Raw genomic sequence first — 50,676 nt, 5'->3', positions numbered from 1 at the left:
AAGTTCAGGGACGAACGTACGCGTGGTGCAAATCAATTCACACGAGACCGGGTCATGTGCCGGATCAAAGCTTTAGTTGGTCAATCGGGTGGACCCGTTTTGTTTGGGCTCGGGATTTTTTTTGAAGCGACTCTCACTCGTTTCCGACTCGGTCCAACTCTTGTAGGAAAAGTTTACATGACCAAGGTGACATATCTGTACGTACGTAGTATCGACCTAATTACGTATGTATATGATCCTTCAACTTGTGAGGGACGTTACAATTTATTTTTCCATTTTTTCACTGATTAACTATTATATATATTTCGATAATCCGGCCTTTAGTGTACTTTCACAAATATTATTATATATACTAGTAAAAAATACTCCAAAAAATGTGGGAAAAATATACTAACTTTCACACTTTGTTTTGTTTTCTAATTTTTCTTGATCTAAACTTGGTCTTAGCTTCTTTATATTTTCTCAGTATATTTTTCTTTTCAAATGGCATATATTCCCTGATCGATCCCCGAGAAAGAGGCTGTTGCAAAATAATACTTGGTTACTACCATCGCTCTTAAATTATTAGCACAGTTTTTTTTCGCAAGAAAAAGATAACAAATTATCTGCATTGTTCATTTTTCTCGTATACGAATTCAGTTAGAAATATAAAAAAACTAGTAAATTTTTAACTTAAAATTTTAAATACTAATTATTAATTTTTTAGCCAATTGTGCTGGGTACGATTGATCATAACTTTAATTGAAATAAAGCATGAAGTAAATAGGCTTAAAATCATCTTAATCGCAGCCTCATTGGTCATTACACCCTTCTAGTTTTAGCTTTTTTAGTCTCACTTTATTCTATTTGAGCACTTTAACTATAAGAATATTAGAACTTAATGTGCTTTTGAAAGATTGCTTTTCCACCGTATCTTTTCATTCCAAAAGGCACCTACGAGTTATTACATTATATGTTTATCTAAAGTGAAATAAGTAAATCAAAAGAATCAAAAGAATATTTTAAAAATAGCCACCTAATTTTCTATGTACATATTAGTCCAACTTCCTACCAAATATGTATTAATGTTTATTTTATGAGTGGTTTTTAGGGCTTTAAGCTTCTTGGAATAGCACAATGTACGTAAGTAGTTTTTTTTTTCTTTTTTCTTTTTTTTGAGAAATGATGAGTAAAGGGGTAAATTCAAACACATAAATATTAAAAACATGATTTTTTTTTTTGATTGATTTAAATTTTAGAAGAACAATGTTTATCTTTATTTCAATATGTTGTCAACCCATTATAGATCTACTCGTTTTGGAAATTGTGGTTTCGATCATCACCTTTAACATTTAACTGGTTAAATTCTTGCATTATATTTAATAGGTTAAATCGTTATATCTTATCTCATCTATTAATTTCGTGTGGCTTTTATATATTCATGAATCTATTTCTAGTACAAGATCCTGTCTCACGCTTCATCTAGTACAATCTCTATTTTTTATGTCGTTTATTATTAATTTTACATGTCTTTTATGTATTTAATTAGAGGTACGGCTTTGAGTTCGAATCCTGTAACTTTTAGCTCGTTTTAATTTTTTTCTATTTAATTTGAATTATATTTTATACATGTAAAAAAAAAATATTGAATATAAATGTTAAAAATACGTGCGTACAGCTGTTAACAAGTTGGAGTGCGAAGGACAACTACATAAAATAAACGCCATAATACATTATCAAATGAGACAAAATTGGAAAATGAATGGAAAAAGAAATAGTGACATATGAGGTCAAGGTCCCATAACCCACCATGTTGAATGGAGAAAAACTCTCTCCACTCTCTTTCTTGCAGAAACTATTGTCTCCATAAATTGGGCTCTTCAAAATTCAAATATAAAAATCTTAAAATTTAGAGATAAAACTTATTTATGATCTAATATTTCTAGATAGTTTACTAAAAAAAACCATAACTTTTACAGATCTATTGCACATCCAAATACCAAACAATAAAAAGATAATGGTATTTGAAAATTCTTTTAGGAATGCTTCAATACGTACACCGGCTCATTTAAATCTAACCATTTATTTTTCAAAGATATGATTGACTTTTTCAACATTAGTTACCTACTCAACTGGTTACCAATAAAATCAATTATAAGGACAATGTTGGAAAATACATGGTTACTAAATACCAAATTAATAGTTTTCAATTCTTCGTCTCCTTATTTAATTTTGTTACTTACCAAATTAGAAAATAGCTAATTTTGTAAGTAACTAACACCCGAAATTAAAACTTAACTTGAGTTTTTAAACTTTATATTTATTATAGTATAAATTAAATTTTAAATGAATAACAAATTTCAAATTTAAATTGTTAATTCAATATTAAGGTAAAATAAAAGTTCAAAAATTTTAATCTATTTTAAATTTGAGTTTAATTTACACTGTACTTATAAACCCAACTTTTATTTTTGATTCAAATAAAAATTTCTATTTTTGAAAATAAAATTTGAATTATTAATTCAATATTGAAACAGCATAAAAGTTCAAAAATATTAATCAAATTTAAATTTTAAATTTGGATCTAATTTGAATCTTGATGGCTCTATTAGCTCTAATATTAGTTTGATTTTTTAGAACTGAATTATTCTTGTTATATTAGTTAAAATTTTATTAAATTTAATAACTCCATTGATTGTCAATTATTCTAATTCACTTTTCATAAAATTATTAAATTTGATAAAAAAAATTATTAATTTTATTAAATTAGATCTCATAAATGGCAAAAGTCGAAAATTGCCTTCACAAATACAGCATGAAGTGGATTTTTTAATGAATCATAGCCGTTCACTCTGGTAAATTAATGGAGAGGATTAAAGTGGTGTATAGGAGAATCGCTAAAATTTTTTTATCAGTTAGATGAGAGAAAGATTATAGCAAACTATAGTTTTAGTATATAGAACTTTCAAGTATTGTAGACTATGGGTCCTCCGTTTGGCTTAAATTCTGAAAAAGTGATTTCTGAATAACTGATTTTAATTAAAAACTGTAGAGCTTTTAGCTGAATTTAGATGGAAAGCGATTTTTAATTCTGAAGTGATTTTGTAAATCTATTTGGCAAAATTTTTTGATGTTGCATATATATAATAACTTCTTTACTGAATTTTATTTTAAGATAATTTAAATTTTTAAATTTTAACTTTAAATTTTAAATTTTAAATTTTAAATTTTAAGATTTGAGCAAAAAAAATAAAATTTGATATTTTAATTTAAAATATGAAATTTAAAAATTTAAATTTGAAATTTTGAATTTTTAAATATAAATATAAATTTTTAGTTTTAAATTTAAAATCTAAATTTGAAATTTGAAATTTAATTTAAAAGTTAAAATTTGAAATTTAGAAATTCAAATGTAAATTAAAAATTAAAAAATAAAAATTAAAACTTGAATTTACATTTAGAATTTGAATCTAAAATTAAAGTAAAAAATTTAAAATTTGAGTCCAAAATCAAAATCAGATTTAAAAAAGTAGGTGTGAACTGCTTCTGATTTTAGGCCTTCAAAATCATAAAATTAATTTTAAAAATCAGAATCAAATTTTAAAAATAAGGTTGTCGAATGCTCTACTGAGCCGAAAATTACTTTTTAGCCCAAAATCACTTTTCAAAAGTTAAGCCAAACACCTGCTATATTTCTCAATGGGAATTGACAGTGTAGAACCTTGCCTCTTGTGTTTAGGGTTTCTTTTTTTTTTCTTTTTTTTTTTCTCTCCTAAAAAGGCATGCATGATAGAAAAATGAAATGTAAAGTGCAAAAATTTGGAGGACTTGGTCTATAGAACATGGTCCATGCAAACAAAAGTTCTCTTCTCTCCCCATTACAGGGACAAGTAGAGACAAGGTCAAATAAAATAAAGAGAAATATTTCGATAAGACCCAAGTGAAGAATTAGTAGGAAAAAAACTATTTACACATAGAAGAAATTGTAATCCTTTTCTCAGTTGTTGGGTTATTATCTTTTGAAAGGCTTATTTGACTAGAAAAATTCAGAAAAGTCAAATCCCATTCATACAAAATCCTATATATATATACCCTCCTCCTCTCACTATATATATATATAAATATATATAAACAACCTACGAAAACCATATATAGCTTGTATTAGGTTCTCTTGATCCCATCTCATTAAACCTCTCTCTCTCTCTCTCTCTCTCTCTCTCTCTCTAATTGGCTTGTAGCTAGTATTAATGGATAAATTGAATGAGGAGGAGATCTCTGAGTTCCAAGATGCTTTCTCTCTCTTTGACAAAGATGGAGATGGTAATATAGCTCTTCAAAACCACACTTTTTTAAAATTCCTTTTTCCTTTTTTTTAGTGTATTTTGCAGCTTTTAATATCGAATGTTACACACCACCACAATATATCATAGTAACTATAATATAATATATATATATATATATATATATATATATATATATAATATTATATATATATATATATATTATATATATATATATATATATATAAGAGAAATGGTTTCTCAATTTGCTGTTATTGGTTTTTTTTTTTTTTTTTTTTTTTGTCACGTTTGTTCATATATATAAAAACAAATGCTTTCCTGACTCCTCTTTTGGTAGTTGTGCATGTTGTTCACTTGTTACTACTTTTTTATTAATTAATTATATCTTTCTTGTTTTTCTCTTTATTGTTTCTTTTATACATATGTTGTTCCAAAATCAATAACATGAACTCTCCAATTAAACTCCAAAATTAATAGAAATCCAACAAATCCCCATATATTACAACTATTATTACTTGGTAATTAAACTCCTTTTTAACCAATCACTATGTAAAGCAAGCTTAGTTACTACATGTAATATAATATAATTTGTTTTAACCATTAATTATTGTCTCTTTTGTTTTGGAAACTGCAGGGTGCATCACTTCAGAAGAACTTGAAACAGTGATCAAATCTCTGGGCCAGAACCCAAGCAAAGAAGAGTTGCATGAGATGATTCGCGACATCGACTGCGACGGCAACGGCACGATCGAGTTCGGCGAGTTCTTGAACCTAATGGCTAGAAAAATGAAGGTATAAATTGAGAAAAATATGTTCTAATCAATGTTATATAATTAATGGACTTGGTATATATAACTTTTCTAATTAGTATTAGTGTTTTAATTTAATACGCTATGGTTTTTAATTTCTCATTGTAGGAGAATGATTCAGAGGAGGAACTGAGAGAAGCTTTTAAGGTCTTTGACAAAGATCAGAATGGTTATATCTCAGCTAGTGAGGTAAATAAACTTAACTTAAAATTTATTTAATCCAACTTTTTCTTTAATTTTCTTTCATTTTTTCTAAAAATACGTACATACAAAACTTATAACATAAAGTTTGGATTATTCTAAAAACAATTATTTGATTTGTGTCCTAATATGATTACATGAATATAGTGCATTAATATATTTATGTACCACGGTACCCGTACAACGCACTTTTATCGCTTTTCAAATGCAAAAGCGATGTACAAATTAATGTATGTTCCGTTTAATTACTAGCTAAGATTAATTAAACAGATTGAAAGCTTAGATAGTGAAATCAAAATTTTAAAAAATTGTACAGTAGTTTTCATATAATTAACTCAAAGTTTAACATGTTATTATTGTCTTTGATTTTTCAATAATTTTTCTAAGTTCTATATTTTTGTGTTTTTGGAACATATTTTAGCTACGACATGTGATGATAAATCTCGGGGAGAAATTGACGGATGAGGAGGTGGAGCAAATGATCAAAGAAGCCGATTTGGACGGTGATGGGCAAGTGAACTTCGAGGAATTCGTGCGCATGATGATGCTCTCTAATCAATAATTAATTAGTTTTTAATTTTATTTCGAGTGTACCAAAGCTACTTGATGGAGATATATATTTCTTGTATCCAAAACAAATAATTATAATCATATATATATATATATATATATATATATATATATTTCTGTTATACAAAAAAATAATATTCCTCTTGTCCTTTTTCCCCTTTAATTATTATAAGTTAAAATATTAGTGATCAAATAACCAAGGAAAATTTGTCTTATTTGACCACTTAATTGATACGTATATATATGATGTATACGTGAACATGACTAAGAAATATGCACGGATTTGGTAATTTTAATGATTGATATATATGATTAATATGAAATGTTTATTTATTTAATTATCATACAAACTATTGCAAATAAACTACTTGCTAATATTTTCATCTTCGCCTTGAATCCGCCCCACTTGAGAGAAACAGATAAAAAAAATACATCAATATATTTAAATTGTTTAATAATTTTATTATGATATATTAGTTTAGCCTTTCTTTTTTTTTTGTAAATTGCACTTTTGGTCCTCAAATTTTGTTGCTCATGATATTTAATTCCTAAATTTTAATTAATTATACTTTTTTGCTCAAACTTTTTAGATTATCTTTATTAAGTACTAACTAGATAGTATTTAATATAATGTATTAGCGATTATAATACTAAAACATTAATATTAAATTAGCAAGTAACGACGCATTATTATTTAATCAACTAAATTAAATTATAAAACTTATAATACTTAATCAACTAAATTAAAATTTGTGAACGAAAAAAAAAAAATGTGTGGGTCTCAAAGTTTTACTCTTTAGCACGTGAATGTGAAGGGGACAGTTCATCCGACGCTCACAAATTCGTGGAATTCGAGTGAAGGGTCAAAATTCAAACATGTTCGTCGTACAACATTTATTAATTATTAGCCGTCGATGAATGATCAACGGTCAGAATTATTCCTGCACATGTACGTGTACTTTTCCTTCTTAATAAAACAAAAAAGGAACGGTACGGATTTGATTTGTACATGTACTTGTCATGATAATTCCATTCAAGGTTGAATTGGCCTTTTATTTCTATGTCCAATTTCGTAGCACACCATGTGTTTGATAATATGTCTCTTAGGCGTTTGGTTCGGATATAAATAAGAATTGCTAGTTCTAGAAATAGATACAAGTTTAGTTATAAGCAGGAACTAGACCAATTTTGCGTTTGGATGAAAATTGGATTGTTCCTAAGAATAAGGTAAATAGTGTTTGGATGGTTAGATTGGAACAAAAGAAATAAAAGTTATAATTTGAAATTAAATTATATTATATAATTAATTAACATCAAAATATTAATTAAAAATAAAATAATAAATTAATTATTAATAAATAATTATAAATAATAATAAGTATTAATAATTATTAATAAATAATTATAAATAATAAATTAATAATATTGAATATCTAATTATTAATAATAATAATAATTGATAATTATTAATAAAAAAATAATAATTATTAATTATTATTATTATTAACAAATTAATAATAATATCAATTATCTAATTTTTATTAATAATAATATCGATTATCTAATTAATAATAATAATTATTATTAATATTTATTAATAAATAATAATAATTATTAATAAGTGATTATAAATAATAAATAATAATAATATCGCTTATCTAATTATTAAGGATAATAATTATTAATAATTATTAATAAATAATAATAAATATTATTAATTATTAATAATTAATTATAAATAATAAATTATTTAATTATTTAATTATTAAAGCAATAAATAAATAATTTAAATATATTAATTAGATTAATTAATAATTTACTGTCATTAAAATTAAATTTAGATTTTAATTGACCTTATTCTCATCAAGGAACAAGCTTGTTCCAGAAAAAAGATGGAACAGCTGTTCCAGTCTTATACCAGCTTATTCTTGAAATCCTGGAACTACTGTTGCTGGGTATCAAACATCACGTTTGGGAACAAAGCGGAGAACAAGGGCTTATTCCCCCCGTTTGTTCCCGAACCAAACGCTATCTTAGAAAATTCTTCTATTTTGGACCAACCATTTACTGCCAGGCCAAGTAGGTCTACTACATTGGCTCAAAATCCCAACATTTTGGATATCTTTGAATCCTGCGATTTGGGGAACCACATTTTAATTGCATGATTGTTACAATTTATGAGGAGAGTAATTTAGTCCATGGGTATAGTGATATCTTGTGGTATGTCCACATTGGATAAAGAAAAAGTTTTTACTTTAAAGACAAGGGAAACCGGTAGCTAAATTTGAGTTATCTCGATTCGCACGCATTATTATTATCTGGATTTGGATAATCTCTGTAACCTTTTTTTTCCCGCAAATTTTTACTCTCATATTTTGAATTAAACAAGCAACGTCAGTCCGATATGTGGATTTGTTCGACATCTATTTTTGCGAGTTTTTATTTAAAGTCTTTCTTGCAGGTTAGAATAGTGATTATAGTGACCAGGAAGAAAAGAGAGACAGACTAAGAAAGAGAAAGGAGTCAAGAGGGCGGTTGGACCACTTATTGCTTTGAATTGGCCTTAAAAAGAGTAATTGCAAAACATTCCACATTTGATCAATTCAACTTGGTCATGTTTAATTCTATGTACTGTACTGAGATTACTGCAGTGAGAACACAGGAGCTTTGGTTGGGGTCAAGGGGTCTTGGAAGTATACATCACACGGTCGAGTGCGAAAGTAACAATAATGAATGGTCGCAAAATGTGACTTGACCCGGTTGATCGACTAATTCGACCAGGAAAATAACATCAGCTGGAGAGAAATCTTGTTTGAAGATGATCAAAATCGTGGTCTGGGCTGCAGATTTCAATTAATAGTTTATCACAAATACATATATCACTAATCAGTAAGATTACAATATTGTCATGTTGAATTTCTTATTTTTCTAGAAACTATGTTGAAAGTTGAAACAGTGCAATCCTTACACTCTGATGAAAACAATGTTCAAACTGTAAATTTGCTTTAGAAGAATGAAACAAGATACAAAATTCGCAAGCAAATATATAACTGCTACATGATCTCTCCGTGTTTCTGATATCACTCACTTATACAGTCCAAACAAGCCACATCTCAAATAATTCTCCCCAATATCAACTCAGATAAACTCAAGAACTATATAATCAAATGTAAAAAAGAATGAAAACAAAGAAGCTAGGGAACACACGTACGCAACGCTTAGTTAGCGGTTGTGGTGCAACACATGCAACTGCCGAAAAGAGAAGAGCGCGGTTTCTGCTTACCTCTCCGTTTAGGAGATGTAGATGCTATTTCCTTCGGAGTGGAGAGGCACATTTCTGCATCATTGTTCTTCGGAATAAGGCCTGCTTTTTCATCTGATGATTCTGCGGTGAAAACATCCTCCTTCATTAGGCTGAGCAGTGGTATCTTCAGTTTTCTCGAGTCGTTTCTTTCTAGTGAAGGAAGTTCACGCTCTTTCGAATTCTTCCGACTTAGCAGTGGGCTCTTATCGGATTCTTCCTTGCTGGATTCGAGTATCGAGGTAGTGTTGACGTCGTATATTGTGCTCTCTTTAGTGTCAGGAATGCTTGTTAGGAAACCAAAAGTATCATCTTGAGCAGTTTTCTCATGATTTGGCAGAGTCTTGTCAGGTTCTTCGCACTTGACTTCAAAGATATTGGCAGTGCTTGCAGGGATTTCTTGGTTTTCAGAGACATCAATGAGACAATTTGCGCTTTCAAGTGGATCGAGCAGCAGAATTTTCTCGCAATCTTTTTGCGGTGAATTTGATTCTGAATTTACGATTTCTACACTTGATTTTTCAAGACAGAAGAGACTCTCTATAGTCTCTGACGTAGAACTTTCGGCCTTCACTATGCAGACTGCAGCCTCGCTGATCGAATTATACTCCCGTGGCTGCTTCGCAAAATCCAGATTTGCGTCAATATTTTCAAACCCTGAAACTTCATTTTCTTGAGCCAAAACTTGGTCTGCTTCGCTATTGCTTTTGTCGATGATAGCTCTGAGCTCTGAGGAGATGTTTAGGCAGTTATTTATATCTCCGCCGGCACAGATGCTCTTGTCACTTGTCTCTATGGTGGATTCAGCTTCAGTATGCTGTTCTTCGAGTTCTTTTGAGTGATTTGGAGATTTCTGCTGCAACATAATTGAGCTTTTACCATTATCATCTGATTCTGATTGATAGGAAGCTGAATTTACGGTTCCTACTAAATTCAAATCATGTACATGCTCCTCTTTCGACATGCTTGTATCAAGAACTTTGATTTGACCACCAAAAACTTCGTCGGGGTCTTCGCTTCTTTCCTCTGCAGCACTTCCACCTGCATTTGGGTCTTTTGTTTCCTTGGTCATGCTCTCATCCAAACTTCGTTCAGGTTCTAATAATGTTGATATCAAGTCTCTAGTAGATTCGTTTTGTTCCTCTAGTAAATCAGCTGCATCATTTGAGATAGCGGTTGTATTAATCACGTCTTCTGCATCTAAATCTTCTTTTCCCTTCATACCGTCTTCACTTGAAACTACAAGAGCATCTGAAATAGATGAGGATAGTTTATCCTCTACATGTTTGTCTTCGTCATTTAATTCCTCAATTTTGTTCTCCAGTTTCTGTTCATCGACCATGCTTCGGTTGTATGCCTCTCCTTCTACTTGCTGATCTTCTTCTTTTACATGCTGACTCTCAATCACAGTCGCACTGTCGCAGCTGTCGATCCCATTAATATCTTTTTCTTGCATTAGCTGCCCGCGGATTGAGTATTCAGACCTACCATTTGCCTTATCAAGCTTCTCTTCTTGGCCAGGACTTATTGTACTAAATTGGGTATTGTTATTATCAACCATACCGCCATCGATCTTTGTTTGTGCTGATTCTACTTTAGGAAAAAGATTCTTTCCATTAACATCCAGGTCTATTTTTGGAGGTGATTGGTCAATCTCTTTGATTTCTTCTTCTATAAGCAGGGCTTTAAGATCATAATCGACCGCATCGAGAAAAACTGTGTTGATTGATTCAGCCGACGAAGTACTTCCTGGGTGAAACACTATGTGTTTACTTTCTACTTTGTCTTCTTCTTGGAGTTCTACTTCTTCAATTCTTATTTCATTTCTATCAATCACATTGCTATCCACCAAAATTTCCTCTCTGCAGGATCCGTTCTCTCCATCTAGTGAATCGATTATATTATTTCCTTTTAATGATGTGGAATTAGCAGTACTGCTTTCATCAATTTCCTCGCTCATCACATCTCCAATTTGATCAATCTTTTTGGTCGATTCTGGACTATTTTCATCGCTAAACGTCTTTTCTTTGAGATCTGCATTATAGGATTCTGCAGAAGTGATTCTGGGATTTTCCGCTCTTTCGTTGTTCTCTAGATCTACGAATAGGATCGGTTGCGTTTCTTCTTTTCTAGATAGAGCGTCCAGTGCCGAATTGCTCTTCATCTCTTCCTCTGTTAAGATCGAACATCTTATATTGAAGCACGCATAGATGTATGTAGATGTCGAGTATTACACATCAATCTAATGTCTAGCATTAGGCTGTATTTATACTTTAAGAGTTACCATTGTGATAGTATTTTGGTACAGCAAACTAGTGCTTTAAAATTGCAGTTTTTAAAGCAAGAACATCCTATTTATTCCGTCATTTACGTTTTGAAGGTTCTGAATTTTGAAACTTGGTCCTTGGGAATACCTACTCAAATAGCATCTGCTCAATACGATACATAATAAGCAGTTGAAAGTAAACTTGTAGGCTACAGCATGCTTGTACCTTTTGCCCATCTAGCAGAAAAAAATATTTGCTTAACCAGTTCATTATGCTTAAAAGGTCAAAGATGTTAGAATCAGAGAAGGTAACTAACCTTTTTCTTCAGATGAATTTTGCTGATTCGGTTCATCTTCTGCCACGAACGAATGAGCTTGATCGGATTCTTTTTGTAGATTTGCTTCATTCACTACGTTGGCCGCATCGGTGTCATCTGAAATGATTGAATCTAGCAAAGATTCATTTGTGGCTAAATCCTCAGCATCTTGCTCAGGAGCTACATAACAGATAAAGAAAGATAAATGCCCAAAAGGCTGATTACTTCCAAACTAAACATAAATGCTGTAATCTGATTAATCATTGAAACACAATAAGTGACCGACCTGAATCTTCAGATGATTCTTGCTGATTCTGCTCTTCTGTTTGCTTTGGATCATCTTCAATGGACTCCATATGCTTTTCTTCTACATTTTCTTGATTCACCATGTTGGTTGCCTCCGCTACGTTCGACACAATCGCATCTTTCAACGGTTCATTTGTGGCTACATCCTCGGCATCATATTTCTCAGTAGCTGAAGGAGGGATTAAGAATGACAAAATGATCAGAAAGCTAAATACTTCCAAATTAAACCAAAACACCTCACTCATACCTTTTAAAGAATCCAAAGACATGATTGCTTTGGCAGCCTCAACATTGTCTAGTTCTGATGCTGAACAATGAGACAAATAAAACTAAGCACCTAAACATGCAAACTTTGATGCTGAGAAACATAGAATCCTATGTAAGCAAACCTTCAACACCAGTAACATTGCTGTTCCCCATCTCATTGCCCATGGCACCTATCAACTCAATCTCTGAAATGTTAAGAAAGATGTTCGGTCAGCGACGACGATCTAATTCAGCGTCGACATAGGTTTACGAAGCTCGGCATTAAAATGACATGGAAAGGGACAATGAACACACTATACCATGATGATCATACACACTGTAAAGATAGCTAGATAGACTGATCAGCAGACATCAGAAGACTCTGGCAAAGCCAAGACTTGGTACTTATATCAGATTTAGATCATTTCAATGTGCTAAGTTTCAGCAATTAGATAGTGTTTTCCTGAAAATAAGTAGCTGTTAATGCCGACATTAGCATTTGTCGGTCATTTGCTCGAAAAAAGTGGTATTCGCGGGGCCCTATCACGGTGTAATTGGACCAGTTTGATCAACTGGTGGGAACAGCTCGTAAGCAGGGATTAGCTTTCGGCGCGCGCAGTGATCCCGAGGGGGGGGAGCATGCATGGTTATGCATTAGTTATGCATTAGTTTAAATCTTAGGAGGTTTCTTGGTGTTAAAGACATAGCTAGGTGTATGATAGGGCCAGATCCTTATTAGTTTCTTAATTCTAGTCTAATAATGACTGTTGCTTCTCTTTGTGTGAGTTGTATGGTACAATTCTTGTGGGAAATAAAGTGAGTTAAGAAGGGTCCCCTTGTGTGGTTCCTTTGCCTTTCACAGGGTGGCAGTGGGTTTCCACCACTAACTTTGTGTACTGAAAAAAAAAAGATGATGTTATCATTACCATCACTTTTGCATCTGTTGATGATCAAAACTTAATTTGAACTCTTTGTGCCACATTTGTTCCCACCAATAGCATATGTATCTGGATGTACTATACATCTTGTTCCGTTATGCCTTGGACTGGGATAAACATATGTATAGTATCTGAAATGTTAAGCTTATATATATGTCCATTTGTGCTCATGCTCTGTATAATTTACAAATGGGTTATTTGCATACAGCTCCTTGTAAACATATCGAATATCAAATTTATCCCTACAAATTTAATTTTTTATTTTTATTACTACAAAAGTCATAATATTTTCAAATATACCCCCATTGTTAAGATTTGTTAGAAAAATATAGTTAACAATAAGTAAAATACTTAATTCTGGTTAGTGAATGAGTTAAATTGATGTTTTTACCCATCTTATATTATTGAGTAAAATAATTTTTTAGAAGGAAATTTTTCCATAATTTTAACGGTTGGGATTTTTGGAGGGATATATTTATAAGCGCAAAAATATTATTTCAATTATCTGCTGTTAAAAAATCGTCCCTAGAGCAAGTGGCAAAGGGCTTGGTAGTTGATACCCGAGGTTCCAAGTTCGAATCCTAATTGATTCACATTTCCAGCTAAGTTTATTTCTTAATAAAATAAACGAAGGGAATAGCATGCTATCTATCTCTCAAAAAAAAAAATCTACTGTTAAAAAATAAAGAGTGCTCTAATGGTAACAAACTAAAGAGGCAAATATGAATATTACTGGACTTTTGTAGGAATAAAAATGAAAAGTTGAACTTTATAGAAATATATTTGCTATTTGATATGTTTACATGGAGCTGTATGCAATTAACCCTTTGCAAATAGTACAGAACCATTTAAATGGGCTTGTAATAAGACAAATGGTTTCAACACTTACATGGGCTTTGTTGAAGGCCCTTATATAATTAGTAATGGGCTTAACTAACCACAAACACGTGCTACACTTGATAGACCGGGCCCATCAAAGCAAGTTGAGATTGATTTAAAGAGTTTCTTTTTTCTTTTTTCCCTTCCCTTAATGCACAGCCATTTTTAACTACCAAAAAAAGGTAGGAAAAGTAGTTTTTTTTCTCCTCCTTTTTAAGAAAAGGAGAACTTTGTACTGTAAATTGGTGAAAAATTGCTTTCCACTGCAGCTACATGATGCATCTATATCACACTGCTCAGAAAAATTTGTTCTGATCTGATCTGCAGCTACATGCATCTACATCACACTGCTCTTGAACAGCTGGATAAATAGGCCATGCTCTATAGACTAGTCTGAGTACTACATGCATACTCTATAGAGCAAGAGTGGTCCATCTTCTAATCTTCCAACTGTCATGATAGTTTTACTTCTCTATCAACTCATCTGGGTTCATCAATTTCTAGATCTCTGACTACTGTTTTCTTGATCCTAGCAATTCATTATTATTGTATACTACAATTACTATTAATTGTAACACTTCTCTCAAAAAAAAAAAAAAAGGGAAAAGGAAAAAAGAGAAGTTGTAGTACTTGTAGTCTTTGGTATGATGCAATTGTAGCTCTTGCTTTTGTTATATTCCTAAGCTGTTTTCTGGACATCCACATGATGGTCAGATACATGTTGCTTAATTACTAGGCTATGAAAATCTTATTTTCATCGATTTCGCTAGACAATCTTCATACTTTTCCCTTTTTATTAGGTATTTAGTAAAAAGAATTGAAGCGGTTGCACATATAAATTCTACTTAATTTAATATTTTGATCGGTGCATACACATGACATTGAGCATGAACCGATCAGCCACGCCAGAATAAGACCATTATATATATATATATATATATATATATATATTCTACTGGTCCATCGATCTTTCCGATGTAGTCCATGTGTCGATGGTCCCGATTTCTCCAGCGCGGCGTGCCTTGTTTTTTTCCCCCTAAATATTTTGTGCATGGAAAGTTAAACAAGCTAGCATGACAATTTTAGTATATCATACATCTTCTGGTTATGATACATGGGATATTTAATGGCCTTATTCTGGTTCACAGCCTGTGAGATCTTTAATTATTGTTGGTGGGTAGTATTATGGGGGAGGACCACTTCTAAGGAACAATGCAATGTTACATTGAAAGGAGGGAGCTTCATCCATGGACCACTCACTTATTAGGGTTTCATGATTCTGGAGTTTTTCTCTAGGTTTTGTTAGGATTCCACACAGTGGGATGCTTCACTATCTACAACCCTTGCATGATACTTAAATTGTCAACCTGGCACACCATGCATTGTGGTCTGCAACTGAATTGAACAGGACATTGATGGAATTGTAGGTCTTAATGGCTACAAGTAGATATTTTCAGTTTGTTCATGTTACCCCTAAGTACTACTACCAACTGAATGCACATGTACACTATGGACCACCCGATGATGGCGATTGCCTATCGTTTCTTTCGGATCATGACCTTGCTTCGAATACCAATTCGAAGGCTCTTTTAAGCTCATTTGTGATGCCCAGTGTGTAAATCAAAATTTTGAATGTAAATTTAATTTTTAAGTTTTATCTGATTGAATTTGACTCGATTTAATCTCTGACATGATGTTTTTTTGGTAAAAAACCATGTCTAGAATTGGCTTTATACATAAGATATCTTACCAAGTTTTTTAATTTTAAACCAACCATATTGTAGCCATTTTTGTACATGGTACCTTGATCACTTCAATGCAAAACTATCTTCATAATGTATTTTGCTAGTACAAGCAAAACAATGCTATATTTGTACCAGCATTTTCTTAGTGAGCAATCTCTCTCTCTCTCTCTCTCTCTCTCTCTCTCTCTCTCTCTCTCTCTCTCTCTCAACCACTCAACAGCTCATCTGGGTTGGACTCATTGTTGTGAGTCAAGGTGATACATCTTTTCGTGCATGCAATATGCATGCATTCACACCTCAATTGGACCACAGAGAGCTATTTTAAGCTATGTTCTTCTCTATGTAGGAAAGCCACATCTTATAGGTAAAGAACTGTTTTGAGGCCTTAGTGCTCTATTCATGATAAAGAGAGATCTAGTATCTTTTATGCTTGGGGTGTGAATTGTTTTCTTAAATTGTGCATTGTGTCCACCTGACTGAAGGTGGGGCTTCTGCAGAAGTTAAAAGCATGCAGGTGTTGCTTTAAATTCTACTATTTTAGAAAGGGAATCTTTATGATGTAGTTGCCATATATGCTTGCCATTGGTGAATACATGGTGGCAAAAAAATGACCACTATTTACCCTTGTAACCATCATGTTAATTATGTGAAGCTTTAGCCAAAAAAATTTCATTTTAGTATGTGAACAATTTAATAAACTTTTAAGGAGTTATTAACCTAGCCTGGTAGTACCATGCAATTTTGGAGTTTAAATGCGAAAGAACAAGTTTAATTGATTCGAGAGAAAGTAGCAATACTTTCTATTTGTTCATTTTTTTTTTATAAGAATATGAATTCTACTTTAAAGAATGTGAGCCAACTATAAGCTAAAAAACTCCAATTAGTCACTTAACCAACATGTTAAGGTAGGCGTCAGTACATTAAAAGGTAAATTGATTGAAAGAGAAATTTTTCAGAGATATATTCAAGGTGTTGAATTGATTTTAACTTGCTCTGAAAAGTTTAGGAAACTGCCTTTAATTCCATTAAAATCAACCGACAAGTGCAAAAGCTGTCTTCGACTTTTGTGCCTATCAATTGAGTGTAGTAACTGTAAAGTTAGCTTATGACATGATCTATTTTTCTTCTTTTCAATTGCTTTGTTATCTACTATAGTTTTATATGATCTGGCTACTATACTTTATGAGTTAGAGCTTTTTGTACTATAAGTGTTGCGTAGAGGGCTCGGTAATCTTTTTACCCGTAGAGTTATATTTCAACAATACCACTAACCTGAGGAGCCCATATCAAGGCCTAACCGTAAAACAATCTCTACTACGTAATATTTTTTAATGCCGAACGATCGAAACTTATGAGGACAAGTACTCTATACTATATAAGTTACAGTTAGCCTAGCCATAGTACTTAAATATTATATTATATTATATATATATATATATATATGTCGGCGTCTTTCTATCGGTAGAACCGGCGCTCTTGCCTAGCAGTTGTTTCGATGATGCAGTTCCAATCGACGATCGGCTCGTGAGGATTGATTAACTAGTTTAAAGTATTTGGAAACTAAATTTCAGATTTTTTCAACATCATTTGACTAGTGCTTCAAACGATTCAAATTGACAATTTTATGGCCGATATGTGTGTTTGAGAGTTTTAACGGTATTTAAAACTGCCAATCGATGAAAATTTTATAAAAATTTCTTTTCATATTTAGAGTAAGATAGTATATTGATTTGAATTAATCTTTTCACATTATTTTTAGAAATTTTTATTTTTCAGCGTTCAATTTTAGACTACTTGTTTGATAGGTAAAGATATTCGAAATTATTAAAATTTGTTTCAATATTTTAATAGTGTGATCAAGTCTACGGGCGTGTCGATTGAAGCGCCTCTTAAAAACACTTATGGGTAGCAGAGAGCCGCTCCGTGGCTTCGTAATTTATAGTAGCTTAGTTATATATTATTATATACTATATTTTTATAATATATTATATATAATTGGCTATATGCTTTTAAAGTATCAGTCATTGGGATGCTTGTAGTTTTATTCCTTAGATTAAGGGGATGTGCGGTTAGGATGATGTGGGCCTGTGTTGAGTGGGTAGTGGTTGAATGGATAATTTATACGGTAGTGACAATGATCAAAGGGCGTAGATCTAAGGTAAAAATTTAACACCCACAATACTTGGTTTTCAAGCACCACAGCGGACCTATATGATAGCTTGGTGCTTGTAAAGACAAGCAGTTAGTACTTCTAAGTTTTTACGTTAGATCTATTCATTTGATCATTCTTATCGTGTAGATCACTATTAACAACTACCATCACCCTATAGAGGGTACTATCATCCTAACCGTATATCTTTCATCAAGGGCTAAAAATTTACAAATCAATGACTGAGGTACTTTTAATAAGTATAAAGAGCTCAATTATTATGACTCTTTTATCCAAGGCTAAATTTATAAAACAACGACTGGTTCTTTTACAAGTATCGAAGATTCAATTCTATATATATATATATATCTATATATATTATATTATATATGGTCATGATTGCTATTAGGATCACGGAGGCTCGTACTCCTAGCCGTTTTCGATGATGGAGCTCGAATGCACGATGGTCCGTTAGACTTGATCTAGCGTAAATTAATAATTTCCATCAAAATTTTAATGCTATATCACACTGTTTTATGAAATTTTTTATTTTCAGCCCGTTGATTTGATTCTTTTATGGCTAGGTAATTGAGTATCGAAAAATCCAACAAATTTTATTTTCTAAATAGTTCAATATGCTAGAATCAGTCTAACGAGCCGATTCGGTCGTCGATTCGAAAGTTATCATTGAAATGGACTTAGGAGGCGGAGCCTTCGTGCTTCTAATAGCACCAGACCTAACTTATAAATATAGTATTTTATAGTTATAATAATAATATATATTAGTATATTATATTCTATACTATATATATATAAATTGAGTTCCTATGCTTTAAACGTCATGTTATTGGTGTGTAAGTTTTTAGCCTTGGATTAAAGCTGTGCGGTTACAATGAGTGGGCCTAGTGGTTGAGTGGGTGGCTTGGTGGAATAGTATATCTACGGCAGTACAATAATCAAAGCGCGAGATTTACAGGTAAAATTTTACAAGCACCAAGTGCTTGTGCTTTTCAAGACTAGCGGACTTTATCGTATTATATTTATATATAATTATATAGTATATACTTATAGGCGCTAGGATGTGTTTGAGCAGGCGGGCTCCGGGCTCAGCTTTGTTTTCAAGGTTTGACTTTCGAATGACGATCGGGGTCTGTTTAGACTTGATTAGATATTTGGTATCTAGAAATAAATTTGCATTTTTCGATATAATTGCCTAGTGATCGAGTGGTCAAAATCAGGCTAGTAATAAAAATCTTACAAAATATGATGATATGACATTAAAATTTTAGATCAAAGTTATTGATCTTGTTTTATATGGTATAAAGAATTTTCTATCAAAATTTCATGTGATTTGGATATTTCTACACCGTTAAACTTGCAACCGGCTCACCACGGCCGTTAAAATTATTGATTTTGAGCCCCTTCGATCACTAGGCAAATGATATCGAAAAATCACAAAATTTATTTTCTAGGTACTTCAAATACTCTAGATCAACTCTAATGGAGCCGATCGTCGATTCGAAAGTCCGAACATCGAAAACAACTTGGAAGCACGAAGGGCTCCGTACTTCCATAAGCATACCAGCCCACTATATATATATATATATATATATATATATATATATATATATATATGAGTCTAGCTACTATACTCTTATGAGTTTAGGTTCCTTTAAACTCATAAGTTTTCGACCGTTAGATCTACTGCTTTGACCATTTCCACCCGTTAGATCATACTATTCAACCAACCACCCACTCAACCCTAGGGGACCACTATTAAACTAACTGGGAACCACTATCATCCTAACCGCACATCCCTTCATACAATGGTCGAAAACTTATGAGTACAAGGGGTTCTTATCTCATAAAAATATAGTAGCCCTAGCCTATATATATATCTATAGAGTCTGGCTGGGATATATATTATCAATAGCACCATGCATTTGGTGCTATTAAATTTTCGGCAGTTAGATTTAACCCTTTGACTATTTTCACCTGTTAGATTATACTATTAAACCAATAACTCACTCAACCCTAGGGGGCCCACATCATCCTAACTGTATATTTTTTAATCCAAGAGCCGAAAACCTAATAGCACCAAATATTTGGTGCTATTGATAGTATTCCAGCCTAAGTCTATATATATATATATATATATATATATATAGAGTTCGGCTACTATGCTATTAATAGCACGAAGCACTTGGTGCTACCAAGTCTTCCGCCGTTAGATCTATTCTTTTGATCATTTTCACCCGTTAGATCATACTATTCAACCAACCACCCACTCAACCCTAGGGGGCCCACTTCATCCTAACCGCACATCTCTTAATCGAATGGCCAAAAACTTGGTAGCACCAATGACTTGGTGCTATTAATAGTATATTAGCCTAGTTCTATATNATATATATATATATATATAACTAGGCTGATATATATATAAACAAGTTTTTTCTATCTATGTTTTCTATTATAGAGTGGAAAGAGGTATATCCCAAAATATCGCACCATCTCTCAAAAAAAAAAAAAAAATGCACCTTGCATACTTTTGATTGAATATGTTCTAGTTGTCATTGTGATCTTTATGCTTTTGTTGCCTTTTACATCAATATTCATTTTGCAGATTGAATACTGTCCTTTATTTCTCATTAATGCATTGATCTATCCATGGTATCTCTTTAAAAGTTATTCTTGTTATTATTGGTTATCTAACACTTTTAATATACACTTGCATCATCTGTTTCCTTTAACTTAATTATATGGTTTGTGGTAGTGTTGAAATCTTTGTGGCAAGTGTGGGTCTAACTGGATTTTTTAGGCAATAGTTTTCTTCACATAATAATTGATTTAGGTAAGACATAACATGCTAGTGAGATGTTTGGTATTGTTATTATTTTGTTGTTTTTCATGTAATATATTTTTTTACATTTTATTATCTGGTGTTCTTTCTTTTGCTAAGATTAATTTTCCCTTGAATAGATATCAGAGCTACATTTATTAAATGATGGCTGGGCTATTTAGCCTACGTGTAGAATTTAAATGTGAGAAAACTTTAATTGTAGTGTGTTCTTATAATATATAGTTTAATTTGTAAATGTTAGCAATGTTTAAGAAAGATGTTGAAATGTGCAAATTTATGTATACTTGCTATGTCAACATTGGTGGTCTACAATGAGATGAAAATTCTAAAGATTCTAATTAAAAAAAGAGTTCTAAAGATGAAAATCCTAGTTAGTCTTTACTGTTTTCTACCTCATCAAAGAAAAGCAAGTAAGACAATTTTGATGTATTCTCTCTACGGTTGTAAATAGCGGATAACAAGTACGTAGCGCTTGGGGGGTATCAAAGCGGGTAATGATCCAATAGCAAGCGCTATAGCAGCCACTATAAATGTGGCAGGGGCACAGATAGTGTTTTCCAACTTGTGCTGCTTGGCAGCTATCCGGCATTGGATATATTGGGACCTAAAAATATTGAGCAATGCTCCTATGCACCGAACAAATCTCAACCATTAAAATTCTTTAAATGGACGGTAACGATAGACTTATTAAAAAAGGGTGACCGGCACTTGGGGGTATAGATACCGGTCACCACTTTAATTAGGGCAAAATTTTTTTTTATTACATGGAGTTTGCAATGAGGGCATTTTGGTAAATTCCATCCTTATAACATGTTATTTTTGTAAATTTAGAATATTCCACCTTCCTTCATTCTTATCCTCCAATATTCCATCTTTGTATTATTACTTTTCCTAAATTAAACCTCATGTCTTTAAACCATAGTTAGTTAATTCGAATACGATAAAAATTCGACACGGATAAAATACAAATAAAATTCGTATCTTAATTTTTAAGTTCGTTGAAAAATACGGTTTAAAAATTAGATTCACCAATAATTCGTATACACGATTTATACGAAAATTTTACGTTTATCATTTAAAAATTCGGAATATAAATTGGTTTATTTAATTAAAATTTTTTTAGATTTATTCTATTATCATGCATAAATAATTATAATTCTTATAAAATATAAAAATAAAATTGGATATACACACACACACACACAGGGGGAGTGGAGCGAGAGGTCCACCGTGGACCTCTCACTCCACACAGTCCACGAGGCTGAGTGCAGTCTTGTGGATCGCAATATTTTCCTACACGTAGTCGTGATTTCTTCTTCCTCGCCGCTCCTCTTTTCCTTTTTTGCTTTAGTATCATTTAGTTTAAATAGTTAACAAATTTTATTTGTTAACTATAATATAAACTAAATCTAAATTTAAAATTTAATTTTAATCAATATTCTTAAAATTTAATGTTGTTTTGACTATCGAATGAACAATTTGAATTTAATTTTAAAAATAAAAGCCTTTAATTTAAATAAAAAATAAAAGTTATGTTTATAAATATAGCATAATTTATAATTTAAATTAAATTAATATATTCGAAATTTCGTGTCATTTTAATATATCAAATTAACAATTTGAATTGAAATATACTATTCATTTAAACATAAATTTTTTCATTCTGAAAATAAAAATAAAAATTAAATTTGAATTTAATGTACACAATTATAAAGTTTAAGCTCAAATTAAATTTTAAATTCAATTTATAAAGGTTTATTACTTATCAAATTAGCACTATCTAATTTGGTAAGTAACAAAATTAAACAAGGAAACAAATATTTGTATAAGGTTGATCAAATTTGCTTAGTAGTTTGTATTTTTTTTTCCATATTATCCTTACGAATGGTAACCTGTTGAGCAGGTAATCACTATGCAAAAGTCAATCTCGCCCTTAAAATATGAACGGTTAGATTTATTTTACCTGGTGTATTGAAGCATTCCTCAAAAAGATTCTATGATTAATGTAAATAAATAAATAAAGTAAAGTGCGTGCATGCAGATGAAAAAACTAAGTTGCTCTCTGAGAGGAAAGCATGATTAATTAATTCTTCGATTTCTTTCGAAAGCAAATGATTATTCATCTGCTTCTCACGTTCCTTAAATAGTCGGGACATTGAGGAAGATCCAAAAACGCATTTCGGGAATCAATCTGATTCCATCTTTGTTCATTCTGTTTAAGAAGGTAAGAATAATCCCAAAGAATCGATATTTCTTTTCAATTGTTTGTCCTTAGGGATCTGGCATTAATCCTCTCATACCTACTAATTGGTGCATGTGAGTTGCAATTTTTTCCTACCTCTTGAACAAGACATTAGATAGATCAGGCTAGAGGGGGATCAATGATCCGAAAATTAGTATTTATATATTGTCGCATATGAATATTCACCTGTAGCATACGGCATCTTAATAGATTGACATAATTAATTTTTCTATTGCGTGTACATTCTCATAGTGATGATGTTTCTTCAAAATAAAACTTTGTTATTCAGCATCTTGGACTCACCATCCCTTAGAATGTTTGTTAAAATATTGTCAACTCCTAATGAAATAGATGTAGCAGTGGCTTGATGGAAACCCAAAGTCTTTACTTGATGATGTTAGCTCAGTTGTAGAGCGCGCACTTGATAATTGTGTCGTTGTGCTTGGGTTGTGACGGCTTTTTATCATTTTGGGTCGAGCTATTTTTCCGCAGCACCTCCCCTAAGTGACAAGGATTAGTGATTTCTTAAATATCTATAATCTATAATTACGCGGCTAAGGTAAGAACTCTTCATTGTATTTAATAGATCCTCCGAAAGATCATACCCATAGCGAAAATTCATAATAAATTATCTAAATACTTATATTCCTAACTATATATTACATTTAAAAGATAGCAATAACATATTCGTTGTGAGTATGAAAGTATAAAACTTTTAATTTCTCTATATTTATATTTCAAATTAATTGTGAGATGAGTCTTGATTAATTAAACTAGGTTTGAATTGTTAGGGACGGTATGGAATGACAACCGCAAGAGACGCCACGAGCACTTCAAGTAATAAACACGAGCAAATATTCGTACACGGGGAAAGCCTCGAGCCACGGGTTCAGCGCTTTCCAAAGAGTAGATTTGCCCCCACACAAAGTTTGCTTCGGGTTATGACAAAGTACTCTCGGGATAGAACGAGGCTAGAGATACTCAAGAAGCAAAACTCGGAATCTCTCACGCTCTTAACTCTGAAATCTGGAAACTATTTGATAATATGAAATTTTGGCACAAGAGCCTCTATTTATATGTTTTCAAAAGGTACATCCGAATCGAAAAGTCATGTCTCTTTGAATAGACATGTCCCTACAAAGGAGTCCATTCATTTGAACAGACATGTCCCTACGAAGGAGTCCATTCGTTTGAACAGACATGTCCCTACGAAGGAGTCCATTCGTTTAACACATAAATTTCACCAAGTAATTTATCAAATACACATGCATTATTAAAATTTGCAATCTAATTTCTCAACATGAATGACACGTTAAAAATTAGGAACTGAAAATGACATGTTAAAGTCAGAGTCTGAATGATAAGACTAGTAAAATAAGTCTTATATCGTCTAGTACTTGTGAGCATAGTACTCGAACGTAACTAGAACACCAAGGGCTCTAAGAGGAAAGAAATGTGATATTCTCAAAATTTGAAATAGTTCTATATATAAGAAATAATAATATTAATCTTCTTAATATGACTGTAATATTTTAAACAATGGTTAAGACCAAGAGATTAAAAATATTGAATATATTAAGATTACAATAATTTTAGAATGATAAATCCACTGAAAAGAAGGATGTCACACAAATAGCGCTTCTATTTTGTATAATGATTCTCTAATAGCCACGGCTACAATCCAAAATTCAAGAGTCCTTGAAAAGAGAAAATCTACGGCATCATATTTACATCACATCATTAATATCAAATTATTATTTTTTTAAAAAAATATATAATAAAATAAATTTTATATTAATTATAATAGAACGAATAGATTTTAAAAAAATAATTTTACTACTCAAAGAATCCACGTCACGTCAGTAATATAAAGCATTCTAAATTTTCCCCTCGGAAAGCATTAAACTGCAGGCAATAACTATTATTGTTGTCTTGTCATGTTATGGATGGATCCCGCAGCTTCTGCAACGGTCGCATATTATATTCAAATTGTTGTAAAAATGTTTGAATTAATGGTACTTATACTATTTTCACATCCCAACTTGCTCCTGTACTTTTTTTGTCTCAATGACTGGAATCTAACTGAAGGAAAAAAATAAAAATATTATAGTCATACTGCTAATATAATATTTTTAATCGAGATTATTTTATTTCTAAAATTTAAGCATACTATAATGATTTTTAGCTGGAACATAAATAATGCAATGTAGCTGTTATATGGGAAAAATTCTAGAATGCAACGAATATATTAATGACGTGGCATAACAAGCTAATCAAATATCTCTTTTTAGAGATATATGTCCCATCATGATTATTAAAAAAATATTTTTATTGTATTTTTTTTTTTAAATGTGATTGGCTTGATATTGATCACGCGCGTGTTGCAAGTGTGACAGTGTAGAATTCCTCACTATATAAAAGCTTGTTTCTGTATAACTATTATATTCCTTCAAATATAAAAACTATTTTATTTGCTTAAAATAAAGGGAAAACTTCAAAAAACCCTCATGTGGTTTCACACTTTTTTATTTTAGTACCCTGTGGTTTAAAGTGTATCAAGTTAGTACCCTGTGGTTTCTCACTTATCACTTTAATTAGTACCCTGTGGTTTAAAGTGTATCAAGTTAATACCATGTGGTTTTGCACTTTATCACTTTAGTACCCTGTGGTTTCACACTTTCTTACTTTAGTACCCAATGGTTTAAAAATCCACAGGGTACTAACTTGATACAAAATTAAAACCACAAGGTACTAAAGTGGTAAAGTGCAAAACCACAAGGTACTAACTTGATACACTTTAAACCACATGGTACTAAAGTGATAAAGTGAGAAACCACATGGTACTAACTTGATATACTTTAAACCATAGAATACTAAAGTAAAAAAAATTGAAACCACAATGCGGGTTTTTAAAGTTTTTCCTAAAATAAATTTAAAAATTATTTTATAACAAACAATCCCGATATTTTTATTGGTTAAAAACTAAAACGTAAAGTGTACGGAAAGTTCAATTACTAAAACTAATTTTAATATTTACAGATAGATTTATTTATTATTTATTATGAGACTAAATTCAAGTAAGTTTGAGTAAACCATATATAGATTATATTATAGGGCTTTCGAAGGCAAGTAAAATGGACATCATAATATAGGCGAAGTAAGGGGACTGCTCCTGTGAATTTACCAATTAAATAAAAGAGAAAAAAATGCTGTTCCGTTCCATCTCGACCTTGTGAAATTTTTAAAAGCTTTTACAGTGTTATCTAATGTGATCGCTCATGGGGGTACGGCCCCTATGACTCGCCAAACTATCTAACCCTAAAAACCCTCTCTCTCTCTCTCTCTCTCTCTCTCTCTCTCTCTCTCTCTCTCTCCCACACCTATCACACTCAAACCCTAACCCTAATCATCCTGTTCTCTTTCTCTTTCTAGACCCTTCTTTCTTTCTTTCTTTCTCTCTCTCTCTCTCTCTACTTTATGGCTCACACCCACTTGCTCTGGCCGGTCAAAGGAGTTCAAACCATGTATAAATCTCACAGCCCAGGAAGAGGTTTAGTAGTTCTATCATGTTAGTTTTCATGCTATGTTTCTCTTTTCTTTCATCTCTAATTGTTTTCCGTGCTTCTGTTTACCATCTATTTTGTATGACCTTGATCTGCATGCTAATGTTCACACTTTCTCTTCCTTCAATCTATATGTTGTGTTGCCATATGATCTGTCTTTGTCCTTATTTAATCTTTTTTTTTTAACTTATATTTGCTCTTTTTCAAAGCTGGAATTAATCTTGAGCAACACATTTTTAGATTTTCTCCATGCATGCTTTCTCTCTTCTTTTTTTTTTCAATATTACTTTGTGCAGATGCTTGTTTGTAAAGCAAGAAGGGATGTTTTCTTACTTTTGATCATTTTTGTAATGAAAAAAGAAAAAATCATTGTATATATGAACCAATTTATTGCATATTTTTTCATGGTAGTGTAGTATACTACACTCTTGTGCTATTGTGCATAGTATTAGTATGATTCAGCTGTGTCACACTAACAAGTCTAGTATTGCATTTTATATATATATATACATATATATATTTTGCTAGGAGTTGGAGTTGACTTAGATAACACTACCTTCCAAGTCATTCAGTTGTTATAGTGGAACCTTTTCCCCCTACTTGAATCAAATCTCTTTCTTGTAGGATTAGCCCCCATGTTTTTTTTTATTATTATTGTTTGGCCCAGGCCCTTAATTAGATTCCTTCAATCATAGACTAACTCCTATTACCAGTACCACTATATTTGAGAGTAGGAAGGTTTCTAGGAATTGTCCATGGGAATGGGTGAAGCTGCCAGCATGATCTAGCTTGGAGTGACCATTTTGAAGATCATGTTAAGAAGTGGGACTAAAAATTTATGAAAGGAGGAGTCAGATGCAGTTCATTTAAACTTGTACCTTTTAATTTGGACCATCAAATCAATTTTTTCAGAAAAATATAGCTTATTTAGTTTCATGGTCTTGTGTTGAAAAAATTGATTGGGTGGAGGACATAATCAACCCCTCTTTACAAAATTCTTCTATCTAAATGTGGATTTAAAATTTATTCTTTAGAAAATAACTGAATATTAATTGAATTGAGAGCATTTATTCAACCTCTCCTTAGTTGTAAGATTTTTTTTTTTTTTTTTTCAATAAGAGAGAGAGAGAGAGAGAAAGGGCTCCTCACAAAATACTTGTCCCTACAAGCATAAATGGCCAATCCTTGCTAGGTCATGCCCTGACAGCCTCACATCTTCCTTTTGTTGGGCATATCTTGAAGGATCCTCCTTCATATGCAAAGGAGAAGATATTGTTGGTCATATCTTGAAGGACTCTCCCCTTCAGAGCATGCAACAGACAAGGTGAATATATTCCCCCTTTATCTAATGTTTTTTCACATCATATTATACCTGCTTGCTGACATCCTTTTTATCCCAATAGTTGGACAAGAGATGGTTGGTTGTTTTATTCTGCTGCAAGTTGATGTTGCACCTCTGACTAGATTTTTCTTCTTCTTTTTTTTCTCACTTTTATAATTCTCATTACTATTTTTTTTTATTATTATGTCTACTTTTATGCAGCTTAATTTGTGGTTCAAGATCATGGTTCTTAATTCCCTCAATTCATGGCTTTGTGGTTTTAATTTCTCAAGTTTCCTATGTTGGAATTTGGGTTGAGTAGATTGTTATTCAATTAATGTGGTTGGTTCAATCAAAAGCATGCTGTATAATAATGTGCCTCATAAGTTGATGGCTATTTCTGAGTCACAAATTGTAACTTGATCACCAGCTAATATGCTTGAATAGAAATGGCAGTAACAGTTCAATGGATCAAAGAAGGCATGATTTGTGATTGTTTTCCTTGGAAATTCCATTTTATGAGGAATCAAAGACATGCAGATCTATTATTGCTACACTATATATTTAGATTTGGTATGGAATTGTATATTTATAAATGGTTTATTCATTTCTTTGTTCTACATGTAAAGATGAAATCGAGTCTAATATCAAAATGAAATTAATTGGGCGAGTTAATGCTGGCCCGATTTTGTGGAATCTCAAGTTGGTTCTGATATAAATTTGTACTATGTATGCACCTAAATAGTTAATGGAATTAACCAATTCAAAGAAACAAGCATTGGACCAAACTGATTGTTCAAATTAATTAAATTCTTAGTTTGCACAAGTCAATACATGAACTAGCACACTAAAGTGCAAAATAAATGCACAACAGTGTATTATTCATTTTCTGACATATGAAAGTTGCTATGAAGCATTAGCTTCAATTCAAATCAAGGGCATGATGGAAATTTATCTACTTATTTTGCCCTGGTAATGAACTATCAAAATTCTAAACCTTATAAACAGTAGTGTGGCAAATTAATCTATTCACCAGAACATTCAAGGACAATAATACCTGCATTACATCATTGTTGTGGTCATGTGGGTAGGAGTAAGTAATATTCTCTCATCAATGAATACATATATAGGTAAGTATCTCTCTGACATGTCAACTGTCTACTGCATCCTACTAACTCCATAATTTCTAGAACATAGCATGTGGCCAGCGTGGGCAAAATCAGCTGCTACAATCATAATAATAATGGAAACAAAAAAAAAAAAAAAAGTAACCCCAATCAATAGTATAAAATTAAGAAGCATTGCTTTCCCATGGTGCATTTTTGAATTCTTATTATTAGCCCAAATAAACAAATGAAAACATTTTGGTTTCTAATAAAGTTTCTAATAAAGGTTCATCTTTACTACACAGCTCACAATGGAGTTACCATATTAATTGCGGTGGTAAATTCCACTCTCATTATTGCTGAGATCACATATCAAAACAAAATTTCAGCTGTAGGAATTACAAGAATTTAGAAGATGGAAACAAGTTGGAAGTCTCAAAATAAATATCTTTCAAAATTGTCCAAAATCCTCATCATGAGTGATCTATCCACTAACCTCAAGAAAATGGAAGGAAATGTATCTCAATATATATTTATACTGGATTATTTACTGTCCAAACAAATAGAAAAACTACATTTGTTTTAACTTATAATTAATGTTTCTCTTGAATTTATTTGGAAGCCCAAATGCATACGCAATTAGATGTGCATATTATTGGTCCAATCAGGTACCTGACAAGAGAAAATAGCATTAGCACTTCAATCACACACTTGTTTGGTAATTAAAGTCACTCTTTCCAAAAGTCTACCCATATGCAAATAGGGTATATCCCTGTTTAATCAGAGAAAAAAAAAAATTCTACCCATATGCAGATATGCTAGAGATCAAACGCCCATATGAACTAATTAACATCACTATATATGTGGAAATACTTTTAAGTTTCTTTGAAATGTAACCAAGAAATCATGAACCAAAACTAGGATGCATACATGTAGTTTAATTCTTCCCTGTGGTTAGGGAACATAGCTTCACTTCTTTTTTTTAAAGGAATGCATCGGTTTTTTTTTTTTTTTTTTTTTTTTTTTTTTTTTTTTTTTTAGAGAGATAGGTAGCACGCTACCGCTTCGTATATTTCATTTAGAAATAAACTTAGCTGGAAATGTGAATCAACTAGGATTCGAACTTGAGTCTCGGGTACCAACCACCAAGCCCTTTGCCACTTGCTCTAGGGACGGTCGGTATGCATCGGGTATTGCCTGTACATTTTATTGAATGTAATAGGAGTTATTTGTAAAATAAGTATAAATTATAATTGCAGGGGCTGAATAGCCCCACAACAATAATTGAATCCCCATTTACAAAAAATTTGAGCCACATTAGTGTATCATTATGTGGTACTCGAGTTTATCTACACAACTCATTGAAAATTCTATTATTGAGTTCCTTCCATAAATTCCAACATATGGCAATAAACATCGAGTCAATTTTACATCACAGCTTGATTGATGATTTTTCTCTCATTTGGATCCAGGTGGAAAGAAAGACACCATCTGACTATACAAAAGATAGCTTCAGTGTTACACCCTTTGTAGTTAGAATTGAATAAGGTAAATAAAATAGCTCTCTCTTATGCTAACGTAGGTGATATGTAGATATAAAATTATGGAATAAGAATCAAACCCAACCGACCGTCCCTAGAGCAAGTGGCAAAGGGCTTGGTGGTTGGTATCCGAGACCCAAGTTCGAATCCTAGTTGATTCACATTTTCAGCTAAGTTTATTTCTAAATAAAATAAACGAAATGGGTAGCGTGCTACCTATCTCTCTCAAAAAAAAAGAATCAAACCCATGCATCATGAGAAAAGAAAGATCTAATCTTATTTGATCTTCGAGAATGAAAATCAGTAGAAAAAGGTTAAAGATGGATCAGTCATAAAGTAAGAGAACATTTGCAAAATCGGCCAATCAATTCCACAAAGTAAAATCAACATAATAAGAGTAGAGGTTAATTAGCTTATTAGTTATTACAAGTTGTCCCAAGGGCCCACCTAAAATGGACCAAAAGGGATGGTTGAACCTTTCAATGTGAGGCATACGTATTCTCAATGCGTGTCGACATCTTAATAAACTTTGATTACTTGTGGATTTTCCATTTTATGCAACCACTATGTTTAGCTGATTTGGGAACAATTAAAGGTATATATGCACAATATGTAGGATTTATTTTCTTGGGAGGCATTGAAATTTGACTGTGTAGTGTTTAATTAATTTCAATTAAACGATGGTTGTTAATTTACATGCAGTAAATTGGAAGTTTTTAGCATGCTAAGAATTTGATCTGAGGAAATTTATACTATCTTTACTTTTAGCTGCATGAGATCGATCTAACTGAAATGAAATTGAGAATGGTGTTATCAAAGTGCTAATTTCACTATCGGCTGAGAGATATATGCATCAAATTTATGTAATGAATCTTAACTAGCTGTTTATGGTGAAAATGACTCTGTTAATATCAATAAAGTCTATGTCATTTTTTGTAGATTTCATTGGAGAATGCGCTTGGTCCAAAGATGGATTACAATCAGGCTAGTCAATTTTTTGGTTCTAGAATTAGGTGTTTTGTGATGGGGACTGATCTCACTGAGCTTACTATACGCATGCTTCTGAAAGGCACCTATTTACACACAACTTGCACCATCCACAAAATGATATCACATGCATATATATATACTTTCTAGAGATTTTGGACCAATCGGGAGGAAGAAATTAAAAGAAATCTACTAAGCAAATTAATACCCATTAATAGCCGCAAACACACAAGCACACAGAAATAGAGAGAGAGAGAGAGAGAGAGAGAGAGAGAGAGAGAGAGAGATCACATGATCTTGTTAGGGAACCACATTAGATGGGCATGTGCACAATCTTCTACTTGTGATTCTTGTGTAACAAACAGGTCTGTATGTAAAACCCCACTTGACCCACCTTACAATTAACCAACCATTAACTTTGGCTATGTATTTCATGAACTTACCCACCCCCATGCCACCTCTTTTTATTTATTTTTTTTAAACACTAATCCTGAACACCGACCGTTCCTAATGCAAGTGAAAAAGGACTTAACAATTGGTACTTGAGATTTCAAATTTGAAAACTAATTATTTTATATTTCAAACTAAGTTTATTTCTAAAAAATGAGCGAAACGAAACCAGCTAGATTTCACATGCCATTTAATACTCTTCTCTCTTAATATATATATATATATATATAGAGAGAGAGAGAGAGAGAGAGANTGAGCTCCTATGCTTTTAAAAATACCAAGTTATTGGTGGTTGTAAGTTTTCGGCCCTTGGATTAAAGGATGTGCGGTTAGAATGATGTGGGCCCCCTAGGGTTGAGTGGGTGGTTGGTTGAATAGTATAATCTAACGGTTAAAATAATCAAAGGCAGAGATCTAACGGTAAAAAAAATACAAGTATCAAGTGCTTGGTACTTTTACAAGCACCGTAGCCGGACTCATATATATATATATATATATCTTGCTATCAAATCAATTTTTTCGGGTAACTCTCTCCCCTATCTCTATCTCCCTTGGGGAGCACATCTCGATCAATGAATGGGACGTAGTTGGAGATGCACGAAAGGGCTTATGGAAAAGCCATTAAGGGCCCATTTGTACAGTAGAAGATTTGGAAACCCTAACTGCATGTTGGTGGGCTGGCCATGGCTTTACTGAACTTACTCTTTTACTTCGGGGACCACTCGTTTTATGTTTGATTTGTTCCTATCTTAAACCCCTTTTTGGTGTTAACATGTTCACCAAAACGCAAATACCATCCCTAGCTCTCTCTCATCTCCTTCTTGATCTATATATATCTCCCCCTCTCCTCATCCCCTCTCTTCACATCTCTCACTCTCTCTGTAGTTTGTTCCGATCGACGCAGTGAGCGGTGCACCACAAGCGGCTGAAGCTGCCAGCATGATCTGATCTCTTAAATTTCGGCCTCTTTAATTCGGTTTAGCATCGAAAGAGGGAAAAAAAGAAGAAGAAAGAATCACTTCTTCTCTTTTGTGCATGTTGTCTTTGTGTAAGTCTTAGATGGGATCTGAGTCAGATCATGCGGCAGTTTCATCTGCTGATGGGAGCACTAGAAATTCTCAATCCCTTCTTCATCAGGTTGTTATAATTTCTTACTTATAACATGCATGTTAGCTAGGGTTTCAAGAGAAAACGGCGTCGATCGAATTAGTTCTTGGGGGAGGCCAAAGGGTTTGTGGTTCTCATGAACTTATTTTTGCTTCTACTTTGTTTGTGATCTTTATTCTTTTTTCGCTTATGGCGTTATACATAACTTATGCTTAATTATCTTTGTCTCACAATGTTAAGATTGATTCAGAGATGATCAAAGATGTATAAGAGAAATATTCGGCGAGGCCTATAATTAGGGGTTTTGAGTCTGAGCTAGGTTTTGGCTCCTTGAGAAATTGGCCTGTGGAAATTATCAAACCATACATCGATCGAGTTCTATGTGAGTTCTTTGCATTATCTTTTTGTTTTTCCTGCATATAGTTTTTAGATTTCTTTTTCTTTTGGTTGCAACTCTATCGTGCTTTATATTGTTCACTCATATTATGTTTGTGTATATGTATGCACTTTGTTTTCTATGAAAATCCAAGTTTGTATGGATTTAGGGACTCCATATATATGCAATTAATTAGTCACATAAGCTTGCTTTTGATTATACAATAAATTTTTGTCCTTTCTTTTCTCTCTCTTTATGAATCTTTGTTTCCCGTGGGTGCATATTATTCAGAAATCAAATCAAAATCATAATTATTAACCTCTTTTTCTTATATATGCACTAGAAATTTCCCATGTGTATTTTTTTTTTAAAAAAATCATAATTTTTTGTATATTTTTATTTTAGGCAGAACATGGGGAAGACTAGCTACCTACCACTATGATTAAGCACGCAAGGATGTACAGCTGAGAGGATCTTGGCTTTGACTTTGTTAAGTGACCTCGTGAGCATGGTACGATGACAGCTTTGGAGTGAAAAAATTTAAAATATGATAGTCACATGGAGTGATATGTAGCGTCTCTAATCAATCAAATTATTATTTTAAAATTTACTTATTTCATCATAATTTTTTAAAAAAATAATTTTATTATATTTTTTTTTTTAAAGATGAAATGTTATTGATTGGACATATATGATATGGTGTAGCTGCTTTACTATACGTAGACTTCTTTCTTTAGAGCGGCTAATATTTTTTGGATTATAGACTTAGTATTTTATTATTCTATATTTTTTTCTATTGAAGAGCTTGTGAAGTTTGGTAAGTGAAAATAAATAAAATAAAACAATAAGACTAATTGTAGTCAATTTTTTTTTTCTATCTGTCTGATTATATTTTTAGAGTAGAGAATATTAGTATGCTGCCATTTCATTTTATTTTTTGAATAATGAACTTAGCTCAAAATATGAAGTACAACTAAGTTTTGAACTAAAAATCTCCCGTATCAAAGATTCCTTTGCCACTTGAGCTAGCGTCGACGATGGATCTATCTTTTTGATGATTATGTTTTCTACTTCTTATCTTTTGAATTTGTACCTTCAAGAAACTTCCATCCAGTTATTAATCTTCTCTCTCTCTCTCTCTCATGCACTCACACCCCTCTCTCTCTCTCTCTCTCTCTCTCTCTCTCTCTCTCTCTCTGTAGATGCATTTGTTTTCCACCTCATTCAATTCCCAATTGAAGACCCTCTCTCACTCCAACTCTTCTTCATGTCAGTTAGCTGGCACCTTCAACCACCATGTACACTTCTCTCTCTCTCTCTCTCTCTCTCTCTCTCTCTCTCTCTCGCTCTCTCTCTCTCTCTCTTACACACACACTCTTCTTTCTCTCTCTTGGTTGTTGAAGTACTTTGTCACCTTGTACATCTTTCATGGCCTAAAGAGTCCAAGTATCCTTTATTGATTTGGTTGGTACATGCATACATATTCACATTAGCCCCTCATTATATATATAAGGTCCAGTGCACAAGTGGAGTACACTTGCCAAGTTGTGGCCTCTCTTCCAATTTATTATTTGTCTTCATGCAAATTTGAGGCTCCTCTCACGAAGTCCAAACCCCATGCCCACTTCTTGACCTTTGCACACAAATGGCTTGCCTTTACGTGGCTGCAAAAAACTCCTTCCCCCTTCCACATGTGGTGGTGATATATAATAATATACATTATTGCATTGCACCATGGTTTATATAATTATCCTCTACTAGGGTTTTCAAAACTCAAATTGAATTAGAGGCCTTAAAATACAAATATTACGTACCTTTCTTTAACTATGTGTTGAAAATTATAATTTTATAGTCCTTTTAATATTCATGTAAGGAACTACACTTTGTTTTAATTTTACTTTCATTTTTAATACTGTAGATTTTTGCGTTTAGAGTTTGGGTTTGAGTTTTGGAGGTTGTAGTGAATACATTATACACTAGAGCTAGGGTTCACGCAATAAGGACCATGAAAGGTTTTGATAAGGATATATATATATATATATATATAATATAAGAATAAGTAGGAGAAGAGGTTTGTTCCAATTGTGGAGAGGAATCTCCTTTAGAACGTAAGGGCCAATGAAAGGTGCAACAAGGTTATTTAAAAATTGTAATCACTTTTGTAGCATATTGTTGTCTTAGTTCTCACGGCACCTATTGATTAGCTAAGCAAAAAATATTTCTAAATTAACCTTATCTGGAATAAGTTGTGGAACTTCTATGAGGCTTTTCACACAAACCTATTGTGCCAGTAAATTAAACAATATACAATGCAACAGGTTAGAATCAATTCATATATACACGTAGGCCAAAAAAAATTCAATATCCAAGAATCATATACACTTTGTACATGCACCCTACCTAAAACAAAGTAATTAAGAATCTATGCTTTCCAAAATCTTATCACGCGAATTCATTAGTTAATTATTATTTTGAACAGCATATTCCTTGCTCTTTTAATGATAAGATCGCCAATGAAATAAGTGAATTTGGTCGGAGGCAAAAGCAAAGGAGCCGAGTGTCGACGCTAGCTTTTCATCGGATGTGCGCATGCATATAAGTATTCAAATTATATGGTGGTGCAGCGTGTTAATTATTACTTCATATGCTAAAAACTTTGTCATATTGAAGATTATATTAATGTATGTGAATGTACTGTGTGCTTGATAATATAATCTATTCTTTAAGTAAGATGTTGCACATGATGGATTCAATTTCAAGGTATGTTATTGCACAAATTAATATACCTTAATTTCCAGTTAGATCGATGATAGTGTATTCATTTCCTGATAAGGAAACAAATTAATTTACTAAAATTAATTTGCACGCATACTATTAATTCAACAAGATCACATAACATTTTCTTTTAATGATGATATCGCTTAGTTATGTATCTTGCATAATTTAGCCAGCTAGCATTGAAAATTAAAGATAATCATGTGAAAAATGATGAAAGAAATGGATCATTTTTCACTTCATCAAGCATATATAATTGGTGTTACAGATTACAGAAAATGTATGCTTTTACTTTTTAGCTATATTTTGTTGTGGAAAAAGTCTAGAAATAATTTAATTAATGAGTAAAGATGGTTACTTGAAGTATTAAATTAAAGATCAATCACAAATTAAACTGAGGATTAATTTGAGCCACAACCAATACATATGCATGGTATATAGTGTTGAGAGGTATATATCAGAGAGTTTAATTAGTGAACTTACAAATCTAATTAATCTATCTGTCTAATCTATCTGTCTAACTAACTAATTAATATGATGGTTGGAGCCGACAAGCGTAATTATAGGATAGGATTTAACTTATTAAATAGAGATTGGCAATGTTAATTTCTATTCGAGCTCTAACTAGTTAAGCTAGAGACGAGTTCGAAAAGAACCGAACGATTGATTTCATAAAGAGTTTCTAAGCAAAATGCAAAATCTTTTGGGCAAACGTAAACCCGAACTGTTGTGCATTTTGAAATGGTACAAGTGCTTTAATAATTGTGATTTACTATCTTACAATGTATCGATCTTCTTTTCTTTCCTGGCAAGGCTTACTCTACCCACATTGTAGAAAAGTATTTTGCATTAATCAATTTTGAAACTATATGTATAAAAATTTCGCTTTTAAGATCATGGAATCAACTGCATAAGAGGTGGCTATCTCAGCTTTGTTATCAACATACACTAGTGTTTATTATCATTGAATTTTTCATATTTTCGGATTTCCATAATGCTACGACATTTTCTTTTTTAGTGCTTTGCATCATTATCAGTTCAATGGACCTTATAAGGATACATTTATGGCTAACACTTACTATGACATAGAATCTAATGAAAAACCTTACTGTGAAAAAGAGTAACAAAGATTAAAGCATAAAACTATATTTCTCATGGCATGCACAATTGGCTAGCTAGCTTTATTTGGCTTTTAGGGTTGTATCATTAACTTTATATATAACAAGGAGCAAAACAAAATGTAGATAATTATGTAATTACCTCATGAGCTTTCCAATTCGCTTTCATGCTGAGTACCTCAATTGTTTCTCTTTGTTTTCGCTGGATTTTGACACAAAATGTGCTTGGTTTTTGATGTCACATTCACAACTATATATCTCATATGTCACTATTTTATGGGCCATTACGTATAGCCTCTAACCAACGATCGTTCGATCACATAATACCGATAAAAAACTTTGACTAAGATAATACACTGCATACATATGTCTTTCAAATCTAAAGTGTCGAGCGTCAATGCATGGGCATGCATGTCAAATTTAAATTACGAACGAACTGATATAATTAGGAAAGTTTAGTCGCAAGCTGTCGAAAGAAAATTCTTCGTGTAATTCCAGCAGGTAGTTTATTTTCAGATATTATGTTAACACATTTTAGCAAAAGAGAGAAGGTAACAAAGATTAATCCATGGTTTACAAACAGTGTACAGCTGTGTAAAACTTAAGTTAATCTACTACGATTCCTTCCTCCTATGAATATCAATTTCTAGCAAAAAAAAACACTACTTAATAATGTTATATATATCTAATCCTCATCTTCTTTCTCATTAGAAATTATTGCAATGCCTTTCGCCTAACTTTTTTAATTTGATGTGTTAGAAATGTGATTGAGATGTTACCGATCGATAATGGTTATAACACATTTGATATTATCCTAAAGAAATTATAGTGTGCCGTGTAAAATGATAAAGAGTTTGACAACAGAGTATATAGTAATTTTACATCAAATTTTTTTTTAAAACAAAGATTGTTCTTGTACAGTTGTACATACTTTTGTACAATTTTAAGATATTTGATTGATATTGTTATTTATTTAAAATATTCGTGACAAAGAAAACTTTTTTAAGAGAGAGAGAGAGAGAGAGAGAGAGAGAGAGAGAGAGAGGGACTTCTATATAAAATATCTGTGACTTATGCAACAAGTGGCCCAATGGGCTTAGATGGGCCTACTTGGACTTATGCAAATGTGGCCCAATGGGCTCAGTCCAATTTAACGTTTTCTTTTTTCTTTTTTTTTTGGTAAATGTGTGAATCGAGCACCAATTAACTTGTGCTCATGTATTAAAGTATTGCAAATCTCCCTTCGTAGTATGATTTGCTTCATGCACTCTTTTTTTTTTTATTTGGATCTAATTACAATAATTTTAAAAAACTAAATAAAATATTATAATAAATTTAATTTTGCTAAAGTGTCATGCGCTTCATAATTTGATGATCGTGTTATGTAACCCAGAAAGAAATGAAAAAAAGGCATTTCGCAAGCTTTAGAGTACGGCTATAGATCTCCAGAATGTTTATATTTATATGATTTGGACGAACTGATGCTCATGACCTAAAGAATTTTTAGCTTTAGATTGTTTAAAGAAATACTATGTAAATTTCAACGTAGAAACGATCTTAGAAGTAATATTTTATCGGTAAAATGTATAAAGCTTATCTGAATTATATATCTTTTTGAGTCGCTGTCCAACTTTTTAAAAATTTTGATTTTACTGTCTAATATTCAATTAGTTCGATTTGAACCTGTCAACGATTTTTGAACCTGTTAATTCGAATACCTTATTTATATTTAATGATTTAGTTAATATATTTTATTTAATTTTCATAACTATAAAATTTTTAAAGGCAAACAAATTAAAAGATTGAATAATAATATTAAATTTTCACAAGGTTAGATAGTCGGTTCAAAGTTCAAACTGGATATTCAAATTTTTAAATTTATTTTATTTATGTTTTGGTTTCTTCCAACCGTAGAATCCAAATAAATTTGAGTTTGATCCGACGGTTCAAACTCGTCCTCGCCGTCGAGATCTATGTGACCGATAACTTCCCCAACAGCACCCCCATTCTCATTGGCACAATAGGAAGGAAAGCGTTGGGTACATTTTGTTGTACACGAACATTCCGCCTATCCTTCTTATTCTGGAGTGGCGTTTCTTGTCGGCGAAGGATATTCCCAAGGATCCGCTCCGCTACTCTGCATCAAACACCAAACACTCTATCGCCCAATGACATGCGCTTCTCGAGCGTTGTAAGTGAGCCCCACTACGGTTTCGCTGCATTGCGAAAACCTCGTTGTAGATAGAGCGTGTTCCCTGTTCGCACCAATCCAGGAAATGAAAAATCCACCTGTGCCCGTCACATTCCGCCACGTGTTACTGTAACGGCCAATTGTGTCGGAGTCGATTTTTTACGTTCTAAGTAACGGCTCACTCTCTCGCCGTTTTTCTTCTTCTTCTTCCCCAATTCTCTCCCACTTCTCAAATTCGAAACCCTAACCCTAACCCTAAATTCTCCATAGATTTCGATCGATCGATCTAGGAAAAGATGTGGAATCGTCCGTACGGGAAGGGAGATGTGGAATCGGGGCCGCAGCCGCTGTACCCGGCGATGATGGAGAGCCCGGAGCTCCGGTGGGCGTTCATCCGGAAGATCTACGTAATACTCGCCATACAGATCGCCATGACCGCCGCAGTCTCCGCCGTCATCGTCTTCGTCCACCCCATCTCCCATTTCTTCGTCTCCTCCACCGCCGGATTAGCCCTATACATCGTCCTCCTCATCCTCCCCTTCATCGGTCCCTCTCCCCCTACTCCCTGCTTTTGTTTTGATTGCTATTTTGGTGATTTCATTTGATTTTGTTATTGTTTTTTTACTTTGTTTTTTCTGATTTTTTTTTTTTTTTGATGATTTCTAAATGCAGTTCTGTGCCCTCTGTATTACTATCACCAGCGGCATCCGGTGAATCTGCTGTTGCTAGGATTGTTTACGGTTTCGATCAGTTTCGCTGTCGGGATGTCCTGCGCATTCACCAGCGGTAAAGATCGCAACTTTAATTATTCTATTGTAATTTGCTTGCTGAAGTTCTAATAATATATTCAATGTAGGTGTAACAAGATGCTGTGAAATTATCATGTTTCACAAAAGTATAATTAGAATGATACCGCGTATTTCGTTTAGTCGCATAGATGAGTTCACATGTTCACAATACATTAGGTTCAGTAACAGCTTGTACGATTTTAATTCATAGTTGCAGGATCATGCAGCTGTTGTAGGGTGGAAATGCTGTCATATTGTTGACAATTTTATGGATATTCTCCTTAAATATACTGGCATGATAGGCCTAGATGATCATGGATGGTGTAAGCTCACATTATTTTAGCCAATAGTCCAGAAGCACAATGATATTTATCTTTCAGATTGTCAGTATTGGCCAATTTTAAGCAAGGTAGTTAAGGAACATTCTGTTATCTGAAGATCTAGGTTGCTTGTGCTGTCAAATACATAGAAATCTTTTGTGTATCTGTGCGGAAAACATCATTTGCCTCTGCTTTATGTTTGGAAACAGTTTTGAGGTGCCAAATTAACTATTAGAACGGAGAAAATGACCTCCTTTAGCTTTTACTTTGTAAGGTAGAATGCCTATCAAAACACAAAATATAGATTGCTATGTAGTATTTTCTTTTTGACTTAACATACAATGGTATTAACTTTCTTATGATGTGCTTAACAGGTAAGTTTTTCTCATGCTTTAACATATCAGTTTCTTTTCTTTTACCCCCCTGATGTTGGATTAGTTTTTTGCAATTATTATTTGAGCATGTCTTGAGAAGTTCTCTATTTATTCGCTTCTTTTCTTTCATATCTCTGTAGTAATAGAATGTTTCTGATTATCATCTACAATTGATGATTTCAAAACAATCCGAATATCCACTTTCTAGTATTGTCCTTGTTGCTATTATGACAAATAACTTTGACTGCGAGACTTTTAATCATAAACAGGGAAGGTCATTTTGGAATCTGCTATCCTAACCACGGTAGTGGTTGTTAGCCTCACGCTCTACACCTTCTGGGCTGCGAAGAGGGGCCACGACTTCAACTTCCTTGGCCCCTTCCTTTTTGCTTCCTTCTTAGTGTTGCTTGCGTTTGCCTTCATCCAGGTAGACAAAATACCTCGAAGCACATCTCTCTCTTTCTAGAAATTTAGATTTATATTTCTATGGTATTAAGCATCCATCACTTATTTTGCAGATCTTATTCCCACTGGGAAAGATCTCTCTCATGATATACGGGGGATTAGCGGCAATTATATTCTCTGGCTACATTATTTATGACACAGACAACTTGATTAAACGCTATACTTACGATGAATACATTTGGGCTGCTGTTGCTTTGTATTTAGACGTCATCAATTTATTTCTATCTCTTCTCACTCTACTAAGAGCCGCCGATAGTTGAAGCACTCAGAAGATTATTGATCCCGTAGCATACATCTCATAATGATCAAACGGGCGCTTGAACAGAGTGATGCTAAAGTTGTATATTGTAAGTATGAAAAGGTACTGGATCATTTGTCTTGGTGTATAGGTAGATCTTTTCTGTCTTTTATTAACCTTATTGAAGCGACAAGTTTCAAGCGTGGAATGCACAACTATGTCTACTCCAAAAAGTATAAACCAGCTTGTTATTTGAGTTTGAAATCTGAATCTGTGTTTGATTTGCTGTAATGTTAAAGCAGAGATGGAAGTGGCCATGACAAATACATGTGTCTGAAATCGATTTCTCAAACTCATTGAATACACAGTAACATATTGGACAATTGTTGCTGAGGCCAATTTCGCATCGCCGCGCGATAGCTTGTTATCGTGAATCATGATGCTGCCGCTCTGGCTGAACTTTTCTGCGTACTCATTCCTGTGAGATCCAGAACAGCAAAATGCAATTTTACTACATAGCAAAATAATTCACTTCTAACTTTTCAATTGTCGGATTTACTACTATTCCACTCGATGAATACTTGATGAATCTGGCATGGCGACAACTAAATTAGTCTGTGATGGCTTCCAAATGATATGACTGGTACATCGAGAATGTCCTGCTCCGTTGGATGGGAGTCAGATCCAACACTAATCTCAAGAAGACACAGGGCAATAGTGAAAAATCAAGACTATTTTTCGACGTAAGCTGTCATTTTTCATTTTACTATTCTCATTGTTAGGTAAAGATTGATTCTTGGATTAATTTTTTATTATCTTTTCTATCTCTTTTACCCCTATAATTGACTTTGGCACCATTCAGAGAAAAGTCAACTACAGGTTAACGAGCGAATTTAATTTACGGCAAATCAAGCTACAAATGTAAATAATTTCACTTCCCACTACTCACTGGTGAAACAAACATGCCTAATGATTGAGCAGAGTCCACTGAATGATGGCTTGTCTCTTGTGGAATGTTGTAGGTAGCTACTACCTGAACCAATTCTTCCTAATGGGTCAACAAGTAATGAGCTAATTTTAATCATGACCCATGGACCAGGGAACCCACAACTTTTAAAAAAAAAAAAATTCTGGATGAAAAGTCTCCTATGATGTTGAGGAGATCATGCAATTATTGAAAGAATGATTAGGATGCATAAGCACATAATTTCACTTTATTTTGAAACTTAGTTTCTTCACTTATGTAAAAGCTGATTTCTTTTCGCTCTTTATCGGTGTACACAAATTACTTAAAAATGAAATATAAGCATAGCATTCGTAGCTTCTGCTTTCAGGGTTCAGAACCCGTCTCACCTCTCTACCCCATGGTAAAACGATTTCTCTTATGCAATCTCAAATAGAAACACCGCTTTGTATTTAAATATTTTTTTTATCGACTAATACAACTAATATTAAAAATTTGGCCGCAGATTCACATATATTGAAATCCTGGTTGAACCATTCGATTAAGCCAGTGAAATCTTATATCCTTGTTGATGCAATTAATGCATCATCCATAACTTGCGTGTATGAAAATTCATGCATTTAGTCCTCAGGAAATAAAATATATATATTGCCTGGTGATGCATTATTATGCTACAATGCATTCACATGTAACTTCATTAACTGCTCCGTGCTGTCCTAAAATTCGTGATATGGCTCACTTATTATAAGGCAAATTCATAACCCCAAAACTTCGTAAGCTTCTTTTTTTTTTTTAATAATTTTCACAATGTGGAAGAGTAATCACACGCCAGAGGAACATATACAGTTACTTTGATTCTGTGAATAGGGGAATATGGTTACAATAAAAGTACCTGATTGTGTTTCTTAGTCAATTTTGAGTCCATAGTAAAGCAAAGTGGTGACTTTTTATCTTTAGCTTGACAAATCAAATAACAGGGATAAAAAGAGCCCCTCACCTGCTTTTTTTTTTTTAACTTTTTTAACTTTTTCCTTTTTTCCTCAGTCAAAGATTCTTTCCTACAACAACTGTAGCTGATCAGATCATAGTTTACCCTTTTGCTCTTTTTTTTTGGCTTTTTTAAAAATATTTATACAAAACCATAGGACAAAAGGTAAAACCCAATAACAAAACTACCCCACACCCTCTTCTTTGATTGATCTTATGATCCCACCCTACTTTTCTCTTCCTACACAATGTGAGAGATGTGAGAGATGGAACCCATCACAATTTCACTACATTATACACCAACCCCACACAGACACAAAAAAACACAACAAATCCTTCCCCATTTGAAACACCCCCTCACCAAACCTCTTTAATTCAGGGTGGGTCACCTATCCATCACCCCCTCCTCTTTTCCAGATCTACACAGCTTCATTTTTTTGCTAGTGCTTTTTTTTTTTTTTTTTTTTCTTTTTAACTGGTTTTCTTTCGCGGATTACGCGAGGCGCTTCCTCTCGCTGACGATGGCGAGGAGGCGCGACACGCCCTGCGTCCACATCTCGTACTCGCGCTGGCTCCTGCACTCGAACTCGATCACGCGGTGCTCCGCCGTCTTGAGCCCGAAGTAGCGGCGCTGCTCCCCGCCTTCTAGCAGGTGTCGGCCCGGCCACGCCGTGACATCCTTGCACACATCTATGACTACACCTGCAGTAAATGAATGTTTCCGACACCAAAAGTTATAGACTCAGCATAAAGCTTTGATGCACAATAAAACCCTCAAACAAAAAATAAAACAATGTTAGCTTACTTTTCTTCTTCTTAGTGATTGTTCCAGCTACATGCTTACTCTTCATCTTAAGCATTACCTAAACAATTCGCGCAAAAAGAAACCCTTAATTAAACCTTGCAGAGTAAGGATCTAAAAGGGAATTGTAAACAGAAACAGTAAAAGCCCTTGAAAACCATTTTACCTGACCCACTCTGTTAATGTAAACTGAAACAACCTTCCAGTGCAGTGCACCTGCAAATCAAAATCAATTATCACTCTTCGTTCGCTCTTTTTAGTTGTAATTGTAATATTCTCTGAACAAGAACAGGGGGGAATATGATCGAACACCTTTGCGCGTCCGCTTGAGTAGCTCGGACCCGCGGGCGAGAAGCTCCTGGCTACAGAGGCCGAGGAAGTTGTCCTCGTCGGCGACGAGATCGTCGCTGAAGCTGCTCCCATTGCTGTCGATCTCCTTTTGCTGCTTGCTCTGGCCGTGATGATGCTGATGCTGATGCTTCTGATGGCCGCCGCCGCCGCCGCCGACTCCGCCCTTCTCTACTGGAATTACTGCAGCAATGTTCCACACCTCTTTCAGGGCCCGCGCCTTCAATGTCGCCGCCCCTCGTAATGCTACCCATTAATGCGGGAAAATGAGATATACCCGGACCAAATTTAGCAACAATTTAAGTTTACCATTAAATGATGCAAATTTTAGTTCGAAATTAAATGATGATCCGGAATCGGAATGCGGACGCTACCAGTAGCAGCAGCCGCGGTGATAGTTGTGATGTCCCCCGGCGTGCGCACGTTGACGGCGGAGCCGACGACGGCCGCCAGGTGCTCGCGCTCGGCCCCCATCGACTCCGCGGCCTCCACGCACTGCGCGGCGACGAGCGTGGCGGCGGAGGCCACCGCCATGTCGGTGCGGGAGGCGCGGTCGTCCTTCCCAGAGCCCGAGGCGGCGGAGGAGGCAGCGGCGGTGGCGGCGGCAATCGCGGCCACGGCGGCTGCCACGCCGGCCACGGAGACGGCCGCGTGGAGCTGCGCGTTGTGCGCGCGCGTCTCCTCCTTCTTCCGCTCCCGCCGGTCCTTCAGCCACCTCCCCACCGTCTTCCCACCCCCGGCGCGGTTGTACGCCTGCGGCTTCGGCGTGTTGCTCGCGCGGCAATACTACACCAGAAATCTCATAGGCTAAGCCAAATCGATTTGAATTATACTATATCCACACCTATTTACTATAATTCGTATTGAATAATAATATTATGTTAAATCAAATCGATTTGAATAATAATAATGATAATAATACTATGTTTACTCTCGTTTACTATTATTCGTACTCGTACGTGTGGAGCGTGAGCGTGAGGGCGGTCAAGGGTCCCACAGCGAAATTGATTGAACAAGAAACACTGTTCCCAAGCGTTCCAGTTTCAGAACAGTTGCATGGGAAATGCGTTTCCCTCGGCATCTTATGACATGTATAGGGAACAGATGTGGTAATGAGATTGGAGCACGCACAGCGGCTCAGAACCCGATTCTTTTTTTTTAATTTAATGATGAGATTAGTACTCGGCAAAAAAAAAAAAAAAAAGGAGAAAGAAGAAAGAAAACAAAAGGTAGCAGAAGTGCTGCGGACACCAGCCAAAGCAAAAGGGGGGCAGCTTCTGAAGAAACTGCTTTTGCTGTTTGATGAAGCAGAAGAGAGAGAGAGAGAGAGAGAGAGAGAGAGGGGGGACAAAAACTGGGAAAGAATCAAAGCTTCTTAAGTCCCAAGCAAAAACCAGAGAAACAAAAAATATGAAAAACCCACAGAGGTTGCTTTGCTCAGAGAACTACAAGACAAAATAACCCCTCACATTAATTAATCATATTATTATATTATATTTTGTACAACATTCCCAAAATAACCCCTGAAAATTACCAAAAGTGCCCCTCTAGCCTTACATGGATGGACATGGTATATCCTACAGTGCTCACCAAATCTCATTAGCCTTCTCTCTCTCTCTCTCTCTCTCTCTCTCTCTCTTACATGGTGCAAAAGCGATAGTAGTAGCAATTATTTGGCTCTTTTCCTTTTTCCTATATCCAAATTTGAAAAGCCCAAAATAACCCTGGTGCTGTAAAGAGCACTCCTTTTCTCAGGTTGGCTCCCAGGAGCATTTTAGGGCTAGGCATATATGATGTTTTACCATCTCAGTGAAACACAAAAAAAAAAAAAAGAAGAAAAGGACATGGGCATAGCAAAGTAATGATCAAAGCACCCAAACTCCTATTAGAAAAAACAAAAAAGTGGGCNAAAAAAAGCACATGGGCATAGCAAAGTAATGATCAAAGCACCCAAACTCCTATTAGAAAAAACAAAAAAGTGGGCACTTAATTACACGCCTGGTGATAAATATGTCACAGGTATTTTATTGGAACAAGAGAAAGGTTTCACATCTCTCTCTCTCTTTCTCTCTTTAAAGGTGAGACCTTTGGTCACTGGTCTACTACTACAGTGAAACAAAGAAATTTACTTGCTTTATTAAAAAACAGAGGAATGAACAGTGGAAATAGACCCATTATTAAGTAACATCAAGTAAAGTTCTAGTTTTTCTACTTAAGAAGTTTTTAGAACAATTAAATTTAATGGAGTGTACTATTGATCCGGTTTCTCCCAGCACAATTTTACTCATAAGGAAACAAGAACAAGAGAAGCTACTCTGTTTTGTTGTTTTCCTTTTCTTTTTCCAGTTTTAGACTATTAGATGGAGAGATGAGAGAGGGGACCTTAATGTCGTCGATTTCGGAAGGGGAAACTGGGGGGCTGTCGGAGAGGGATCCGCCGCCGTTGAGGGGGCCGCTGCTGTGCGAGAGGCGACCGGAAGTGAGAGGGGAAACTTCTTGCTGTGTATGGTGAAAACAGGGGGAGAGGAGAAACAGAGCATAGTGAGAAACAGAGCTTTGAGAGCTTTGCAACCCAGAAGTTGGATTGAGTAAAGCTGCAGTAGAGGAGGAACAAAGAGTAACTTTTGTTGAGAAAATTGGGGGGGGTTTTTTTTTTTTTAATAAGGTGTGGTTAAAGATGAAGAGAACACAAAAAACAGAGGATTGTTGAATACAAACAATTATAGTTGAAGTGGTAGATAAAAAGGACGAGTTTTGAGAGCTCACAAAGCACACCTTTTTTTTTTTTACAAAAAAATTGTGAAAGCAGAGTGAATAATGAAAGTAACATGAAACAAGTAGAACTACAATATACCTACCTACACATCGATTAAACCTAGGAGCAAATAATGAAGCGAAATTAGGAAGAGGAGCTCACCGATTGCGACAAGATCCGCTCCATGACGAGCTGCGACGTCGCCGACGACGCGAAGGCGAAGGGGTTCCCGGCGACGCTCGCCGCCGCGGCGGCGGCCTCCTCCATCTCGCCGGCGGCGTCCTCGGGGATCGCCGCCACCGAGAAGGTGTGCGGCGGCGGCGGCGGCGGGAGCGGGGGCGGGGGCGGGGGGGCGGAGGCGAGGGCCTTGGAGACCTCGAGCGCGGAGGCGCTCCAGGAGCGGGAGAGGAACTCCATGGGGTCGCGGGGCCCCTCGGGGAGCCATGGCTCGCGCGGATCGTCCATGGCGAAAGGGTTTTTTTATGCTCCGGGGGTGAAGGGGTTTTGTGGACGGAGGAGACGAGGGTGGTGGTGGTGGTGGTGGTGGTAATGAATGGGGGACTTTATAGGGTGAGCGAAGCAGAGAGAATGGGGGGAGTTGCTGTTCGTGTGATAAGACTCGCTCTCGGCGCTGCACACTGTCTCACTACTCTCTCTCTCTCTCTCTCTTTCTCTCTCTTGCGTTCTCTTTGGCTCCTCCTATAAGGCGCATTAAAATCTTGTCTCACTCTCTCCGTCTCTGATTGGGTACATGCGAAATGCCAAATATGACCTCGGGAGCCTCTATTGAGCAAGGTATATAGATAAGGGTATATTGGTCAAATGCCATGAGAGTATTTAGAGGCCGTTTTTACAGAAAATACGGTAAAAAAATATTTTATTTATTTTCGTATATAATTTTGCGTTTTATATATCGTAATTAATCAGTTATGATAAAATTTTTACAGTATTACAAAAAAATAAAAAAATATATTTCTATATATTTTTATTTTTATTTTATTTTATTCAATAACATTAGATAGATTTCAAAATCAAAATAAACTTTAATAATTAGTAATTTAATTTATTTTTAAAAGAATAAACTATATTTTTTTTAAAAAAAAATAACATGTGACGATTGCATCTCCATCCCGGACCAGATTAGACGTTAGGGTCAGATTCTCCGGCCATGAATGCAAATCACATCAATAGAGGAAATTTTGGACACTAGAGTTTATTTTTAAAAAATATGACTAAATTTTGTAAAAAAGAATTATCAAACAAAATATTTGACTAAAAATAAAATAAATATAATTTAAGATAAAAAAATTATCAAACAAACTATTTTATCATTTTTTCCTCCTAACATTTATTATGTCATATAGAAAAGAAAGCTATATTTTTATTTTTTAATATTCTACTCTTAGCGCAAGTGGTAAAAAAAAAATTGATAATTGATACTCGAGATTTTAAATTCGAATTTTAGTTAATTTATATTTTCAGATCCACCGACACTTGATTGCAAATAAAAAAACAGTAGCTATTTATTAGAAACTCAGAGACCATTGCTGATTAGTTACTGATTATTGAGGCTCATGGAAATAGTTGTCCTAAATAGGATGTAAAATATATAATGGACACAATTTCTTTCTTTTTTTTGGCTTTTACGCGCCTACTATGCCAAAAAAAAGAAAAAAACCTCTCTATATATGTGCGCTCTTAATTACAAATCAAAAAAATCTAAATATTTTAAATCTTAAAATATAAAAATGTACACTCGAATATAAAGCGTACAATTAGCTTTTTATTTTATTTTTTGCGCTGTATTTTGTGGTTGCGATAATTCAAATAACGAAGTAACAAAGAGGGACAGGGTGCGTCCTTAGTTTGCCTCGAGCCGAGCCACCATTGTTGCCTCGAAAGAGAGTGAAAAAAAACATAAAATGTAAAACATGTATTAGATAAGAAAAAAATTGGGCACAGAGAATATATTTTAAAGTGCAGTTGATGATTCTGAAATTTAAATATAGTATCGGAGTGAGATTAAATCCTTTATTTTGACTAGAGAATTCAGAAAAGATATATATGTAATATGTTGTGAAGTAAATTCGACTAATTATCAAAATTTTATTTTCTTTAAGAGTCAAACAATCCGAGACACCCTCTCATATTAATACACAGATCAAAAATTACATTTTTAATCAACACTCTACTGCTGTTCACAGTGTTATTCTGTGGTGACATATGTTAGAAATTAGGTACTACTGTACTAGTACGTACCTTGTCTGTAATGATTGTGAGTTAAGTTCCCATACTAAATTACTTAATCTCAGTTGATAAAGTAAAGGGGAAATGCTTTGGGTACCCATAATATATCCACTGTGTGCATGCCTAAAATAAGGAAAAAAAAAAAACTTCAAATACTATCTTTTCAGTTTTGTATTTTTTTATTTTAGTATCATATGATTTAAAGTATATTAATTTAGTATTCTATAGTTTTATTTTTATCTTTTTATTATCCCGCCCATTATTTTTTTTCGTTAAATCTATAACGCTCCAATAGTCCTATATTGGATAAGAAACTGATTCTAATTAAAATATATGAGGCCTACACACTATTAATAATTGGGCTGAAGCATTTTGGGTCCAACGAGTTATTATTGCTAGCTGATCGGATCGTTACAATTAGTATCAGAGCCGAATACCAGCCGAAAGTATAAGAGCTAAGTGCTATACGAGGCAAAGTACTAAACCAACGGATTTGATAAGAGCCACCATTTGAACCCGTAGGAACCACCTCTAAAATCTCATATCTGGTTTGGATCCTGCGAGAACGTCAGAGTCTAAATACGATGTACGAAAACTGATTCTGATTAAAATATATAAGACCTACACGCTAGGAATATTAGGTTTTTATTGGGTTTATTTTGATTTAAAACTTATTAAACCACTTGAGAGCCCAATAATTGTTAATAGGCGGCTTGGCGAGCCCAACTAAATCTTCATGTGAGA

The 50,676-nt window shown here is 33.8% G+C and overlaps 4 protein-coding genes and 1 long non-coding RNA gene across 5 annotated transcripts; 3 read left to right on the top strand and 2 right to left on the bottom strand.

Annotated features, from left to right (window-relative positions):
* Positions 4,118–5,924, top strand: LOC109713066 (neo-calmodulin-like). The gene is made up of 4 exons (XM_020237020.1): positions 4,118–4,299; positions 4,915–5,072; positions 5,198–5,278; positions 5,712–5,924. Exons 1-4 carry the CDS (start codon positions 4,227–4,229, stop codon positions 5,850–5,852), a joined length of 453 nt encoding a protein of 150 aa, XP_020092609.1. The 5' UTR covers positions 4,118–4,226; the 3' UTR covers positions 5,853–5,924.
* LOC109712470 lies at positions 8,835–12,887 on the bottom strand. The gene is made up of 6 exons (XM_020236049.1): positions 12,617–12,887; positions 12,440–12,502; positions 12,298–12,357; positions 12,031–12,219; positions 11,745–11,924; positions 8,835–11,333 (listed from the first exon to the last, which is right to left on the bottom strand). Exons 2-6 carry the CDS (start codon positions 12,480–12,482, stop codon positions 9,079–9,081), a joined length of 2,727 nt encoding a protein of 908 aa, XP_020091638.1. The 5' UTR covers positions 12,483–12,502; positions 12,617–12,887; the 3' UTR covers positions 8,835–9,078.
* On the top strand, positions 32,845–34,435 carry LOC109712491. Its single transcript, XR_002216862.1, has 2 exons — positions 32,845–33,566; positions 33,966–34,435. It is a non-coding gene; the product is annotated as an uncharacterized LOC109712491 (long non-coding RNA).
* Positions 39,820–42,120, top strand: LOC109713403 (BI1-like protein). The gene is made up of 4 exons (XM_020237465.1): positions 39,820–40,190; positions 40,317–40,430; positions 41,396–41,553; positions 41,645–42,120. Exons 1-4 carry the CDS (start codon positions 39,941–39,943, stop codon positions 41,849–41,851), a joined length of 729 nt encoding a protein of 242 aa, XP_020093054.1. The 5' UTR covers positions 39,820–39,940; the 3' UTR covers positions 41,852–42,120.
* On the bottom strand, positions 43,879–48,347 carry LOC109713442 (VAN3-binding protein-like). Its single transcript, XM_020237529.1, has 7 exons — positions 47,848–48,347; positions 47,313–47,429; positions 45,305–45,716; positions 44,895–45,176; positions 44,749–44,798; positions 44,586–44,643; positions 43,879–44,482 (listed from the first exon to the last, which is right to left on the bottom strand). The coding sequence occupies exons 1-7, from the start codon at positions 48,148–48,150 to the stop codon at positions 44,274–44,276; spliced, it is 1,431 nt and encodes a 476-aa protein (XP_020093118.1). The 5' UTR covers positions 48,151–48,347; the 3' UTR covers positions 43,879–44,273.

The sequence above is a fragment of the Ananas comosus genome, linkage group 7 (genome assembly GCF_001540865.1).
Source record: "Ananas comosus cultivar F153 linkage group 7, ASM154086v1, whole genome shotgun sequence".
Classification (NCBI taxonomy): domain Eukaryota; kingdom Viridiplantae; phylum Streptophyta; class Magnoliopsida; order Poales; family Bromeliaceae; genus Ananas; species Ananas comosus.
This window is presented reverse-complemented; position numbering and strand designations above follow the sequence as displayed.

Bases quoted from the DNA above. Each gene is read 5' to 3' on its own strand.
- LOC109713066 (XM_020237020.1), top strand. From the start codon at position 4,227: ATGGATAAATTGAATGAGGAGGAGATCTCTGAGTTCCAAGATGCTTTC. The intron at 5,073-5,197 runs GTATAAATTGAG...TTCTCATTGTAG, and splicing joins TAATGGCTAGAAAAATGAAG to GAGAATGATTCAGAGGAGGA. The intron at 5,279-5,711 runs GTAAATAAACTT...AACATATTTTAG, and splicing joins GTTATATCTCAGCTAGTGAG to CTACGACATGTGATGATAAA.
- LOC109713442 (XM_020237529.1), bottom strand. From the start codon at position 48,150: ATGGACGATCCGCGCGAGCCATGGCTCCCCGAGGGGCCCCGCGACCCC. The intron at 45,717-47,312 runs GTCCCCTCTCTC...TTTCTGGTGTAG, and splicing joins CCGAAATCGACGACATTAAG to TATTGCCGCGCGAGCAACAC. The intron at 44,644-44,748 runs GTAAAATGGTTT...CGAATTGTTTAG, and splicing joins ACATTAACAGAGTGGGTCAG to GTAATGCTTAAGATGAAGAG.
- LOC109712470 (XM_020236049.1), bottom strand. From the start codon at position 12,482: ATGGGCAATGAGATGGGGAACAGCAATGTTACTGGTGTTGAAG. The intron at 12,358-12,439 runs GTTTGCTTACAT...CTCATTGTTCAG, and splicing joins CAATGTTACTGGTGTTGAAG to CATCAGAACTAGACAATGTT. The intron at 12,220-12,297 runs GTATGAGTGAGG...TCCCTCCTTCAG, and splicing joins GTCTTTGGATTCTTTAAAAG to CTACTGAGAAATATGATGCC.
- LOC109713403 (XM_020237465.1), top strand. From the start codon at position 39,941: ATGTGGAATCGTCCGTACGGGAAGGGAGATGTGGAATCGGGGCCGCAG. The intron at 40,191-40,316 runs GTCCCTCTCCCC...TTCTAAATGCAG, and splicing joins CCTCATCCTCCCCTTCATCG to TTCTGTGCCCTCTGTATTAC. The intron at 40,431-41,395 runs GTAAAGATCGCA...AATCATAAACAG, and splicing joins GTCCTGCGCATTCACCAGCG to GGAAGGTCATTTTGGAATCT.